We start from the raw sequence: 72,089 nt of genomic DNA, 5'->3' as shown, positions 1-72,089 counted from the left end.
ACTCTAATGTGGAGAGCAGTTTTGACATGTACAACTAATTTGACCTATTCTTTCACTACTCATTGTGTTTCACTTAGTTTACATGCCAAAATATTTAGATTGCAATTATTGTTTATTAATAGAAGAGTGCGAAAAAGTGGGAAATGATGCAAACCATGAATGTGATGTTAGGATTCTCTATCTATTCCTTGTCAATGGGGTATAGACGTGTTAATGAAAATATGTTATCAATAATCAAGCCCAAGAAAAAGAGAAGACACATGAAATGCCTCTAAGACACCCATAAAAAATGAGTTTTAGTTAAGAAATTCTTTGTACATCTACAATGGTCAAACACATGGAAAATAAATGTAAGGCATTTTTATGGAAATGATTGAGGATGGGATAAACTTTTATAACTATTTAGTGCAACATTTAATTTTTTGAGTGAATTGGTTATAACATTTCCCCCTATTTTCTTTGAAATCTAAGAAAGAAATCAAAGATACTCTAAAGATTATATTGGATCCTCTTGGTGATCTTGTGGCACACCCCCATTTTTCATTTGCATTCTAAGATTCTTAGGCACCTAAGTTGACCCCATTTTATTAAATATTTCATCAAATAACTCATGTTATAGCATCCCACATTATATTTTAGGAGCTTCTAACTATCCCCAAATAGTGTGTTAGATACAATTAATTAATTGTGTATTATTTTTGATGTTACACAAATGTCATCTCATTATCAGTTAGTGTATTCTAAGCTCACTCGTGCAGTAAAGATACTTTTTTGTGTTTATCAAGTGTTCTTGTATTTGCCTAGTTTAGAAGATAGTGTCTACCAAGTTCACTCATGCATCAAAGGAAACTCTATAGAAGATGAGTGTTAACCAAGCTCTTTTAGTCAATGAAGGAAATATGGGATGGTACTAGTGTTAACGGAGCTCACTCGATTACCAAAGAAATTTTTTAGTTTGTAGTGTTAACAAAACTTCTATTAGTTAACACAGGGAAATTGTATCTGAGGTAGTGTCTACCAAGCTAGGTTGGCTAACAAAAGATATTCTTATTTTGGCATATTAATCCTAATTGATTTATCTATTGGTTCTAGCCAAATAAGATGATGAATTCTAATTATTCTAAGTTGTATTCTAGTTGACTTGACAATAGGAAAGATATAGGTATAAAGTCAAGTTGTGGTATAATGTGTGATATGTGAGAACAATAATGAAGATTTGAGAATTGATTTGAGGAATCAAATCAGAATATAAGAAGGATTTTTTTGAGGAGTTGAAAGGATACTTTTGATCAAGAAGGATCAAGAAAAAGCTAGAAAAAAGATATATAATCAACAAATTTAGTTGCATCTAACTCTTTAACCATTGTTGCAATGATCTAAATCTCTTAATAGAGTTGGCTTAACAACTATTTATAAATCCTATAACAAGGTGGCAATTTTGTTGAATTATCTTAAGACCTCTAACAAGGCGACTCCTAATAGGGTGATTAAATCCTTTAATAGGGTCAAACCTAACAGTGTGTTTTCTAATGTTTAAAAGAGTTGGCTCCTAATAGGGTCCCTTTAGAAGAGTAAAAATTAGTAACTAGTTGTAATTGGTGGTTTCTCCTAAATAGGGTTTCCATGTTAAATCTTGGTGTGAAATGTGTTCATGTTATTTCTTTATGCCTGTAATTAATTTAAAGTAATAATAATCACAGATAACATCCCAAGATTTATAAAGCTAACTAATTACTAAATGTATTCGCTATTTATTGAGTTACAACATTTTATATGTTTTTTTTGAGCATCAAAAATATTCAACTTTTAGAGTTTATTCTATACTCACATCTAAGGAATTTAGGATTTATTTTTTGAACTAACTGATTAAACCCTCCTCTCTTAGTTACTCCTCTCATATTTCTAACATAGTGATGGTGACTTTATTATTGCATCTAACTAGTCTTAAAGAGGGCTTGGTTTATGTTAGGGTTACATATAGAAACAAGATAAAGGTACACTAATTATATATAGAATCTAGGTATAAATGACTAAAGGAATTATTGGGATTAACTCAAAAGATAAGAACCAAGGTAATGTAAAAAGTCGTACATTTTGTGATCATTCTTGAAAGGGTGCTAGCTCAATGGAAGAGAGCATGCTTTACAAGTAGATGGATGGTGATTTGATTCCATTGTGCCCTATTATGACTAGATACACTATCAACTATGGTACTAAGAATTTGATCAAATATGTTACTAGATATGCTACTAAATATACCACAAAACATGTGACTAAAAATACTAAATATGTGACCAAATATATGATTGAATATGCTATTAAATATAATAATAAATATATAACTAAATAAACTATCAAATATACAACTAAATATTTGATTAAATATACCACTAAATATGTGCCTAGAAGCATGATGAAGTATACTACTAAATCAACTACTAAATATAGTACTAAAAATACCACTAAATCAATGATCAATATTAGTGATCAAATAAATGACCAAAATTTCCTAGTAGTAAATTTATTAGTGTTATAAATAATTGGATATTAATTACTATTACTCATGTGGTTAAGTTTAGTCACATATTGGTGTTTTTGTACTTGTGGATGAAATATGCTTTTTGGTAGAAACTGATACAACCTTTATTTAGTTAGTTGAACCAAGAGTCAAATTTATTGAACCTATGGGTTATGAAATGAGTAAAGAGCTCATTGAAGGATATGTGAACATTAATTTTCAATAAGGGACACTAAATGTCCAAGATGTGGCACATATAAAGAAAAGATGAAAGAAAATCATTCTAACCTATTAATCTCATATTTGGTTTTGACATATGAGTGGCAATATACTTAAGTTGCTTTCTTAGTTCATGTCAAACAAGTAATATATTCTGAGCATAGGTTTCCAAATAGTATATGCCAAGCAAGATATACATAGTATATGTTTAGTAACTAATAAGTGTCAAGTCACTCAAATGTAGAGTATATAGTAGATGTTGAGTCATTAAAATGCTAAGTGATTAGTGTATGCTAAGTCATTTAGAAGCTAGGTTACATAATTAAAGAGACAATGGATGTCGAGCATCAAACACTTCAAGTGTTGAGTAAATAGTTTTGGACATAGTTGATTTTGATAGCACAAAATTCTGCATAAACTATTTTTAAGCCAACTTAAGGATTTTTTTGCAATACTAGATGATAAGGATGAATCTTTATTAAGAATCCCTATGTAGTACATACAACCAATTAGATAAATAGATGTTTTAAGTAAAAAATTGGTGAATCATAATCATTGATTCATACCTAACCCTAAGTCACCTAGGTCTTCTTAAGGAGGACAAACCCTACATATTGTATATATGTGAAAGGAGTGAAGAGAGAAATTTCCATGCACAAAAAAAGGATTCATGGTGGCCAAGGATTTGTGAATTGAGATACATTGCATTATCAATTAGAGGAGAATAGAGTAAAGGAATTATAGGACATAATTGATACCTCTGATTAGTGAGTATCAGGTACACATCAAGAAAGAGGTGATTTGTTATCTACAAGTAGAGAGCTAATCATAGAATCATTATTGATACATTCTAGAAAGGGAATCAGTTAAATCTCTTAGAAAAGTAGTTTTAACAAGTTATTGTAAATCCTTTAATAGGGTTCTTACTTCATTGTAAGCTAAATTCTTTTAATTAGGCACACTTCTAATAGGGTGTTGAAATCCTTTAATAAGGAAAGATCTAAAAATATTTTCAGCCTTTAATAGGGAAGATCTTTGATAGGGTAGATCATAGTTTATTATTGTAGTAGAGGAGATTTGTGGGTGTCATCCCCACCCCAATTTTGCCTTCTCATTCAAGGGTTTCTAGGTAATCAAATATCATGTGTCATACATGTGTTGAATGTAATTTTCTTTCATGCTATGGATGAATATATTTAGGTAGGTATTTCAATTTACATACAAATTGTAAGATGGATGCATGGAGAAAAAATTTATGGTTAAATTTTTGAAGGAAATATTCACCCCCTAGAGTCTACATTTCCTATTGTATTTTCAAAAATTGGTATTAGAGGGTTGGTTCTCTTCAAAGTAAATATTTTCATCTTTAAGTAGTGATGTTGAAGATGGAAGTCTACAAGTTGGGAAAGATTATTGATAATCAAAAGATTAAAATCAAAATTCCCTACATTAACTAAATGAAGAAAGACATGAGTTGAAGCACTCATTAAAGAGAAGGAAAGAGATAGCTATTGAAGAGAATGAGAGACATTACCAAGATATTGACACTAAATTATTTATAGATGGAAATAAAAGTGAATTTTATGTATTAGTTGAATATCTAAAGGAAAATAATGGCACCCGAATTGAAAAGGTTATAAATCTTAGGATAGAAAATGAAGTCCAATTAGTATTTCTATGTGAGGTGATTGAGAAGAAAAAGAAAGCTAAAGAAGATAGAGTCATGATTGAAGATGACAAAAGGATACTAACTAATAGACTGGAAGAGAAGACATACAAGGTAAATAGGACTTCTCTTATAAAACTACAAACATTGAATCCAATGATGATTTCCAATTATTAATTTAATGGAAGAGATATTGACTATTGGAACTCTTTATAATAACTGAGAGGTGGGAGGGGGTAAATTAGTTATCAAAGGTCTAGATGTTCAAATTTTCTTTTTCACAACTTAGTGAACCCATAACCATAAAACATATTCATTATGCATGTATTGATTAGATCAAATGATCACTTAAAATGTGTAGGTTAATGTCACATAAACTTTGCAGAAATGTAACCATGAGACATAATAGATTCAATAACACATTTGACAAAATTATTTTACATGGAACCCAATTTGGGAAGAACCAACAGTAACATGCTACTTGTTCTCACTCTTCTAAAGTGATGCCCTGTGAAAGGTCAACCTTGTTAAATGTTACAATACACACCATTAAATGTGACCTAGTTAAAGAAATTCAATCACCTTATTAGGAGTGAGCCTTGTTAGATGGCTTTAGATCATTCACTTGGAATGTCACCCAGTTAAAGTATTTACAAATGACTATTAGGTCAAGCTTAATCTAAAGAATTTATCATAGATTGATACAATGATTGGAAAGTAATTGCAAGGCTTGATCTAATAACAACTTATAACTTCAATTTTCAACTTTATAGATCTCTATTTTATTCCTTCATTCTACTTGGCATTCACACACGTCGATTGTGATAGCTTTTGTACCATTCAAGAATTCATACCCGTAAGCCTTCTTTCTTTTCTTTACAATAGTAGTCTCTTCTCTTTGGTCACTAAATCAAGAAATATCTTAGACTCCTTCTCTTCCTTAGGTTCTCATACATGAAAACCTTTTTTTATGACTAAGCATCTCTATAAATAGAAAATTTAGATCCTTTTATGTTCATCATATATTGCCCATTTTAGGGTTAGATAGGATTATTTAGGATTCAATGAATCTACCCATATTTTCATTTTATTCCCTTCTAGAAACTTCTCCTTCAATTTTCTTTAAATTCACCTTATAATGGTTAATCTTGAATTCTATACTACTAGTTCATCAAGCTTATCTTCCACATAGTTCACAAAATATAGGAAAACAAACATGTAAGATCATATTAATGAAATTCATGATCTTTCTCATAATGCTAACATTTGGAATTAACTTGTTTCTGATTCTAATCATATATTTTGTTGCTTGCCATCCATTATCAAATCACTCAGCATGAACTAAATTTTATTGTTTCTTTGCATCAACTAAACTTTACTCGTCTAACATTGTATCACTTTACATATACTATAATTTTACTTTGCTTGGATTTAACTAATATTTTTCGCAACTTACACTAACTTTTTTTTGAGACCTACTGTTCAAATTGTTAAGCTTGGAAGACATAATTCATATTGTTTGTTCTTCTAAACTTAGTTAGTGGACCCATCCTTTGCCACCTTAAGTAGATAATACATGCACTATAATATCATTTTGATAACTAATATTTTTACTCCTTTTCTATATCATAACTCAACCTTTCATATAGGTGATATTGTTACCTCATCTAGGTGATATTCTTTCTTTTAGTTTGATAAGCTTTGCATTCTTCTTTATGAACATTAGGAAACTCTCATGCCAAACAATAATCTTAGCACTTCTCTAAAAAGATCCTTTAGTCTGAACTAGTGAGTTTGAACTATCCATTTGATACTATCAACCTTGATTTGAGAATACTATTATAGCTAATCTTTATATTTGTAAACTACAAAATGTGGGGTGGTTGTCAGTAGATTTATAATTATGTGAAATACTAATAAACCACCCCGTATAGTTTTAGAAATAGCTAACTTATCTTTGTACTTAGAGAAATAAAATTTGGACAATCTTAGCTCAAATTCTAGGTACAAATCACTCAAAATAATATTTTTTGGTAACTCTCTACAACCATGATTAATCCACAAATTAGTTCTCTTACCTTCAACATCATATTCAAATTGTTAATCATCAAACTAAAAGGGATAATGAGAAGATATAACCTTATCTAGCAAGTCCCCCACAATAGGAGTGCACTCATATATTGTAATTTCTCCTTTTGGTGGTCTTATCTCATGGTGTACATTTCCATGTGCACATGGAAACACTAGCATTGACAAAGTAATTTAACTATCAAAACAAGACCCAAAATATAAAACATTTTTTTTATGGTCCTTACTATCCCCATCATTAGCCTTAAACCATGAATTATCACCTTTAGGCTCCTTGGGACTATAAAACTCAATCATAAGCCTTCCTTTTGAATTACAAGATTCATTAATGTCATTAATCATGGTGTTTCCTCCCTCATGTGTGAGGCCTCACCCAATCTATCATAGTATAAATGAGATAATTGCATTATGATGAATCTAATTCAATGTTTTGAGATAGTTTTGAGACTATAGGGTTATGTCATTTTAATATCTATATTTTGATGATCCGCACTTACCTCTACAGATTAGGACCTAATTCATGTATATAATGATTTCATTTCATGTTCCAAACTATTTCAATTACATAAATGGAAACAAAAATTGTAGAAAGATTTGAAATGTCAAATTATAATGTTAAACTGGAAATATTGGTGTCAAAGGATAGATTTAGTCATGAAAATGAACCCAACTCACATGCCTTGTAACTTCATTGTCACAAATTCAATATTTCATCACTATGGTAGAGAATTGTTTATGAGATTACATAGAATTTTAATCTAATCATGTTACATAAAATCAATGTTAATATGTAGGGATTGGTATTTTAATGTTTTGAATGTTTTATAAGAAAATTATTAGAAAGGGAAAGTTAATCAGAAATTATGAAAGCCTAATGTTGAATTTGAAAGTGATTTATTGTACTTATTTATATGTTACTCATACAATTTCTTGGACTACTGATGCTCGAGTTTAGTGTGTAGGAATTTGACCATGGGATTTAGTGGGGAACCGAGGCTCAAGCCCATGTGAACATGACATAACAAAGGTTGAATCAATGGAAAGGATTCAAACCTCATTGTAATGTGTTTTGTTTCATAAATGTGAAATGTATGGTTGTTTAATAGTTTAATTCATATATGATTAGAGACATGTCACTATAAATGTAATGTGATATTTATATGTGTCACTTGACACATGTTGTCCAAGTGTCATCCATGTGTTGATGACTTTTGATTTAGGGTTTTGGACAAAAGTAACCTAACCTAAACATAACCCTAGTATAGTACCCAAGTTAACCTCACATGGAAAAATGCCACGAGTAGTCCCCATCAAGGGAAATTCTAATTCCAACTTCCTACTAACTTGTCAGGGTCAAAAAGAGGTCCTGGGGGGTTATTTCGATGAAAAATAAGTGCTCTCATGATAGTATTATGGGTTGGGGGTCTAAATCTAACCTTTAGTAGGCCTGGGTGACCTTGGTTACCCTCCAAACATGTCATTTTCTTAGAACTTCGAAATTGAAGAGTCATATGTTTTTCTTCCACTTGGAGAAGGTGCAAATTTAGAAAGGGGCAAGGATGTAAGAAAAGAGAGGCTTCTTGTTTGGGCCATTTTTAGCTGAGTGAGAAGTTGGAGGCCTTTTTAGGAGGCTTGTGAGAAAATTAGTGGGTTGTTTACCCACTCTCTAACTTTAGAGACTCTTAGGGTTTGTGAGCTTGGGAGGGAGCTCTTCTTAAACCATTCATTTCCATTTGCAAAGGGATTCAAGGTTGATTTTTTTTCTTTCCATGTATCATTTTGTTTCTTTCAAAATTGCATGATGGTATATAAGCTTGTAGGGGTGTGAGTTCATATTGTGAGTAGGTTTCATGGCATTATATTGTGATGTGGCATTCATGTAAATGTTTGAATGGAATTCCTACCATGAGGTTAGTTTGATCCCATTTTGAAATGTAATCTTGGCATTGCATTCATGAGAATGTAGGTAGTGAGTATTACATTGTGAATGAAATGTGTGTTACCATCTTGTGACTCGTTGTGTTGTGTTGTGTGGTGTTGAGCATGAAGTTTGGATTTTCCTTGTTCTCTTTCTTTTGATCCTCTATGATTTTGTGTATGAGTGTTGTTATGGGTGTGAGGGCTTCACTAACCCTTTGGGAAGGGAAGAGAAGTCTAGGGTGAAGGGCTTAAGTTGGGCTTGAAAATGTATTGAGAACCTTGGAGCATGGGCTCCATTGTATATCATAACCATTCATATCTTGCTAGGGGTGATAAGGAAAGTATGGTGTAGAGAGGAAGTTTATGGAGTATGGGTTTCAAAGAGGCTACAACTAATGGTAGTGGGTTGGAGGATGATTTGTGGAGGCCCCGAGAGGGCATTAATTTGTTGATTTATGATAGCCCTAAGAGGGCATGAAATTTGTTGACTTATGATATCTCTGAGAGGGTATGAAAATTGTTTATTTTAAATATAGTTTGGTATGGCAAGTCTCCATTCTAGAGTACACCTTCACTCTATGTTTATGGTTCCATTTGAGAACCATTGTGAATTATCCTTGGAGAGGATTTGTTCAAGTTCTGAAATGTAATGTTTATGCATATGAAAGCTTGTATGTGAATCATGGTTTGAGCCTTGTTTCCCCTAGCATAGGGCTGGTCTCTTTGGAGGCCTATGGTTGGGTGGAAATCACCCATGGTCCTTGTTGTTTTGTTGTGATGCATTTGCAAATGTGTGTTCAAGGGGGCAATGGAAAAGAGCTCAGAATGGTCATCTTGTTGAATCTTTCTTAAAGGAGAAAGAAAACTTATCATTTTGCAATAAACTTGTAATGGAGTAACCTCCATCCTACTCATGTTTTCTTTATATGGTAGTAATGATGGAATTCTGAAGGGCATCATATGTTAGATGTCTTGTTATTTTTCATTGGTATACACTTGGTTGTAGTGAGGTTGCAAGTTTAACATTAATGTGGATAACATTGTATTGTTTAATGGAATTAATATAGGAAACTATTAAATAGTAGTTAATGTGCATCAAAATCAATGAGAAAATGTTTTAGAGCATGCCTAGTTGATTAATGGAATGTGATGACTAACTTTTATTCATATCATAATTGAAAATGTAGATCTTTCCAATTAAGTAATTAGCCCAGTATTGATGGTTGCTTTGTAAAATTATATAAGAAGAAGTTTTATGTACTTTGATAGTTCAAAATTATGTGTATGAAAGATAGAGTATTCATTTATCAAGATTTAATAAATCCCTAGGTTGATAATACTATCACATCTTTAACATGCTCAATACCATAGTAGGAATGGAGGAAAATAGTTTGAGAATTAACGCTTAGTAATAATAAGAGAAGCCTGTAGGTGCTTATTAAGCCTCTGGAAAATGTATGAGGAAACAAATAATTTGATACCCAAGTTTATAGACAATAAAATATTCAAAATATCAACTCTAGCACCATGTCCTACGAACCAAATACCTACATCAAATTTAAAAAATTAGAATATATAAGTTTTGAAGGGTAGGTTGTGATAGTGTTAGCCATATGATTGCATGTCACAATCTATAACAAAAAATAATAATAATACTTGAGAAGAAATTTACTAATAATAATTATAATAGTACATGCTATTGCCTAATTTAAATATCTAAACATAAATATATATAAATATATAGATAATAAAAATGATAATATACACCCTAATCTAGGTGGGAAAGTACCCACATGTTCTATCATGTAAAAAACATCTATATTCATCCAAACCTATCCCAAGGATGATATGACCTTAGTAATACCCCATGTCATCTCCATCTTCCACGTGGGAGGGAGCCCCTGCCAAAAAAACAATTACTCAAGGCACTTTAATTGGCGTTAGAATGGATTTAAGGTATAAGCATTAGTTAATGATAAAATGGAGATGTGACCTTGGATTTTTTTAAGGTGCCAACCTCTTCCAAATGCATGTTAGCTTCTCCATTTATGTGTACCCTATTGGGAGGTTTTTTTATTTAGGCATACATCATGACTTGAGGGCTTGTTAAAAGTTTGACTCATGTCAGGACCTGTCTCCTTAGTTCCCAACCCTCCTTGGGATGACTAGGTAGCTTTTCGATTAAGCAACTTGGAATTTTTTCTAGGCATTAACAAACTTGACAACATGTAAGGTCCTTGTTGCTTTGATTTCCACCCAGCTAACAATTCACCTAGGGAGAAGGAGTCAAGTGGTGAATATTTAAAAGAAAGGACTTGTCTGATTTAGAGTACCTTGGGATCAATGATGATCCATCATTGCAAAGCTAGGCACCTATGGAGGGGGTTAGTAGGATAAGTAGTATCACCTTAAATAGAAATAAAGAGGGTGACATGCTCCAAAAAACTAAGGTAATTTTGCATGTAGATGGTAGTTTTTTTAAGGGGAAAAAGTTGCATGAATTGGTAAAGGTGATTAGAATAGAGTTACGATTATGCAGAACATAGGGAATGAAATAAGTCAAGATTAGGATTCGACATGTGTCATAGGAGAAGACCAAACCAAATAAGTTTAGTTGCTACTAAAATACTTAAGTTTGGATAAGGTATTGGTTAGTAGTAGTTAGGTGAGAAAATAGTGAAATTTTGGAGATAGGATTATAATTTTAATTGAGCCATTATACTAGATAAAATTATGGAATGAAAAAAAAAAAAAATGGTATAGATTTAATATCAAGTGTGGCATAATATTATTAATCATATATACTTGTACCTTAATCATTTTTGTGCATTGACTCATGCCAAATGAATAGTAAACCAAATGATAAGAATAAAGTTATTAACAAAGCAATAGAAGTCATATGTAGATGTAAAGAAGTTAATAATAATTTATTTTATCTTGTTGTAGGATAATAAATAAATAAATAAAATAAAATGAAAGATAGATAAAGAAAATTTAAATAGGATGGATAAAGGTAATTTGACCCTAACAATGATGACTTCTATATCTCCAAATATTAAAATTGTCTTGGTACAGATACTGACATATAGGTGAAGCAATCTTGAGTATATTTAATATTTTTTTTAAAGAGAAAATGTATAACTTTCATTCAAACACAATATAGCATCGAAGTGAAATAAGTTATCTGTACTACATTATAGATAGTAACCATAACAATTCAAAAATTTTCTTATGTTAATGTTCGATTTGCTCTCCTTCCTACACATAGGTTGTATATATTAGGGTGTGGTTGGTAGTTGAAGGGTAAAGTCAAATATTAGACATTTGATGTCTTAAGAAAGTACAGATTCAATAACATTAGTAAATCAACTTTGGATGGTGGAATTTAATTAGTGACGAGTTGGTAACTTATTTGTGTAGGCAATGGTTAAGTAGTTTGTAATTAGGTAATACTTGTGGGTTAGGAAACATATTAAAAAAAAAAAATTTAATTTTTTTTTTTTAAATTAATTTTTTTTTTTTAAATTGTGTTTTGTATCGTAAATTTAGGGCATGACATCGTGTCCCAAAGAAGCCTATTCAAAATCATACTTTCCTTCCTTTGTGACCTGCCAAGAAAACAATAAATGAAGACAAATCCCTTCTGAATGGAACTCAAATGGATTGATTCTAAATGACTCCATTATTTCATGGTTTGATATATGTGTAGAATACCCACAAATTGAAATTTCCTCAATCAAACTTGAGACCAAATTAAGCACTCTATCCATCTCTTCTAATGACATGTCTTGTTTTGAGGGAGGTACCATATCATTATCCAATGAGGGATCAATATCATAGTAGGAAGCATTGATATCTTCTTTTTTATGACTTTCTAATTCAAAAATCTCACCAACTTCAAGATTTTTTGCATTTACATCATTTTTTGCAACTTTGAGAATTTTTACAACTACATGGAGTTTTCAAACTTCAAAATTTCTTAGGATATCCACACTTATTAAAACATCAAAACATGGAACAATTTCAAGTTTTCCAAAAATTTCAGCAAGGTGACCTTTTTGTACTAACACATTAGATAATGTATCTTGGCAACTAGCACATTCCAAATCTAAATGAATTCTTTGATGAAGGCAACAATAGTTTGGAAGAAAAAGCATGTTTGGATTGTGACCTTCTCTGAGATACTTCAAATTTATTTTTATGGTATCCATAAAACCTTTCAAAACCTCATCCTTTACATGTAATTCCTTTTGAGCTTCTGGGGTAATGTTGGTTGGGGCCTCTTCATGCATTGGAGTATTACAAACCTACATATCTAGAGGAGTGGTTTGTAACCATTGAGAGACATTGTCCATTATATAGTCTTCTCTTCTTTTCAAACTTTGTGTGCTCATATTATTGCTGCAATAAACATGTATCCTTAAGTGTCCATTCTCTTTCTCTTTAGTGAGTAAGAACACAAACTCCTCTTCATCATTTTTATCATTTTGTGTTGGAAGATTGGGGGGGGTCATTGGAAGATTGGTTGGAAGCATGAATGATGTACAAATATGATGATACGTTACATTTATGACTGAGTTTATTATTAATGTCAACATAGCATGTTTTATGTCTATACTACACTTTTTTTTTGGTATGTGACAAAAGAATAACAAAAAGATCAAGTTGGTACGAATGACTAGTTGAGCATGATAACCACCAGAGGTTATGGGAGATGCTTTTGAATATCTAGTATATTTAGTTCACATCAGAAGAAAAAAAGATAATTCTAGAAGAAGTTATGTAAGTTTTGGTGATGTCTGTTCTGAGATAGAGTTTATAGAGGCACGCTCTAGTAAACATTTTATATCTCTTAGCAGAGTTGATATCTTTAGGATTAAGGTTGAGGACCTGGACAAGACATGTTGAGAATTTTATCATGATTACTGATGCTATCACTATTGGGGAGCATTGTAGAACATTGATATGATTTATTCATGACTATGTTTGTCATTGATGACAACATAGTAATAAGTTTGTAAAGACTAACAGAGCAATGAATTATGAATTTTGTATTAAGAATAGTGTATTACTTATTTTTGTTAATGCATAGTCTCCATTGTATATATAATATGTCTTTGTTACAAGGGTAAGTGCATGAAACTTGAATTGATAGTGTATAGAAGATATTATCGATCTACAAAGAGCTGTATGGAAATAGAGTTTTAGGAAAGTAGTTCCTATTGTGTGATTGTTACAGTTCATCACAAATGTAATGAAAGGTTGTGTAGTTAACTGGAGACAATATACTTGTCATTGATGATGTCAGAGAGTGTGCATGTATGAAAGTGTCATATATAAAAGTTATTTTATTAGTATGAGTTGACAACATTAATTAAATGTGTATTCATTTAATTGACAAATCACAATTAAGTGGCAAGTTGACTCAAGGATTTATTATTGGACATGGTAGAAGGATAATATGTTTTCCATGTTTAACACATAGAGGCAAGGTGAGACATCTAAAGTATTGAGTAGTAGAGTGCTAAAAAAGTAGAGTGACTTACCTATGCATGTAAGTGACCTTAAGAGTTATTATTATTTAGTATAGAGTTCTAGATTTGATTGCATAGTCTGAAGGAGAAGAAGTCTGACATACAAGGAAGAAGTAGAAGCTTGCTTCATGTCTATTATTCTAAAAGGAATAGTACCAAGGTCAATTAGACATTGGGTTCATTGATTTGATCCTAGAGCTATTTTGATAGTGTGTTTTTCTGCCTTCTACAACTCCTAACAGGGTTGGCACAGTTCCTAATAGGTTTGGAATCTCCTATCAGGGATTTAAAGACTCCTAACAAGGACTCATATATACTAAATGTGACTAATCAAACTTGTAATAGGGTTTAGCCTCTCCCAAGGAACATTTATATTAGTACATCATTGTGTGGGTATCATTCCCACCAGGTTTTGTACCTCTGATCAAGAGTTTCCCTAGTCAACATATCTGGTGTCACTATGTACATCTATCTTGCATGATTATTGATTATGATTAAGTTAGATTAAAGTTGATATCGATTTTAATAATTATATAACTAATTCATGCCCACTCTTAGTTATATTGTGAACATTAATTACTAAAAATTGGTATTAGAGATGTGGTCCTTGAAGGAAGGATTTGTAAACCTAAGGAGATCATGGAAAATATGTTTAGAAAGGAAAGTCTAAAATTTAATGGGACCAATTTTGATAGCTAGAAGGATAAGATGAAGAACCATCTTTTATGCATGGGTCCAAGATATTGGCTTCTAACCAAGGCATCTAAGGATATTGCAAAAGTAGATGATCTTGAAAGTTGTACTGAGGAGTAGAAAGAAGTATTTATGTACAATATTAGGCCAAGAGAAGCAATATTATCAGCTCTACTTGAAAGTGAGTATAGTCATGTAAAAGTAATCAAAACATCTCATGAAATTTGGAAAACTTTAGAAGCTAACTATGAGGGTGATACATATGCAAAAAGAGTTAGATTACAAAAAGCTTTTGTTTTGCATTTCGAGATGATAGAATGGTAGAAGATGAATCTCTAAAAAACTATATTGGTAGAATATCTAATATTGTTGCAAGAACAAGATCTCATGAGAGAACCAAATTAGATGATAAAGTAATATGGAAGATCTTGGAAAGTCTAACACCACCTTTGAAGACAATAACATAGGTGATTCAATTGATGATACCCTATAATAAAAATCTCACCAAATAAATATTGCATGGTAGACTAGAAGCTACACAATTTGATTTGAAAGAATCTAGAGAATTTAAAAAAATTGAGACAACATTTAGTGAATTAAATTTTTTTAACCTGGTCTAGCAAAGAATACAAGAGCACAAGAATACATTTCTAGTTGGAGCAAAATTATTAAGGAAAAGATAAAATAAGGAGTATTTCTTCTTGTGGAAAGAGAGAAAGATGATAAGAATTTATTTAAGTGTTGTACATGCAATGAATATGGTCATTATGCATCTAGGTGTCCTAAAAGAGAAAGGAATTATAAGGGAAGATTCAAAACTAGAAAAGCTAGAAATTTCTTATATGCTAATGAAGAAGAAGAAGAATCTAATCAAAGAAAAAGTGAAGATGAATTAGGATTCATGGCTATAAAGGAAGGTGTTCTTGAAAAAGAGATTACAGAAGACAGTGCACTGATTTCACATGTTGAAAGGAAAGATTAGATCATTAATAGTGGTTGTTCACATCACATAACTAGTGATATGAGAAACTTTGTCAAACTGAAAAGTCATGATGGAGGGGTTGTTAGATTAGGGAACAATGTAGCCTATCACACTATAGAAATTGGATCTATCACACTTAATGGTAAAAAAATACTGATGATGTTTACTTTGTTGATGGATTGGAACATAACTTTGTTAATTATTAGGCAACTTGTGGACAAGGGTTACCAATTACAATTTGGTAATAGCACATGTATCATCAAGGACAAGTAAAGAAAATTGCTTAGTACTAGCACAAGAACCAGAGGTAATGTGTTTTAGCTAAACATGTTTAAAGGACATGATCTTACATTAGACAAAAGAAATTTTGACACACCAGTTATGAAAATTCTTGATGAGTTATCAAATTTGTGTAAAGAGTATAATATTGAGTTTATAGATCCACAATCCTTCTATTGTATACTAAGGAACTATAGCAAAAGCAAAGATAGAATAGAATATGATACAAAGATAAAGGAAGGTATTGATCTGCTTACAAAGAGAGAACCTGAAGGTATGAAAATTCTTGTTTGTTGGACATGTAAAGAGTTTTTTTATTTTTAAAGTAAATGTCCTAAGAGATTGAGAGAAGCTATAAAAAGTTTTCTTTCTAATAAAGATGAATAATTCTTGAATGATTGTGATAAGGTTATGAAAAAATAAGTACTAGAAGAGTTATCTTTGGTAACTATTGTTGATCAAGAGGATAATGATGAAAATGTGGAAGTTATCACTAAAAGAGACCTACAGAATAATGTGCAAACTAAATAAATAAGAGAAGAACAGACCACAATACCTAAAATAAGAGTTGAAGTATTAAAAACTACCCCAAACAAAAATATGATGAGAAATTATCCTATTGATTAGATAATAGGAAGTAAAGAAAAAGTAATAATGACAAGAAGCATAATCAATGAAGAACTATGTTGAATATCTCAAGTACAACCAAAGAGTGCAAATGAAGCAATTAATGATGATCATTAGATGAAAGCAATAAAGAAAGAACTTGAACAAATAATAAAGAATGACACAAGGGAACTAGTCCCTAGACCTAAGGACAAGAATGTTATTGGCACAAAGTGGGTATCTAGAAACAAAATGAATGAACAATGAGAAGTAATAAGAAACAAAACAAGACTAGTATTCAAAGGCTACTCTCAATAAGAAGTAATAGAGGAAACATATGCAACTATAGAAAGAATGGAAGTAGTCAGAATGTTCTTGGCATATGCAGCAAATAAAAACTTTAAGTGTATCAGATGAATGTTAAGTAAGCATTATTGAATGGAGAACTTGAAGAAGAAGTGCATATTTAGTAGCTAGAAGGTTTTCTTTTGACAGAAGAGAAGGATATGGTTTCCATATTAAAGACATCCTTGTATGGATTAAAGCAAGCACCTAGAACTTGGTATCTAAGGTTGGATAAATACTTAGCAAAGCTTAGATTGAATAAAGGAATAGTAAATGACAACTTGTATTTGAAAGAAATAGAAAATGGTTTTTTGATAATCATTGTATTTGTGATGATATCATTTTTGGAGGAAATCATGAAGCTAGTAACAAATTCTTAGAGGATATGAAGAGTGAATTTGAGATGAGTATGATAGGATAAATGAAATTTTTCTTAGGATTGCAAATTGTTTCAAAATAAAGAAGGTATTTTTATTTCACAGACTAAGTACTTCCAAGATTTTCTAAAAAGATTTGGACTAGAAAATTGTAAACCTGCTAGAAACCCTATGGTAACTGGTCACAAGTTATCTAGCAAGGATGAGACACCTATTGTTTAACAAAAGAATTAAAAATCTATGATTGGAGTATTGTATTACCTAACTCATAGTAGACTAGATATAGCTAATGTCGCTAGGATCATCGCAAGATTTTAGGCTGATCCTAAAGAATATCACTACACAACATTAAAAAGAATATTTAGATATCTAAAAAGAACATCTGATTATTGCATTTGTTATGGTAGAGGTAATAATTTTACTCTTTGCACTCATACTGATGTTGATTGGGTAGAAGATATGGATGATAGGAAAAGCACCAGTCAAGAAGCATTCTTTCTTGGTGGGAGACTAGTATCTTGGAATAGCAAGAAACAAGATTATACTTTACGGAGTAATATAAAGGCAAAATATGCTGCAAAAGCAAACAACTATAATCTAGTTATATGGACGAAGAAGATGATGAAGTATATTATAATTACATTCAAAGAACATATTATAATTTATTGTGATAACAAAAGTATATTTAACATGTCAAAAATTCTTGTTTTAAATTCTAAGACTAATGACATCTCTATAAAGTATCATGTGTTGAAATAAAAAGTTGCAGAGAAAGAAATTAGACTATAGTATGTTAACACTAAGGAACAAATTGCAAAAAATTTCACAAAGGCCTTACCACAAGACACATTTGAGTACCTAAGAGGTATGCTTAGGGTTATGCCCTTGCCTACTTCAGAATGGAAGATGCAAAAGTGCATTAGTCTAGGGAAGAGAGAACCATTGCTAGACTAGACTCAATGCTGACGCTTCCTCAATGGGTGAGTATTTGTGATGAATAGAATTAGAAAAGGACTCTTAGTAATTGGTATGCAATATTGGCTCTAGACACTTTAGATGTTTATGTATTTATATACAAAGTTGTAAAGTAGTAGACTAGCTTTTGGTCATGCTAGAAAATTATTGTATCATTGAACCACCTGTGTATTACCTTTGACATTGATGTAAATGGGGGAGAGAGTGACATGAAAACAATTTTATGGGGAAGAAATGAGAACCTGATTCTTGTTTGAGGAAAATGAAGCAATATTTAATTGATGAAGAAGATGTAGAGTTGGTATTCTTGGAGCTTAGATTTTTTTCATCTCTGTTGCCATCCATTTCAAAAGGGGAGATTTTTAGCATGAATTTTGATGCTATCACTATGGGGGAGCATTGCAGAACATTGATATGATGTATTCATGAGTATGTTTTGGATTGATGCCAACATAGTAATAAGTTTGTAAAGACTGATAGAGCAGTGAACTATGATTTTCATATTAAGAATAGTATATTACTTATCTATCAATGCATAGGTTCTAGTGTATACTACAATATGCCTAGGTTAAAATGGTAAGTGCGGGGAACCTGAATTGACAATATATAGAATATATTATTGATTTGTAGAGAACTGTATGGAAACAGAGTATTAGGAAAATAGTTCCTATTCTATAATTGTTGTAGTTCATCACAAATGTAATAAAAGGTTGGGCAGTTAATTGGAGACAATATACTTTCCATTGATTTTGTTAGAGAGTGTTCATGTATGGAAGTTGCGCGTGTAAAAAAAAATTATTACTATGAGTTGAAAGAATTAATTAAATGTGTATTCATCTAATTAATGAATTACAATTAAGTGGGAAGCCAACTCAAGGATTTATTATTAGGCATGGTATAAAGGAAAGATTTTTTCATGTTTAACACACAAAGATCCAATGAAACTTACAAAGTATTGAGCAGTAGCGTGCTAAAAAACTAGAATGACTTACCTATGCATGTAAGTGACCTTAAGGGTTATTATTACTGAGTAAATAGTTCTTGATCTTATTACATGGTCTGAAGGAGAAGAAGTCTGATGTACTTGATACAGGAAGAAGTAGAAGCTTGTTTCACATCTATTATTCTAAAAGGAATATTGTTGAGGTCAATTGAATAGTGGATTCATTGATTTGATCTTGAATCTATTTGGACACTACGTTCAATTGCCTTCCACAACTCCTAATAGGGTTGGAATCTCCTAATAGGGATTCAAAATATCTTAACTAGGAATCATATGCATTGAATGTGATTAATCAGACTCCTAATAGGGTCTAGCCTCTCACAAGGAATGTTTATATTAGTACATCATCATGTGAGTGTCATTCCCAATGGGGTTTTCCCTCTTATCAAGGGTTTCCCTAGTGAACATATTTGGTGTCACTGTGTATATTTCTCTTTCATGATTACTAATTATGATTAAGTTGGATTAAAGTTGATATTGAGTTTAATAATTATATAACTAATTCACCCCCCAATAGTTATATTATTACTAATATAGAATGATGTGTCTAAGCTCACTCATCATAATATTATGTGTACATAAAGTTTTTGAAGTTGTGAGGTGAAATATCAAGGTTATCGCTAATTGTGACATGTTCTTAATGTGGTCCTATAATGATTAATTGAGAAGTTATAACATCTTACTCAAGAATTTTTTTATGTACTTGGTATAAAGGAAGGACATTTTTCTTTAACATGATATGAAAACAATGTGAAGTGTGAATAATTGATGAAGATAAGAGAGTGCAAAATGTGAAGTTGACTAGAGTAGTGTAGAAGTGAAGGAAACTTCAATAATGAGGTTTTGCTAAGTGATTTGAGGTTTGGTATTTGGATCCATGTTTTGTGACATGGTCTACAAGGTCTAACAATGAGTGGTCTAGTTGAAAGGATATAGGAAAGGATAGAGGAATGAAGAAGATAATAGTAAAATACTTGCTTGTGTAGTTAGCTCTTGTTGTAGTTGAAATTGTATGTTTGGGAAGTGGGCTCTTCTTGCATACATTATACCACAACTCGTAACAAGGTTGGGATCTCTTAATAGGGATTCAAAGTCTCCTAATAGGGACTTATTATACTAAATTATGTAACAAACTCCTAACAAGGTCCATCCTCTAACAAGAATTATTTATAGTAGTACATCATCTTGTGGGATTTATTATCACTAGGGTTTTCCCTTTGATTAAGGGTTTCCCTAGTCAACATATTAGGTGTAATTATCTGTGTGCATCTTTATACGGTTACTGTTTACTTTGGTTGAATGGTTAAGTTTTTTTAAAGAAGATAAATATTTTAATTGTTGGATAATTGTCACCCCTCCCCCCTCTTAGTTATCTTGGTGGACTATTATTTCTAATATTTAGTCCTCCTACATGTTTAATGCATGATTAAAAAACCATCGCCCTAAATTGGAAAGGTTGTTCCTTCATGATTTGGGGAGGCTATTCTAAAACATCATTATTCCCTTATCCATGTTCACTTGGAATCATAACTATGATGCCATTATTCTTATTGTTGATATTAATGTAAAGGCCAAAGTTTATGATCTATCTTTTAGAATAATTATTTTGGGTAGAAAGTTGTATTGGATGATTACCTTGGTTTCTTGAGGAATTCAACTTTATTTTGATGAGTTAATTGGATACAAGAGACATCATCTCCTTCATGGAATTAACCTCTCTAGCAATATTATTATCAAGTTTATTAGGTAGAGAATTATTTTTCTTAAAGAATATAGTCTTTTGGGGCTCATACCCTAAATATGGAATTTTTGGCATTGGAGCAATAGTAACTATATTATTTAGGGTTAAGGAAGACACAAAGTTCCCTCCACCATGGGTATATTCCTACTTTGTGAATGTAACAACCTCTTTGAAAACCTTATTAATGGTATCAATTTCTCTAAGTGGGACAATTCTTAGAAAAATATAAGTTACTGGATTCATTATTCCCAAATAAATATAGAGGATAGCCTCTTGTGGTATGATGTAAGAAAACTCCATTCTTTGATACATCCTATAGAAGCGGTGATCAAACTATGAAATACTCTCATGGGGATGATCCCTCTTAACTAAGATGAACTATTGATGTAGGTAGCTAAATCAATGTAGATCTTCAATTGTTCTAGAAATTTCTCTCAGAGTTCCAATCGCTTATTGATGCTGATGGTAAATTGAGGTACTGCTTGAATTTTGTTTCTCCCAAAGTGTAAGGAAAAAGGTAGCATACCAAATCCATATGCTAAATATGGTTTTGAATATACATTTATTTGGAAAAATTTATTATGATCTTATATTTTTTGTGATTCTCCATAGATGAATTTTGGGAAAAACTTTTCAATATTTTTGGGGAAGTCGTGTAATGGACTAGTTAGATTCAAAGGTGAACTTTGGACATTGAAGAAAGATATGGTGTATAGTGATAGGAATGTGTGAAGTGGAATGTAGAGTGGATGATGATGATGGATAAAAATCTTCCACCTAATGTAAATTCTAGAAAAAGTGCACCTTTGTAAAAGCACACTTTCTCAAAAATAGTGCATCTTGTACACCTAGCACACCTTGCACAACTTTTAATAGTTCACCAACTTGGAACTACATTTTTTTGGATAATTTTATAATTTTCAAACAATAGCTTGGGCTTTTGAGATGAATTTTTTAAGGTCATCCTTCTATCACTACTTCTATTGAGATGTCATTTCCTAAGATGCTTAATGGTAGGAAACTTTTCAAACTCATCTCTTGAAAAGCTAAACTGGAATCAAATCCAAGGTTTTCGACGATCTTGCGACCTACAAGAATTAACTCAGTTGAAGATAAATGTCTTTTTACATAAGGAGGTCTTTGTTGGTCCAAATTAATTTTGAATGAGATATCAATCTAGTTTTTGTTTCAAAATAAACAACAAAAAGAGATTTTTTTTTAGTATTTTCTATTTTTTAATGAATGCAATCTAACAATGCAACTATATGAGTTCCTAATTTAACCAAAGGTTAGAAAAGAAAATAATGAAGATAAGGTAATTAGAGATTAAAGAAAATAACATAAAAATAAAATTCCTAATTGACATAAACTATAGCAACAACACATCTATGAGTTAAATCACTGAAAAGATATGGAAGGAAACTAATGAAAGTAGGAGCAATGCTTCCTTAGATCTACTAATGCAATCATCAATGAGAATTTAGTAAATTGAAAGATGTTTTTATTCTTATCAAATTGCAAGGCCATGGAAAGTGTACTTATGTAAGATAGGAAGCTATGTAGGAATAATAAGGTGGTCTCCTCTCCAACTCTATACATTAGTAGAAATTGTCAACATGCAAAAAATTACAATAACTAAAATATTGCACAATCAAATCAATACAAAAAAACCATTGGCTCCATTATTATCATGAAGAAGAATCCACAAAAAATACACACTTCAGCAAGAATAACTACACTTAGAATGAGAGTACCAATAGAATATATTATTGCATCAAAATAATGGCCCAAAACACATATCACATTCCTAAATTTGTAAGAAATCATCTACTTAATTTGTGTTGAGAGTAAAAGATCTCTTCATGCAAATATATGCTTTAAACTAATAAAAATAATCTAATTATGTACAAACTAACTCTCTAAATGGTGCTAAGTAGGATTTCACCCTTGTTTATATCAATTAATGGGTGCATGAGCCTTTAGATGTCTTAAAATAAAGAAAGAATCATTAGATAAGATGAAGGAAGATGTAAGAGCATTTGTGAGTTACTAGAAGCTCTAAAAATGGAAGATTTTCCTTCTTTAGATGTTTCTAGGAGTTAAACTATCATCAAAAATGTGTTTCTGATGCATGGAAAGCTCTAAATTTGGAATTGGTAGTTAACTATCGATGCATCTTTGATTTCTTCAAAAAAATTGGTGCACCTTTTGTATAGCACACCTTGTGTACCTTGGTGAAAAGATCCAAATATTTAAAAATTCCTTTAAGTGTCAATTTTCTAGAGTTCAATTTTTTTTCAACATTACAATTTTCTAGTTTCCATCATCTGGGTCTTGTTGAACTTCAACAAAAATGACATGTGGATGTTCCCATTTCAAATATTGGATATCAAAGGTGACTTATTAATTAGTTAATAAATCTAAAGCTTCATAATTTAAGCTCACTTTCCTATGGAAATCGTGAAGTGTGACATCTTGGGCATCTTCTTGAACTTGAAATTCATAGGTTTAAGTGTGATCTTATCTACTATAGAATAAAAGGAAGCCATGCTAATGTTTAGGACCATAGGAGGGCTCTAGATGTTTTAGGTATGTGCACCTTAAGAGATAATTCATTCCCCAAATCTTTAAATTTTGCACCTCCACAACTTTAAAGAAATTTACAAGGTGCTCAATTCACCAAAAAATCAATGTTCTTTGTTTTCAAAATGGTTTCTAAGTTTTTCTCATACAAGGTCTAGGAGAATTGGTATGATTTGAAAGGCTTTGGAGATGGAAATTATAAGTTTTAAACCTATGTTATCCTTTGGAGTTTGATGTTTTCTTTATTAAGGTAGTGTCTATTACATGCTAATTGTGATCTACCTTAAGTTGGAGGGAGCAAACTGATGTGCATTGTTCCTCATATAAATCTGTTGTAATTTGATATCTACAGAAGTCACCTACAGGTTCTTCATTTAATTGCAAATTTCATGAGAGTTGTAGTTTCCCTTTTCGATGACTTATACCCTCTTTATAGACCAACATTATCATAGACTTGAAATCCTTTTGCTTCTTCTATCTAAACTTGCAAAGTACATGCGTTGAATCTTATCATCAATAGTTTCATAAGATCATGAATCAAAACTTGCGCAGGTCTCCTTTGAAGGTGAAGGTTACTAGCCTAGGTGATATCTCTATTTTTTTTAATAATGAAGATGATATGATAATTTGTGCACTTAAGCATTATACACCACACCTTCATGTTATGTGCACCTTTTTTTTATGCAAATCTTCATGCACTTTGATACCTATTCATTGATTCTTTCTTCATTTTGACTACCTACTCCTTCTCGATCATGGGCTAGGTGATCTAGATTATCCAAAATAATCAAATGTTTGAAAATTTTTCATATCCTTTTATATAGAACTTCTATGTGTTTTTAGCTTCCTTTTTTGGAGTTTCTACTCAAAATTTCAAGTTGAAACTTTCATTGGTCCTTAGATTTTTAGATCTTCTTTGCAACATCATAAACAAGTTTGAAATCTATGCTCTAGGTCAAAAGTTATGACCCTGACAAGTTAAGGATGCATTTTTATCTACACATTGAAGAAAAAATTAGTTTTTTTATGTTGGAAGACCCAAAAGAGGAAACCAAAAGACTCAGAATGAAAAAAATAAATGGGTCAACACTAGTCAAAATAGACAAGACAACGGATTTTCCCCCACGAAACCTATTTTTGCACACTAGCACACCTTGGAAGGTGTTCTAGTGCAATAATTTCTTCTTGGGAATGGTAAAGTACACAATCGTGCACTAGTGCACATGCACACCTTGACAAGGTGTGCATGGTGTGCATGTATGTACATGCGCACATGTGTATTTTGTGTTGTGAAAGAAAGGGAGCTCTTCTAGAGGTGTTTGTGGGATCGAAGTGTGCACCTTCATAGATGCACACCTTATGAAAGTGCGTACCTCTCAGGGTATGCATATGTGGATACGAGCATCCCCGAAGTGGGGGTGAAGTGTGCATGTGCATACTTGGGGCACCTATACATATGTGCATGTGTGCAAGTGCCAATGATCACACTTTAAGCACATGAAGTCTTAAAGCTAATTGTTTTCTCTCTATTTAACTACCTAACCCTTCCCAATTAGAGACTGAGGTTTTTCCTAGACCTAAGGGACAGTCTAAAATGACTAAAGCTTTAGACTAGATGTCTCATAGAGAACTTTGAAACTAGGGGTCCCCATTTTGTGACTCAAAATGGGGCGTGCATTGTGAGATGACAAAACATACCAAGGGTTAAGTTCATCAAACGCATGGGATATTAGATGAGTGGAGAGCTCATATAAGGGTATGCATAGATCATACTTCAATTAGAGAAGGACACAGATTTCCCTAGATAAGGAACCTATAAGGATTAAATGATAATAGTTCATTCCAAACTACATAGAAATGAAAGTGAGAAGAAAGTTGAAAAGGCTATTGATTCCATCCTTAAGGAATTAGGAATGACTCAAGAGGAATCCAGTGAGGTGAAAGGGATAACACTTGAGATGAAAGCTAGTGTGTAGTTTAAAATGATAGAAAACATTCCTATTACTATTGATGTACCTCCAAAATGTGTGACTATAAAACAACCATTTGCAGTGCCCCCTATTGCACCATATGCAACAGTTGTGCAAGTGCAACTTGTGAGGACTAGTAGCAATCAGCCATGAAGGTAGAAAGAGGTGGAAGAACCTATTTTTTAGAGGAAGAAAAAAAGATTGGTGAAGGCAAAGCAAGAACCTACACCCTCATCCAAGAAAATGGTCAAGTAGACCACCAATAGACTGGACAAGAGAAGGAAATTGATGCAAGTCAATGAAAATAAGAGTTTTGAGGATGAAGTTGAAGATATACCTGTAGTTCAAGATGTGCAAGAAGGTATAACATTGGTTGTAAAGAAATCATGGAAACCAAAGATAGAGAACCTTAACATGCAAATAATAAATGATGAATATTTTGTTCAATTAAATAAGTATTATAGTTTGTACAATAATATGGATAGAAGGCAATAGGAAAATGCCATCGTTAGGAATATGATTATGAGATATAAGAAGTTTGAGAACATTAAAAATATGATATGATGCATGAGAATCATGGATGTGAGAGCAATCTTACATCACCCAAAAATATTTTCCTTTCAGTCTTTTCTATTTTAATAAGGACTAGTAGACAAGGTGGATACTATTTATGGGAACTTACTATTTTTAGTATTTTTATTACATGAGCTCAGAAAGTTCTTATTTTCTACAAGAAGGTTCATTTTAGAGCTATAAGCCTACCATTAAAATATCATTTCTCTAGCTTAAGTATTAGAGAAGTTATTACATATTTTTACTCAAAATATATGCAAAAAAAATCTTTAGGCTCACTGTTGGAGGCCTTAGAGTGTTTGGATGAGGTCTAAAAGCTTGACAAAAGGGTGCTTGCACAATCCTAAGCTTGTAGATCAAGAGTTGGCATTTCTAAATAGTTGTTATAATAGCCAATTTAAGAAATGGTTCGGGAGTTATGGCCTTTAAAATTTGGGCTACCCAAAATATCAAAAATAATTGTCGAACATGTATTTGGAAGACTCTATATGTATTGATAGGATCTGTTGGCCCTAGGTATTAACTTTCAATGTCTAGAACCTTTTTAGGAAGCATAAAATTTCCTATTTAAGAAAGGCACAAAAATTTTCTAAGACAACTATGGGTGGTAGTTCACAGTTTAGTCTTGGAGATTACCATAATGCAAGTCCCCATGTGAGTTAGCATTCTATACTTGTGAATTCTATGATTCTCTATTTACAGTGCAAATACCAAGTCCATATTTTATTCTCACATTTGTTGTTATTTTTTTGTTTCTATTATGATTTTATGGTTTTAAGGGGAGCACACTTCATCAAGTGGTATTAGAGCTAGAGTTATTGAGTGTGTGAATAGATCATTGACTTTGAGATAGTTTACAACAGGACCATGGATTGGGCTGAGTGTGTAGAAAAATCACCAATTTTGAAGCAGTTTGCACTAGGATTTTAGTAGAATTGTAAAAATTCCTCCATAAAGAGACCATGGAAGAAGAGTTGTAGGTGTTACACCTAAGGGTTTCTTAGCCCTTCAAAGACAAATGCAAGCATTGGAATAACAAATGCATAGAGGAATAAATCTTCTCATAAATGTCGAAGGAGAGGTAGTTCTAAACCCAAGGGAAGAGAGACTTTTTAGGGTCATCTTCAAGATTGGAAAAAGACCTAAGTTTGAGGTTCTCACATTTTAAGAAAATCGTAACCCAGAGGAGGTGATCGATTGGATCAATGAATTGGAGGAGTACTTTGAGTATTAAGATATTGAGTATCTTAATAGGGTCAAGTTTGTGAAGGCAAAATTGAAGGGATACGTGAAGATCTCATGGTAAGAGGTTTAGTTGGATTGAAATAGAAAAGGTAAGGACAAAATCAGCAGATGGGAATAGATGGTAGCTAAACCGAAGTGACAATTTATTCCCATGCATTATGAGCTAGATTTGTTGATGAAACTACAAGGGTTGAAGCAAGTGGTAAAATCTATTCAAGAGTATATTGAAAAGTTTTACTAAGTTCTCATTAGAACCTATCATATAGAAGTCGATAAGGAGAAAGTGACCTATTATCTTTATAGGGTAAGGTCAAGCATTCATGAGGAGTTAAGTCTAGTTTGATTGAATAATGTTGAGGAGAAAAACTAGTTTTCCCTAAGAGTTGAGGAGAAATAGAGAAAAAAGTCTGACAATAAGTATAGTAGAAGATGTCATAGTGGAAGATCTTATGGTGGTCACAATGATGATCAAAGGAACAAGAATGAGGCTAGAAGTAGCACTTAGAACCATAGGGAAAAGAATTCTAATCATTTCCATGATTAGAATAATAAAGATCAGAGACGAAGAGGCAAAGGAAAAGGATTTGGATGAAGAGGCTTCCATGGGAAATATTTTCACTATGGAGAAGAAGGGAAAGGAGAATTTGAATATTCTTGATGCCTAGGAAGAATAGATCAAAGAGTTGTGCTCAATGAGGTTCAAGAGTGGAAGCTACCAGGATGAGGTACTTTGTGATATCATACCTATGGACATATGTCTGATGTAGGAGCATCTAGAGGTATAAGGGAAATCTTGTGTCACACAAAAAAAAAAGTACTTAGACTTAGTTTTTGTTTTATGTGTTTTCATTTTTGGACACCCATTTGGGTCAAATAAAGGTTCCAACTCTCACAGTTCAACTATCAGTGTGCTAAAAAATCTTGAAAAAATAAGAGCATGCAATTTGGCCATCATTTTGGTGACCTAGAAGGTGTGAATTGGCCAGATGAATGTAATTATGATTTAGAGCATTCCAAAAAAAGAATCAGGTCAAAAGGTCCCATAGTTTGAAAGTTATTGTAGTTTTTCAAGTTTTGGAGACCTCCTAAGAATGCTTCAAAGTCAGGTTAGGGCACTAAATGACCTTGAAAAGGGCCAAAAAAATGGGGGATGAGTGTAGCTTTTCCATAGGGCTATAGATCTCTTCAAGATATTTCCAAAAATGTAAACGGTTCATCAATCGGAGCTATGGTTCAAAAGTTATGCCTCCCGAAAGTTCGGTTACCGTTTTTGGATTCTTCTAGATTTGCACCAGCTTCTAACGCGGGTTCTGGAACATTCTATTTGGTTGGTGGATGCCTACTATCACTTTCTAGAATTTACTCCTAGTCCTTAACCCTCCAGGGTCTATTTAAGGAGATTTTTGGCATTGTAAAAGGCAGTCCGGAGTGGAGTTTGAGAGGAGGTACTGAAAGGAGAAATTATCTCCAAATTTATGCTATTTTAAGCCCTTAGGGCATGTATTGAAGTTTATTTTATCTATACTATTTGTAATTGCTTATTTTCTTTGTTAATACAATTTTCCTTTTCTGTTGTGTCCATTCTATTCTTGGGTTGTGTCCCCATCAAGTGGTATCAGAGCAGGTTTTCCTAATTGTGTAGACAAAGCACTGACTGTGAGGCAGTTTGCACCAGGACTGTGTGGTTGTGCGATCGAGTTAGAAGATGCCTCCACAAAGAGAACATGGTGGAAGGGCCAGAGCTATTAATCCTAAGGAGGTTAGAGCCCTCCAAAGGCAGGTGCAGGCATTACAAGTGGAGCTCCATAGAGGAGCAAATGTTGCTGCAGGTGATGACAGTGAGGATGATAATGAAGAAGAAGTAATGGAACTAGAAGGGGAATTTGACAAGGAAGTTTTGAATCATGCAGAGGAAAGGCTTTTTATGGCCATTACTAAGTTTTGGAAAAGACCTACAATTGAAGTGGGTGTATTTTTCAAGAAATCTGAAACTAGATGAGTTGATCGATTGGATCAATGAACTGGAAGAATACTTTGAGTATGAGGATATAAGGGACCCAGATATGGTTAAGTTTGCAAAGGCCAAACTAAAAGGCCATGCCAAAATCTGGTGGGAAGAGGTTCAATTGGAAAGAAACAGAAGAGGAAAGGAGAAGATCACAAGATGGGATCGCATGGTGGACAAATTGAACAAGCAGTTCATTCCTGTGGACTACGAGCTTGATTTGTTTAAGAAGATGCATGGGTTAAAGCAAGCATGAAGATCAGTCCAAGAATATACAAAGGAATTTTATCGACTCTTGATTAGAGCGGGGCATGCAGAAGCAAATAAGGAGAAGGTTGCTCATTATATCAGTGGGTTGCAACCTAGCATCCAGGAGGAATTAAGTCTGGTAAGAATGACCAGCATTGAAGAGGCATACCAGTTTGCCCTACGAGTTGAGGAGAAGTTGAATAAAAGGTTTGAAGGAAGACAAAGAGGGCATGGTCAATGAGGAAGGGGAAGTAGTAGGTCATCTGGAGGCCGCAATGAAACTCAAAAGAAAAATGAAAAATGTGGGTACTAGCAGGAACCAAAGGAATGAGGGTTTCAACCACTCCCATGATCAAGAATTTGGAAATCAAAGAGGAAGAGGTAGATGACATGGAAAAGGAATAGGAGGCTTTCGTGGTACCTATTTCCATTGCAATGAAGAAGGTCATCATGCCTTTGAATTCCCTCAACAACAAGGAAGGACAAATAGGAGAGCTAAGGGCCAAGATAGGGTTGCTCACGTGGATGAGGATGCACAATCATCACATTCAGAGGTTGCAGAAAGAGGAGAGGCCTTGGTAAATGAAAGAGTCCTACTAAGTGGTGAGATTGAACTAGGACAACAAAGGAGTTTTTTCCGTACCAAATGCAAGTGTGAGGATAAATGTTGTGACGTGATCATTGATGGTGGTAGCACTGATAACTTGGTATCAAAAGATATGGTCTCTAAGCTAAAGCTCAAGAGGGAGAAACATCCTCAGCCCTATCAGATTGCTTGGGTAAAAGATGATCATAAGGTCCTGGTAAGTGAACAATGTTTAGTAAAATTCAAAATTGGGAGTTACCATGATGAATTTCTCTGTGATGTTATTTCAATGGATGTTTTCCATCTATTGTTGGGCAGACCATGGCAGTTTGATAGACATGCAGTGCATGATGGACATGCAAACACATACTCTCTGACAAAGGATGGAGTTCACCACAAATTGAAGCCCATGAAAAAGGAAGGTGAAAAGGTATGTATCACTACTAGGATTTTTCTTGTTGATGGAAGGAAGTTTTTAGATCACATGAAACATCAAAATATGTGCTATGCTTTGATTCCTAGGAAAGATAAAGAAGGTAGTAGTGAAATACCACTTGAAGTTTCAGATTTACTAGGGGAGTTTGGAGATATTATCTCTGATAATGTTCCAGATGCATTGCCACCAATAAGGCAAATCAGTCATCAAATAGATCTAATTCTAGGAGCTAGTTTGCCTAACAAGGCTTCTCACAGGATGACTCCTATTGAAACAGAGGAGCTAAATAGACAGGTTCAGGAGCTATTGAGGAAGGGCTTGATTTGAGAGAGCCTGAGTCCATGTGTAGTACCTACAGTACTTGCACCAAAGAAGGATGGAGAGTGGAGGATGTGTATAGATTATTGAGTTATAAATAGGATAACCATCAAGTACAAATTTCCTTTGCCAAGGATGGATGACCTTATGGACTACTTGAGTGGAGCTCAGTACTTCACAAAGATATATCTGAAGAGTGGTTATCATCAGATATAGATTTGAGAAGGAGATGAGTGGAAAATAGCCTTCAAGACCAAGGAGGATCTTTATGAGTGGCTAGTCATGCCCTTTGGATTGACGAACGCCCCAAGCACCTTCATGCGGCTCATGAATGAGGTACTTAAGAAGTTCTTGGGAAAATTTGTTATTGTCTATTTGGATGATATTTTAATTTTCAGCAAGATTTTGGAAGAACATTTACTACATATTCGTATTGTCCTTGAAAGGCTAAGAGAAGAGAAGCTATTAATTAATCTGAAGAAATATATCTTTGCAAAAAGGGAGTTAGTCTATTTGGAGTTTGTTATATCACCTGAAGGTCTCAAAATAGATCCAAAGAAGGTAAAAGCCATCTTGGAAGGGCCTACTCCAAGGTCTACTACTGAGATAAGATCATTTCATGGTCTAGTTAGTTTTTATAAGAATTTTATTAAGGATTTCAGTGGCATATGTGCACCCCTAACAGATACAATAAGACGAGATAGAAAAGAGTTCAAATGGACTATAGTAGCTGCACGAAGTTTTGAATTGCTGAAGAAGAAGGTAACAGAACAGCCTCTGTTGGCACTTCCAAATTTTAGAAAGGTTTTCTAGGTAGATTTTGATGCCAGTGGCAGTGCTATTGGGGCTCTATTAAGCCAAGAAGGTAAGCCTATTGCATATTTTAGTGAAAAATTGAATGATGCAAAGAAGAAGTATTCTATTTATGATCAAGAGTTCTATGCAATAGTTCAGGCCTTAAAGAAATGGAGGCATTATTTATTGCCAAAGGAATTTTTTTTGTATACTGATCATTAGGCATTACAGTACCTAAATAGCCAAGGTAAATTGAATCAGAGGCATATGAAGTGGGTAGAGTTCTTACAGAGTTATACATTTGTGTTGAAGCATAGAAGTGGAAAATCTAACAAGGTTGCAGATGCACTAAGTAGGAGACAGTTGCTGCTTATAGTAATGCAGGTTGAAGTAGTCAGGTTTGATGAACTCAAGAATTTGTACCCCGAGGATCCTGATTTTGCTAAAGCATGGAAAGCTTGTAAAGAACCTGTTGTTGTAGATAGAACCAAGTGGTTAGACTATTTGATTCAGGATGGCATGTTGTTCAAGGGTAGTCAATTGTGCATTCCAAGGAGTTCCATGAGGGAAAATTTGATTAAGGAGAAACACGGTGGAGGGATGACAGGACATTTTGGTCAAGATAAGACCATTGCCATTCTTAGAGAACATTATTTTTGGCCTCAAATTTCACAGGATGTGAAGAAGTTTGTACAGAGTTGCCAAGTTTGTCAAGTTGCCAAGGGGTTTAGTCATAATACTGGCCTATATTAGCCGTTGCCTATTCCATCAAGGCCATGGGAGGACATAAGTATGGATTTTGTTCTTGGATTGCCAAGGACACAAAGGGGTAATGAATCAGTATTCATGGTGGTTGATAGGTTCTCCAAAATGGCACATTTCATTCCATGCCACAAAACTCATGATGCTATCTGTATTGCAGACTTGTTTTTCAAAGAGGTGGTAACACTACATGGTCTTCCAAGGAGCATAGTTTCTAACAAAGATACTAAATTTGTGGGGTATTTCTGGAGGACATTGTGGAAAAAGTTAGGAACGGACTTGAAATTCAGTTCCACGCATCACCCACAAACTGATGACCAAACAGATGTGGTAAATAGAAGTCTGGGAAATTTGCTGAGATTTTAGTTGGGGATAAGCCCAAGGGATGGGATTTGATTCTACCATAGGCAGAGTTTTCTTATAATAACTCTATAAATAGGAGTACTAGAAAATCACCATTCCAAATTGTATATGGGAGTAGCCCAAGGACTGCACCAGAGCTGAGGAAGATAGAACAAGGGGAGAGGACAAGTGTTGAAGCTGAGGAATTTTTTGAACATATTAAGCGTCTACATGAGGAGGTTCAAGCACACATTACCAAGATGAATCAAGAGTATAAAGCTAGGATGATCAAAGGAGAAGACATAAGGAATTCCAAGTAGGATATTTAGTCATGGTACACTTACGAAAAGAAATATTTCCAGCCGGTACTTACAACAAGCTAAAAATGAAGAAATTTGGCCCCTGCAAAATTTTGAAGAAACATGACTCAAGAAATGCATATGAAGTGGAGCTGCCAGATGGTATTTAGATTTCGCCCATTTTCCACATTGCAGATTTAACAAAGTATCATGATGATGGTGTAGAAGAGGAGCTGGTGTTAGAGCCATGTTCGATTCCTGCTTCTAACAAGGAGAAGATATAAGACATTCTAGATCATCGTGTGGGTAGGATTACCATAAATAGGTAGTATGAAGAGTATTTGGTCAAGTGGAAAGGACGACGATCAAGGACTCAACTTGGATTTGAGCAGTTGAGGTTTCCCATTTGGGATTTCCTCTACCATCCATAAAGTGACAAGGTCACTTTTCCATCTACCCTAGGTGTCTGATGTAGGAGCATCCAGAGGTATAAGGGAAATCCCGTGTCACCCAAAAAAAAATGTACTTAGACTTAGTTTCTGTTTCATGTGTTTTCATTTTTGGACACCCATTTGGGTCAAATAAAGGTTCCAACTCTCACAGTTCAACTATCAGTGTGCTAGAAAATCCCAAAAAAAATAGCAGCATGCAATTTGGCCATCATTTTGGTGACCTAGAAGGTGTGAATTGGCCAGATGAATGTAATTGTAATTTAGATCATTCTAGACAAAGAATTAGGTCAAAAGGCCCCACGGTTTGAAAGTTATTGCAGTTTTTTGAGTTTTGGAGACCTCCTAAGAATGCTTCAAAGTCAGGTTAGGGGCATTAAATGACCTCAAAAAGGGCCAAAAAATGGGGGATAAGTGAAGCTTGTCCATAGGGCTATAGAGCGCTTTGAGAGATTTCTAAAAATGTAAACGGTTTGTCAATCGGAGCTACGGTTCAAAAGTTATGCCCCTCGGAAGTTTAGTTACCATTTTTGGATTCTTCTAGATTTGCACCGACATCTAACACAGCTTCTAGAACCTTCTATTTGGTCGGTGGATGCCTACTAGCACTTTCTAGAATGTACTCCTAGTCTTTAACCCTCAGGGGTCTATTTAAGGAGATTTTTGGCATTGTAAAAGGTAGTCTGGAGTGGAGTTTGAGAGGAGGTACTGAAAGGAGAAATTATCTCTAGATTTATGCTATTGTAAGCCCTTAGGGCATGTCTTGAAATTTATTTTCTCTGTACTATTTTTACTTTCTTATTTTTTCAATTAATACAATTTCCCTTTTCTATTGTGTCCATTCTATTCTTGGGTTGTGTCCCCATCAATGTCATATGTTATTGGGTAGCTCATAGAAGTTTAACAGACATGTTGTACATGATGGGCAAGCAAATACCTACACTCTAACCAAGGATGGAGTAAAACATAATTTGAAGCCATTAATGGAAAAAGAATAAAAAGTATGTAGTGATACTAGAATATGTTTTGTTGATGGAAAATAGTTTCTCAAAGGTATGAAGCATGAGAATATGTGTTTTTCTATAATTCCTAAAGATAGTAAAGAAGAAGTAGAGGAAGTACTTGCAGAAGTTGTAGATATACAGGGAGACTTTTTTGATATTGTATAAGATAATGTACTAAATAGATTTCACCCAATGAGGAAGATCAATTACTAGATGGATTTGGTTCTAGAAGGCAGTTTTCCAAACAAGGCAGTGCATAGAATGACACTAGTAGAAGGTGGAGAGTTGAATAGACATGTTCATGTGTTGTTACAAAGATGGTTGATTTGAGAGACTCTAAGTCCATGTGTTGTACCATCGTATTAGCACTAAAGAAGAATAGAAAATGGAGAATGTGTATAGATTCTCATGCTATCAACAAGATCATAGTCAACTACAGATTTCCATTGCCAACAATGAATGATATTATGGGCTATTTGAGTGGAGCTATATATTTCACAAAGATAGATCTAGAGAGTGGATACCATCAAATTTGCATGAAAGAAGTTGATGAGTGGAAGACTATTTTCAAAAATAAAAAAGGACTATGCAAGTGGTTAGTCATGCCTTTTGTTCTAACCAATGTACCAAGCACATTTATGAGGCTCACAAATGAGTTACTAACGGGGTTTCTAGGTAGATTTGTCATTATTTTACCTAGATGATATATTGTTCTTTAGTAAGACATTGGATGACCATTAGATACATATTTGCAAGGTGTTTGATAAGTTGAGGGAAGAAAAGTTGTTGATAAACTTTAAGAAAAGCACTTTTGTAAAGAAGGAGTTTGTGTACCTAGGATTTGTAGTTTTAGTAGAGGGTCTAAAAATGGACCTAGAGAAAGTGAAGGCCATCCTTGAAAGGCCTACTCCAAGAAGTGTGACACAACTAAGATCTTTTCATGGAATAGCTAGTCTTTACAAAAAATTCATAAGAGGTTTTAGTATTATTTGTGGACCCCTAACTAAAATGATGAGAGAGGATACAAAAGAATTTAAGTGGACTATGGGAGTATATAGGAGTTTTAATCTATTGGAACATAAAGTTACTGAGAAACTTGTTCTAGTACTTCCTAATTTTAACAAGGTGTTTAAAGTAGCCTCTGATGCTAGTGTTACTACAATATGAGTTTTTATGAGCCAAGAAAGTAGATTTAATGTTTATTTTAGTGGGAAGTTGAATGATGAAAAAAGAAAATATTCTTTTTATGATCAAGAATTTTATTCTATAGTTCAAGCATTGAAGAAGTGGAGATATTTTCTTCTTCCTAAGGAGTTTTTTCGATACATTGGTCATCAAGCTTTGCAATACTTAAATAGTCAAAGAAAATTGAACCAAAAGAATTTGAAGTGGGTTGAATTTTTATAGAGTTATACATTTTTTTTGAAACACAAGAGTGAGGAGTCTAACAAAGTTGCAAATGTTGTTAGTAGAAGAAAGCTTTTGTTGATAGAAATTCATATAGAGGTGGTTGGGTTCAAGAAACTCAATTCTTTGCATCTAGATGATCCTAATTTTGGTGAATCATAGAAGGCTTGTTTAGAACTTGTTACACTTAACAAGACAAAGTGGTTGGATTTCATGATCCAAGATAATATGTTGTTCAAAGGAAGCCAGTTGTCAATTCCTAGAAGTTTATTTAGAGATAATATCATCAAGGAGAAGCATAGTGGAGGATTGGATGGATAGTTTGGTAGAGATAAAGCCATTACTTTGGTTTCTAAGAATTATTAATGGCCATAGTTGTAGCAAGATGTGAAGAAGTTTGTGCAAAGTTGTAGAGTATGTTAGATGGCGAAAGGAGTGAATCAGAATACAAGGTTGTATCAACAATTATCTATACCAAAGAAGTTGTGGGAGGATTTTAGCATGGGTTTATTTCTTAGATTACTAAGAACTCAACATTGGCATGATTCTATTTTTGTTGTGGTTGAAAAGTTTTCGAAGATGGCACATTTTATTCCTTACAAGAAGATTAGTGATGTTGTTCATGTGGCAGAGTTATTTTTCAAAGAAGTGGTGAGATGACATGGTCTTCCAAAGAGTATAATATCAAATCAAGATATCAAATGTTTTTTGGTATTTACAATATAAATTGTGGAAGAAATTGAAGATGGAGTTGAAGTTCAATTCATCACATCATCCACAAACTGATCAATAGACAAAAGTTGTGAATCATAGTTTGGGAAACTTGCTAAGATGTTTGGATGGAGCTAAGCCAAAAGGATGGGATCTGATTTTACCACAAGAATAAATTTCATATAATAATTCTATGAATATGAGTATTGGTAAATCACCATTATAGATTGTATATGGGAGTATTCCTAGGAATGCTTGAAGTAGTTGGATAAAGGAGAGATAAGTAGTGTTGAACTAGAAGAATTTGCTAAACATTTGAAGAAAATCCATGAGGAGGTGAGGAAACACATTATAAATATGAATTCACACAATATAAGGCTAAGGTAGATGTGAAAAGGAGGTATAAGGAATTTTAGATTGGAGATGAAGTCATGGTTCACTTGAGAAAAGAGTATTTTCTAGTGGATACATATAGTAAGTTGAAGATGTAGAAGTTTGGACTATGCAAGATAGTGAAAAGGCATGATTTTGTAAATGCTTATGAAGTGAAGTTTCCTACTGAATTGAATATTTCACTAGTATTTATTATTTTAGATTTAGCAAAGTATAATGAAGTAGGTAATGGCAGTGAAGTTGTAGAATCATAGTACAGTATTCCAGTAGCTAGTTCAGCTATAAAAGAGATTAAGGAGATAATAGACACTTGTGTTGGAAAAAGTACAAGGAATAGAAGTCATGAAAAATACCTAGTCAAATAGAAAGGGAGGTTGGTAGAGGATTTATCATGGCTATCAAGGGAGGAGATTCACCATCTTGGTTTTCCTCTAAACACTTGTGACATGATAGTCACTTCTCAAATTACCTCAAGAATATAATGCAGGAGCATATTAGGTGGAAAGATAAAGCATTAGAATAAGGATAGAAGCTTTTCAATACTTTCATCCATAGCTAAACTAGAATTCTTTCTACAATCTCCTCTACCCCTTCAATAAAATAAAGACTAACACATGCCTAATGTTCTTGTAGAGGATGACATGTATCAATAATGAATAATGGTAGGGTTTGAAATTTCCCATCTCTCCCTTTTCTATAACTTTAATTTCATTTTGCATAACACTTATTACATGGGTCACAAAATCATGCCCTATATTATGGTAAAAATATTGTATATCTAGGGTTGTGATCAATACATTGCTAGGAGAATTCATAGTGTCATCCAATCTTATCACCTTGTCTACTTCAAAAACTATGTATTGAAAATACCTACTAAAGAATTCCAAGGGCATAAAGTCTCCTTCCTTCTTAGGGGGCTCACCCTTTTACTTTCTAAACTTAGGAATATGCCTTTGCATAACTCTTCTAGTTAGGAATCTTTTCTATTTCTTGAAGATTTCATTTATTTTTTCTTGCTCAATGATCTTCAGAATAGGTCCTCCAAGGTCAAAGACTTCTATGTATGTCTCATTGCTGAATTTGCATAGAACACTAATATCCTCTTTATGGAACCCATTCGTTAAAGGATTGTATGCCTTTACCAAGGCCAACACCAAATCTACATCGATAATTACCTTTGGCATAATCATTTTTTCCTAAAAAATTCAAGGGATTTGAGATGAGTGGCTCATAGAACCTATTATTGTAGAAATTCTAGAATAATTCATTGTCATTAGTTTCTAGTTTTGTTGCATCTCTATAGGAACTATATGAGTCTTTGAAAATATATGAATTAATTGTTTAATAATTTGAGGACCTTGGTAGAAGGTAAAATCATTCCTCTGCATACTAACTGGATATCTTTATTTTTTCTACTTATTTTCATGAGAATCTTCCTCAACGTTCACCTATGCAATCAACTTTCCTTCCACTTGTGCCATTTTTAAATTCAAACTTTCACAACACTTCTCTATAGATTCAATCTCTCTCTACTATTTTGTGTTCAATCTCTTCTAGGCTCTAAATTTTTAGAATACTGTAAATGGAATTCTATTACATCACCTTTTAATAATAGTTGAGAATGGGAATGACGTTAATGGCATCTTTAAGATAGGGTGCATGATTTTTTTTGAAAACTCAAGAAAAACACCATAATTAGGCTTGATGATGCTTGTACTACCAGCATTCAAATCCCTTCTTATACATTTTTAGACAATACTTCTCATTTGAGTAATTATGCGGTTATAAAAGTTATTGTAGACTTTATGTTTTATAGTAGTGATCATGGAGATACTTGGTACTGTGATTTTTTCATGGCTTTTTCAACATTGGTACTTTGAGTATGAATGCTTCAAATGAATGTAGAAATGTGTGTAGGTTTTCTCAAATCAATTGCATTAAATCTTCAACACCAATCTTGAATGTATCTTTGCATAGGAATAGGCTTGGATGAATATAGATGGAGAAATATTCAACAAGAGGGCCCCATAGAGATTCAATCCTTCAATGGCTAATAATGGACCTCCTTGAGGAATTGAATGCTTGAACACATGAATTCTAGAATTCTTGATGGATAGTAGATTCTCTCATAGAAAGTGGATGCTTCACTAGTACAAAAGAAACAATATATGATTAAGTAAACTACTAAAACTTGTAGATATATGACTAATTTTCATCATGTGACTAATGGTAGTTTATTTCCAGACATTTATCTCATAATCAAAATTATGACTAAACTATTTTAATCATTTCTTTGGCCATTTATTGTTGTTACGTAGTAGCATAATTTGTAACTTTGGTAATATAATTGGTAGTTCATTTGATAGTTAATTTGGTAGTTTATGTAGTAGTATATTTGATATTTTATTTTGTAATTTATTTGATACTTTATTTGGTAGTTTATTTTGTAATATATTTGATAGTATATTATGTAATTCTTTTGGTAGTTTATTTAATCATATTAGGGCATGATAGAATTGAAGCACCATCCTCCTACTTCCAATGTAGGTGCTCTTCCATTAAGCTAGAGCCCTTTAACTAATAAATATACCATGTATCATATGTCACCCCTCTAACAATTTCATGAAGACAAATAAGATATAAGTGAAGAACATAAGAGGTATTGTAGCTAAAGGATAGAGTACAATCCTAATTTATTGAGAGAAAATTATTAACCTAAAAAAAAAAAAGTAGTTATGTCCAAAGAATATTATCTCAACAAGAGACACAATGTGCCAAAGTTCATGTCACTAGTGTAAAGCTTTCAGGGTTAAGTTGAAGTGAAAGATTGAATAACTTGGAAGAACAAGAAAGAGGTATAAAAACCTTTTCAATACAAATATTAACTAAATTTAGAGGTAAAAAGCCTTTTTAAAATAAAATTATTAACTAATTTTAGAGGTAAAATGTCTTTTTAATACAATTATTAACTAAGTTTTAATAATTATGCAACACAAAAGTGATGATTAGACAAGGACAAATAAATGTTGCTATTTTAATCAACAGATGACGTTGAGAAGTCACAATAATAATTGACCTACCACAACGTGTGATCTTTATTTAGGAAATTAGTTACTATAAGACATGGCTCCTTGACTTGGTCTTGTTAGACAATGTGTGGAAAAGAGATCATCTTCTCCAATACCACTAATTCGTATGAAAAAGTAAGAAAAGGGACTATGCATACACTTTAGAATTCTACTTTAGAATAGCCTTATAGATTAATAGCATTCTATAGTCAAGTGGTTATTCCTAACATTCTACTTCAACTTAGTTAGCTGATATGGGAATCTCTATCATTCTTAATTAACTTATGCTTGTCTTTTTTGCATCAACCAGAGCTAATGATGTTTAAATCCTAACAAAAGCAACAAAGCCAACATGAATCAATACAAAATTATGTTGCTTAGAAAAATGTTTCTTTTACAAAAAAATGATTAGATACAGTTATTTCTTATAAAAATTCAAGCATTAAATTATGAGACAAATATACTCACTCAAAACCCTATTTAAAATTCTTTTGATGAAAATGGGAAACTTTATTTTCTATCATCATAACAACATTCATGCATGGAAATATTATTTTGGTACAATTGGAAAGCTAAGGACCAAAAAATGGTTATATATATAGTTTCTTATAAAATCTAAATAGAAATTCAAAGTTGTGAATATTGTATTAGTAATTATGAAAACTTTCTTATTCTATCATTATACTAAATGGTACATGGTAACAAAGTTTTTGATACAAGTGGAAAGCTAAAATATTCAACTTCTATAAGCTCATCTTTTATATCTAGTAGTAAGAAATACATAGTGTACAATGTAGTTGTTCATTGAATCCACCAATTAGTGCATAGTGAATTCTATTTGCCTCACATGATGCCTATTGATGTTGTAAAGTCTGAAACCATTTACTTTGTTTATTATTGGAAATTTTACAAAATTGACATATTTAATGTGAATAATGTGAGTTCAATCTCTATGTATGGTAGAATAAATGATTCCTTAGTTTAATGTTTCATTTTGTGTCATGAAATTCCCTATCTATTTGCATTTGTGTATTAATCATGAATAATATAAATATGTGACAGCCAAAACAACTGAATATGACCTAGAAAGGGTCTGCAATGCTTTGGCTATAAACTACCAGTCTCAATCTCATTTGTCTATTGATTTTTAATGTTTTATAGATTTAAGTCTCTATATTAGTTTTTCAGTACATATAAAACCTTATCATAATAAATATTAGATAAAACTAGTGATTAGCTGAATTAAATATGTTCATGTATTAAATATCTTCAAAAATCATTAGATTATTCATAGCTTGAACTCAAGTGTCATGCCTAGTCTAAAACTTTGACCTTAGTTATCCATAACATGGAAACATAATCAGAAGATATAAAATCACAAACAAAATACACAAAATCATGAAAACCAACATGAAATGTGATATGAGAAAGCTTGATTATTCAACTCTCTAAGTAGAATGAAGATAGAGGAGAAATGAAAGTGAACTTCAGTTTGGCTATAGTCCTTATCTCTTCCTATTGTATTTTAAAGCTTTTCCAAGGCTACACCCCAAATACTTCCCTGTGAATTACCTCACTACTATCGTTTTTGTATAATATAACCTCATTTCTTGAATGCTTTCATAGTAGCATCCACATCTATTTTCTTAGAGCGTAAAATAATCTTTAAGGGAGGAGCATTATGAAGTAAACCTCAAATATATTAGTGACAAAAGGCTTTACCAAACTATGACACCAAGCTCAGTATTATTATAGAGCTATGTGATAATATGTCAATAAATAGGTAGTAAAATAAATAAAATGTTAAATTTGATTGTCTGTACAGATCCCTTGGTCCATACACAGTATCCCATTACATGATATGTTGTGTCCTTGTATTGTATATTTTATATGCAAAGAGCCATGCTACTATAAAAATTATTGCACAATATTTTTATCTTTGAGAGTTATACCACTAAACAACCCAACTACCCAAAGTCCATGAAATATATCCTTAGTATCAATTTTATACTCCAATTATGTTGGATTTCTCATTTTAAGTCTATGGTTAATCTTTATTGTATCCTCTGATTCTGTTAGATTTTTTAATTTATGTGCAACCCAATTCCTATCATAGCATTTGGCTCAACAATTGAGTATTGTTGTTTGGCTTGAGAGCTTCACCAAAAATCTATAGTAGAATCATCTTTAGACTTGGAACTTGAGAAATTACAAAAAAAAAATTGTTAGATCTTTTGAAATGATTAAAATTCCTATTCTTCCTATGACTTAAATGAACTTTTATGTTGCTTTCAACAGAGAGGTAAAAATTTGTACAATACTTTTGTTTGTTAGAGCCATACATTATCTCATATACTTCCTCAAATTAATAGCGAATTTAATCTGTTAGATAATTAATGTGTATTTTACTAAATTATAACTATTGAATTCTTACTATTTATGAGATATTAGAGTACACATGTTGTCATCAAATGGAGCTACAATACCAAGCTTGGTCTTACTACATAGCCATGTGATGGTGTTTCAATAAATAGGCAAAAAAACCAATGCAATGTTAAATACTACTTTCTCCTTCTATTGTATGAATTTAATGCAAATAAACACACTACTATAGATAATCAGAGGTCTAAAATCCATACAGACTTCCAATTTTCTTCCACAATCTATTTTGTCTTTTTCCACCATCTTTGAATTGGATTTCTCATTTATGTGTGACCAAATTTATGACTCAACATCTGAGTATGGTTTCATCTCTTGAAAAATTTCCCTGGACCCTATAGTAGCAGCATCTGTAGACTCTAAATTTGAGAAATTAAAACAACTTCAAAGTTAGATGTTAAGAAAATGCAGATTGAGATGAAAACAAAGTCTGTCTATGTAGTAAGATTCATTCAACTAACTTTGAATTCGAGAACATAATTCATTTTTAAAAGGATTAGTACTCAACCAAAGTTAAAAATTCAAAACTATGAACAATTAGGATGTGTTGGTAAACAGATTTGTCACTATAGAAATTGCCCAATGGAGTGTATGTGGCAAATTGTTCACAACATTTGGATAGGCCCTTGATATCCAGCCTTCCTCTGTGTTTAGAGGGCCAACTCCCTCGTAAGATGAAATTTTAGATTTTTCAATAAAGATAAGAAGAACTTAGAAAATAGGAAGGAAAACCATTGACAGCGAATACACCACACACCTTCAAAGTTTTCATTAAAATGATGTAAACTATTAATGATAGCTATCAAGGACTACGCTTGAGAACTTTCACCAACACAATGCTAATTCAACCATCCACAAATACTCACATCATACCATGAAAGTAATCATAGATGAATCAACACTTTAACAATCCAGATTCCTTGGAGAGAGAATGCTAAATGTACTTCCTTTTATTTCTTGCACCAAGAAAGAAAGCTATAACCGATTACACGAAAACAACAATTGTACACACTTTCCAAAAATTTCTTTATGATCAGAGCATAAGTGTTCCCCTGTATCCAAGTCCAAAAAGTCTCTTATTACATTGATCTCTAGAAATTTATAGCCAATCTAGAATAACCAACTTTTCGGGTTCGTAACTACCCAAAAAGTTAGAGTTTGGACTACTTGGAGATGGTTTGTAACCAACTCTAACTTTTACAATTCCAACTTTTCATGTCAAACCATAACTAATGGAATAAGAAGTAGGAGATCTTGAAGGAACTTTCTCTTTTACCTATATGTTCTTTTGAAATCCTATTCAACTATATAGAGTTGAATTAAAATAAAAATTCCCACACCCATGACCAACCATACAATTGCTATCACCATGATCATCATCAAGAGTGCTTGAGCCAGAACAACATTTTTTTTGTGCTATGCTGATTTGTAAAATAATGATTTAATTGGCCACTCAATCTCTTTGTGCAATCCAGCTTCTCTCTCTACTGTTAGCATAAAGCCTGCATCATCTCCTACCAATATAGATGATATAGATGCTATTTTTTCTTCACCATTGGAATATCATTCGTGGTAGAGAAAGGACCACAAGGAGTCTAACTGAGTCACTATTGATTGTACCATCATCCACAGATCCGAAAATACTACCCACTTGATGCAATTGTGAGAAGATACTCAATACCTCTCCACTATATCCATTTTGAATGTATCTCACAATCAATGCATTCTAGGAAATTATATTTTGTTCAAGGAAAGAGTCAGTCATCTAGTTTCATCATCTGGCTTAGGTTAAGAGGACTCATAATGGAAGATGGGCCATTATAAATCTCATCCACAATGATTTTGCTGGCCTTTTTAGAGGGGTGGTAATTGTCCCAAAACAAATATTCATCCTTGTTTGTACACAGATTTGAAATGATAGTGCAGAGGCCAACTCCATTGTAATTCCCTTGTTCACAACATGCATTTTCTATATTCACAAATCCGTATGCTGCGGGATTATTGAACAGGCCCATATTAATTTTGTAGCTATCAAAAAAGGTGAAAATCTGAGAAGAATACTTATTGTTGAGTCGATCTACCATAGATCTCAATTGGGTGTTGAAGAGCGAAGCAGCATTTTGAAGTTCAACTACACATTCTCCATTGCGAGATCTGGTGACCTTAACACCTGGAGCACACCCCAATGGCCCTATTGATGTCACCAACACTCTTCTACCTCCCAATTTGTACATTTTCTTGAGATATTTCTCATATTCTAAGATTATGAACTGAGTATAATTAGGTAATGTATATTGAATGGATCTCCTTGAGATAGGAATGAGGTAGTAGTTATTGACATAATCATTTCCTCCCAGAGTAATCGACATTAGACCTTCTGCAACAAGTTTTTTTAGCTGCAGCAACTCCAACCATCTTCGCCGCCCTCTTTTTATATTCAAAAAAATTTTGAAACTGTTGAGGAATCCTGATTATATTTACAAATTGAACTCCTTTGTCGTTAAGAACCAGCGTACCTGTTACTACTCCAAACATCTGTGAAGTTCATTTGTAGCTGACAATTGCTTCAAGTTGAAGTTTGGGTTGGGAGGTTCAGGTTAGGATTAGGTCAAAAAGTTGGAGTACGGGGAGAGAGAGTACTTTAGTACATGGAGAGAGAAAAAGTGAAACTCAAACTTGAAACCTTAACCCGTACTTCTCTCTAAAAGTTTTAGTACGTAGAGAGAGAAAAATGGGAGGAGAGAGAGTGGAAACTCAAACTTAAAACCTTAACCTATACTTCTCTCTAGAAATTTTAGTACATGGAGAGACAAAAATGGGAGGAGAGAGAGTGGAAACTCAAACTTAAAACCTTAACCTGTACTTCTCTCTAAAAGTTTTAGTATGTGGAGAGAGAAAAGTATGGGAAGAGAGGAAGTTTGAATTTTCTTGAGTATTAATCTCTCTCTTTTCAATTAATTAATATAATTAAACTCTTCGTAAAATGTTGGGAAAACAGCTGGCTCTATCTGGGGACAAGGACTATACAGGACACTGAAAGAACCCAGAGTTAAGAAATGATAGTACTTTATCACAAGGGCTATAGAGTCACCCCAAAAGGAGATAAATCCAAGAGAAAGGGACTAAGCACAACAAAAATGAGAACACAACTGAATTGAGAAGAAAAAAAAGGCACAACAAAAATTCCTAGCTAAGATATGTACAAGGTGGCAGACTGGACACCTTACTGATGATAGTGTTTCAAATGTTGCCCATTGTAAGGCAATGGCAACTGAGTACCACTTAAGTATGACAAAATAAAAGAGTTCTTTCCACATACCTCTTTAATTTGGAAAGGGCCTCTCCATAAGGAGTCAAATTTTCCATGTAAGCCCTTTGGTTCTCGGTGTTTATCCCAAAGCAAGACAAGATCACCTTCTTGAAATACCCTTTGCTTAGCTTTCTTATCAAATAACTTCTTAACATGGGCTTGATGTTCCTGAATTCTATCCACAATCAGATCTCTCTCTTCTTCCAACTTGGTCAAATATAATATTCATTTTTCAATAGCAGCTTTGAATTCTGGATTTTCAATAGCATTTTGTAACTTCAAGGCAGATAATTCTAGAGGAAGAGGAAGAGTTGGTTCAGTTCCATATAGTATCTCAAAGGGAGATAATCCTGTTGCTCTCTTCTTAGTGGTTTGATCTGCCCAAAGTACATCATACAGATGTTTATGCCAAGATCTCTTATTGACATCTATCAATTTCCGCACAATGGTCATAATATTTTTATTACTTGATTCTACCTGACCATTCCCTTGGGCAAAATAATCTGAGGAGTGAGAGAGAATGATTCCATATTGATAGCAAAAGGAGGAGATCTCCTGGGAGGAGAAGATGGTAGCATTGTCAGTAACGATTTTTTTAGGAACTCCAAACCTAACCAAAATATTTTGCTTAATAAAATTGCACACCACTTCTAAAGTTGTTTGTTTGACTAGAATAGCTTCGACCCACTTTGTAAAATAGTCAGTGGCCATCAAAAGGTGAGTGTGTTTGGAAGTGGAAGAAGGATGGACAAGACCGATGAAATCCAAACCCCACTATTGAAAGGGTTCTTCAATCACTATTGGCTTCAATGGCAATGCTGCTAATTGAACTCTTCCTTTGAAATACTAACAAGAGTCACACTTCTTAACCCATTCTTTTGCATCCTTGAACATCCTGGGCTAGTAAAAAAAATTCCTTAAAATTTTGTAAGCCGCTACTGATGCTGAGTAATGACCTCCACATGCTTCATTATGGAACAATTGAAGTAACTCCTTTCTTTGTTCAGAATCTACACATCTCAGAAAGGTACCATCTATCCCTTTCTTATATAAAGTGTCACCCCAGAGAACATACTTCGCAGATTTCAATTTCAAGGTCTTCTTCTCTGTAGGTGATAAATGAGTAGGGCATTCTCCATATGTCAGAAAGTAGGCAATATTTGAAAACCAATCATCAACATTGCTAATGAATAAAACTAAAGGCATTTTTTTCTTCATCTCTTCTTCACCTTTAGAAGATCCTTCTACAATTGCCTTACATAAACCTTTTCCCATGAAAAGCTTTGTAGGTTTGATATCAAGATCATATTCTTGTACTTTAGCTATCCAAGAGGCCCTTTTGTTGACACCAATTTCTTGTTGTGTTAGAATACTCTTCACTGCTGAATTAGGAACAAACACCTTAGAGTGAGAGTTCAGAATGTAAAACCTGAATTGTTTCACTGCTCTAACTAGAGCATAAGCATTCTTCTTGATCAAAGAGTATTTCAATTCATGTTTCTTCAGAGGGATACTCATGAATGCTATTGGGGCTTCGGTATTGTCTTTTTCAAGTTGGGTAAGTATAGCAGATAAAGTGTTCTTGGATGCATAACAATACAAATGAAAATCCTTAGAAAAGTCTGGATAAGAAAGGGTAGGGGCATTAGCAATTTCAGTCTTGATTTGTTCAAAAGAAGCCTTACCTTATTTGGTCCACTTAAAATTTGTATTCCATTTCATCATATCCAAAATTGACTTTGTTATCTCAAAGAAGTCTGGTATGAATCTCCTTATAAAGTTTATCTGCCCAAAGAAAGACCCGACTCCTGGTTTACTCATGGGAAGTGACAATTGTTGGATAGCTTTCACCCATTCAAGATCTATTTGAATACCCTCTTTGGAGACAATATGCCCCAGTAGTTTACCTTCTGTCACCCCAAATATTAACTTCTTAGGATTCAGTGAGATGCCTTGAGTTCGACATCGATGTAAGATGGCTTCTAGATGATGCACATGATCTCTTCTCTGTTTTGAAAACATTGTAAGATCATCAAGATACATCAAAATGATCTTATTCTTGAAATCCTCAAATGAATGATCCATGGCTCTTTGAAAGGTGGCCCCAACATTTATCAAACCAAACGGCATACGATTGTAGGCAAACAGACCCCATGGAGTTGTAAAAGTTATTTTGTGTTGATCTTCAGGTGCGACACTGATCTAGTTATAACCGAAGAAGCCATCTAGCATTGACATCAGTTTTGAGCTAGATACCAATTGGAAAATATGATCCATCACAAGGAGCCCATAATTATCCTTAAGTGATGCCTGATTCAAATTGTGAAAGTCTACACATATTCTTATCTCACCATTCTTCTTCCTGACAAGAACAATATTGGCTACCCATGTTGAATGGTGAATGGGATAAATAATCTTTGCTTTAAGAATCTTATCAACTTCACTACAAATAACATCAGCTACCTTAGGACTGAATTTCCTTTGCTTTTTCTGAAAGGGAGTTGAACCAGGTTTCAAAGGAATCTGATGTTTAAATTTCCCATCCATGAATTCTTTTAGATCTCCATAACCCCAAGCAAAAATGTCTTGGTAGGCTCTCAATAATTTCATGAATGCTTCTTTCTCCTCTGATGTCAAGTCTTTTTCTATCAGGACCATCTTGGGATTTTCCTCAGAACCAATATTTACTTTCTCATCACCCGAACAATTAGAAGGCTTAGTTTCTTTAGCTTTCTCTTTCCTTTTATCTTCTTTATCAAAAAGACTCTCTAGGGTGACTAATCCTCTCGAGATAACATTACTTTCTAATTGAATCCATCATGATTATGTGATCCTTCAAATTTTAGGTCTGAAAATGGAGGCCTTCCTTTGAGAAATGCAATTATTTGCCCATCATCATCAAAAACCTGCCAGTGTCGATCATTATCAGGCACACTGGGTCTATGAATCATCTCTACTGTATAAACATCTCTGTTGAATTCAGGGTGAGGAATAAGTAGAGATGCAGAGACTATGAGACAATCTACTTTAGAATTTTGTTCACGAGGGATAGCATATAAAGAAAAAGCATCAAAATACTCAATCTCATCCCACACTCTATTTCTATATGCTTTCAGTTTGGCATTCTTTGTTTGGTATTGTCTTCGCACCTGGTTGACAATTAATTTTGCATCTCCTGATACCTTGAGTTTCTTGATTCCCTTTTCTTTTGCATACTCAAGACCAAGTAGGAGAGCTTCATATTCTGCGGTATTATTGGTGGTCTCAAAAGCTAACTTATAAGCCTTTGGAAATTTCTCTCCTTGGGGTGATATCAACACTATCCCAGCACCTGAACTAGAAGAGGAAGAACTTTCATAAAATTCCATTGACCATAATTCATTGGTTATATCAGGAATGAGAGGTTCAGTTACATCTTCTTCAGTGGAAGTCATCATATATGTTGCATGCCCAGTATCAACATACAATGTTTCAGCTCTTGGATCATTTGATTTCAAAACTATATATTTAGCTTTGGCTTTAGGGTCAAGCTTAACCTTTTTATTTCCAATCAAGATAAGGGCATGAGACATGTCCATCTTGATTTCACCACCAAGATCTTTGCAAAACCTTCTACTCAAAAGCATCCCATAACTAGCAGGAATATCAGCAACCAGGATGTTCAGTTTTAACTTCTTCTCAGAATGTGCTGCAAGTGCTACTTGAGCATCTTTTAACTAGCCAACTAGTAGAACTTGTTTTGCCTCCATAGAATACACTTTTCCAAAAGGTTTATTCAGAGAAAGACCTAAGGCATGTGCTACATTTGAAGGCATAACATTATCGTATGCACCGAAATCAATGATACAATTACTTAACTTGCATCCAGCTATATAAAGAGAAACATAGAAAGGCTCAGGTTTATCTGGCAAGGACGTTGCAACAAAAGATTCTTTCTCCAACATGGGCCCTTCCAAATTATCTTCAACTTCTAGAGAAACTCCTGATTCATGATTGATAGTGATCTCAGGTGAACTTTTTCCTTTACCAACACATTGGATCAACCTCTCTAATTGATGAGGGTTGGCCTTTAGGTAGTCTAATTGAGAAATTTGCACTTTGGTCTTTTTACAATGATCAATAAAATCAAAGGAATCTTCAATAATGGGAGACATTTTATACTTATCTATTTCCTTCGCTTGTGAAGGCTCTTCTGGAGTATGCTTATGGGACAAAATCCTCTTAGCAGTCTCATCAGAAGCTTTTTCCTTTGCTTGTTTACTCCACTTTTCTTCCAATCTCTGTCTCCAACTTGGTGTAGCCACATTGGAAGAATGATTGTTAATATCTTCAGCTTTTTCATCATCAGATTCATATTCCAAAAAGTTAATAGAAGAGGTCCCAATAGTGAGTTCTGTTACATCTTCAGGAGCCACATATTCTTCTATCTTCTCTGCAATCAAATGCATTTGCATGAATCTGGCCATCTCAGGACATCTCACACCATCATGATTTGTTGTTAGATGAAAATCACACATAGAAGCTTGCTTACCAGATGATGAGGGATGTTCGATGGCCAATCTTTGTGTTTATTGGGGTAGCCACTTAGTTTGTCTATTTTGTTGATATGACATATAATTCCTCCTTGGAATATCTTGATGCAAAGGTGGAGGATTAGAAGGCAACTAATTTTTGAGCTGTAATAGATCATTAGCCAATTTTTTATATAAAGGATCAGTGGTAGAGACAGGAGCTTGCTAACCATTTCCCTTTTGTAGATCACAACTCCATTTTCCTGAACTAAGCAAGTCATCTTCCACCTCAATAACCAAAGTTTGTGTGGCTGCTAGATTAACAAGTCTTGTCCTTCGTATTTGAAAGCTTACATCAGAAGGTTGAGCACTGATGAAGAAAGTCATTTGATTTTCTTTAGTGGGTCTTTTGTTGACAGGAATTCGATTCACTGTCTAATTAAAATGAGCAATGAATTCTCGCATTGGCTCATGAACTTCTTTCTTCATTGAAGTTAACTAGGAAAGGAGTAAATGTTCATCTTTAGCAGTCTTAAATCTCCTCTCGAAAGCTTGAATCAAAGTTACCCATGACGTAATTGATCCAGCTGGTAGCTGTTCAAACCATTCAGCTGCGGCTTTAGTGAGTGTTTCAACAAAATGATGGATAGAAACATCTTCATGTTGGATTGCAAGAACACCGCTTGCCGTAAAGAAAGCACTTATATGCTGATCAGTAGTGACTTTTTCATTACCAAAAAACTTGGGAAGAATTTTTCGAGAACCAACGGGCAAGTCATGTAATTGGTTCCCTAAATCTAGAGGACCAATAGCAGCTCCCAATGGGACTAGTGGCTATGGTGCTTGATGTGCCATAGTCGGAAGAATGATATTCAAGGGCTACAAATTTATAGCTAAAGGTACAAGAGTACCTGGCAGAATCAAAGCTTGAAAGGCCATAGGAGAAATAGTAGCCTTGGTTGGCGAAGTAAACCTACTAACAGACTTGACCTTTTTCTTTTCTTAGGAGTAACTGGCTTAAAATCTAACTTTCAAAGGGCTTCAAAATATTCGTCTACCAAACCCTTTTGTCTATCAACCTGCATGTATGGTTTATCAGCCAGCTTAATGGTTATTATTATTTATTTGCCCTTGAATATGACCAAGATTCTGTTTGTTTCTTCTTCGAATGACCACTATTCTTTCAATAACTACAACACCCTGACCAATAGGGGCTCTTCGCAAGATTTCTTCGAATTCTTCTTCTTCTTCAAGAACTCGATTAACTTGATGATATTCCTGTACACATCGTCTACACCTCTAGGCTAAAGTGTTCAAGTTTGAGATGATATCTTCTTGGATGTCTTGAAAGCTAAGGTTCGGTTGGAGAATAGGAAAAACGTTCTCATGCGGAAGCACCATTGTGCTTCATTATAGGCAACTGTCAATCTTTCTATTCAGTCTCCCAAGTAGAGTCGCCAAAAATCTATTGGTAAATAGATTGTTCACTGTAGAAATTTCCCAATGGAGTGTATGTGGAAAATCATTCACAAAAGTTGGATAGGCCCTTGATATTCGGCCCTTACTCTATGTTTAGAGGGGCAGCTCCCTCGTAAGATGAAATTTTAGATTTTTCAATAAAGATAAGAAGAACTTAGAAAATAGGAAGGAAAACCATTGATAGTGAATGCACCACATGCCTTCAAATTTTTCATTAAAATGATGTAAACTATTAATGAGAGCTATCAAGGACTACGCTTGAGAACTTTCACCAACACAATGCCAATTCAACCATCCACAAACACTCACATCATACCATGAAAGTAATCACAGATGAATCAACACTTTAACAATCTAGATTCCTTAGAGAGAGAATGCTAAATGTACTTCCTTTTATTTCTTGCACCAAGAAAGAAAGAAATAACTGATTACAGAAAAACAACAATTGTACACCCTTTCAAAAAAATTCTTTATGATCAAAGCATAAGTGTTCCCCTGTATCCAAGCCCAAAAAGTCCCTTATTACATTGATCTCCAAAAATTTATAGCCAATCTAGAATAACCAACTTTCGGGTTCGTAACTACCCAAAAAGTTAGAGTTTGGACTACTTGGAAATGGTTCCTAACCAACTCTAACTTTTACAACTCCAATTTTTCATGTCTAACCATAACTAATGGAATAATAAGTAGGAGAACTTGAAGGAACTTTCTCTTTTACCTATATGTTCTTCTGAAATCCCGTTCAACTATATAGAGTTGAATTAAAATAAAAATTCCCACACCCATTAACAAACATACAATTGCTATCACCATGATCATCATCAAGAGTGCTTGAGCCAGAACAACAATTTTTTTCTGGTATTCTGATTTTTAAAATAATGATTTAATTGGCCACTCAATCTCTTTGTGCAATCCAGCTTCTCTCTCTACTGTTAGCATAAAGCCGGCATCATCTCCTACCAATATAGAGGATATAGATGCTAGTTTTTCTTCACCATTGGAATAGCATTCGTGGTAGAGAAAGGACCACAAGGAGTCTAATCAAGTCACTGTTGATTGTACAATCATCCAAAGATCCAAAAATACTACCCACTTGATGCAATTGTGAGAAGATACTCAATACCTCTCCACTATATCCATTTTGAATGTATCTCACAATCAGTGCATTCTAGGAAACTGTATTTTGTTCAGGGAAAAAGTCAGTCATCTAGTTTCATCATCTGGCTAAGGTTAAGAGGACTCATAATGGAAGATGGACCGTTATAAATCTCATCCACAATGATTCTGTTGGCCTTCTTAGAGGGGTGGTAATTGTCCCAAAACAAATATTCATCCCTGTTTGTACATAGATTTGAAACGGCAGTGCAGAGGCCGACTCCATTGTAATTCCCTTGTCCACAACATGCATTTGTTGTGTTCACAAATCCGTATGCTGCAAGATTGTTGAACAGGCCCATATTCATTTTGTAGTTATCGGCAAAGGTGAAAATCTGAGCAAAATTCTTATTGTTGATTCGATCTACCACAAATCTCAGCTAGGTGTTGAAGAGTGAAGCAGTATTTTGAAGTTCAACAGCACATTCTCTATTATGAGATCTGGTGACCTTAACACCTGGAGCACACCCCAATGGCCCTGTTGATGTCACCAGCACTCTTCTACCTCCCAATTTGTACATTTTCCTGAGATATTTCTCATATTTTGAGATTGTGAATTGAGTATAATCCGGTGAATGTATATTGAATGGATCTCCTTGAGATAGGAATGAGGTAGTAATTATTGACGTAATCATTTCCTCCCAGAGTAATCAACATTAGACCTTCTGCAACAAGTTTTTTTAGCTGCAGCAACTCCAACCATCTTCGTCGCCCTCTTTTTATATTCAACAAAATTCTGAAACTGTTGAGGAATCCTAATTATATTTACAAATTGAACTCCTTTGTCGTTAAGAACCAGTGTACCTGTTACTACTCCAAACATCTATGAATTTCATTTCCAGTCGAGAATTGCTTCAAGTTGAAGTTTGGGTTGGGAGGTTCAGGTTAGGATTAGATCAAAAAGTTGGAGTACGGGGAGAGAGAGTACTTTAGTACATGGAGAGAGAAAAAGTGAAACTCAAACTTGAAACTTTAACCTGTAATTCTCTCTAAATGTTTTAGTACGTGGAGAGAGAAAAATGGGAGGAGAGATAGTGGAAACTCAAACTTAAACCTTAACCCGTACTTCTCTCTAAAAGTTTTAGTACGTGGAGAGAAAAAAGTATGGGAAGAGAGGAAGTTTGAATTTTCTTGAGTATTAATCTCTCTCTCTTTTCAATTAATTAATATAATTAAACTCTTCGTAAAATGTTGGGAAAACAGGATGATTTTTAATTTTTTGAAAAAATGAAAAGTTATGCTCTCCAACGGCTTGAATTTTTTGCAAACCCGATTGTATGGCTACTCCCAAATACCCACGTGCCTTTTCAGGTCAAATCTCTAAATGCTCAATCTAAACTCTTTGGATCTTCAAGTGTAGAAGATGAAATGATTGACAGTTTTAATGAGACATGATATTTTCAAATTGTTTGACATAGACCCTGTGAAATAAATCTTGCTCCCAGCCAAACAAACCCTAGTTTTCCATCCTGGAATTTCTTTTAACAAAGTATCTCCAAATAAAAAATGCAAAAAATTACAAATATAAATATAAAGAAATCTAGGTTTGTAAAAAAAATACCTGCATCGCCTCATGCCAAGATTTCGGCCATAAAAAGTTGTAATTGACATTTTCATCAAAATAATCATTTACAAGTATTATCATCACCAGATGGGTGTAATAAATTGGACGAAAATTATATGGCAACAATGGAAAAATTATATGATTATGACAAGAATTTAATTATAGAAATATTTGAGAAGCAAGTTTTATAATTAAGTTTCCGTTTTAATTTTTTAAGAGTTAGGGTTTCGTTATGATATTTAGTACAATTGATTTAAATATTTGATGTTAATTACTTTTAAATTTTCAAACAAATCTTTCTATTTCATAAACTTTTAAAAATCTCAGATTTTCTCAATAAATTGTTAAGATATATTTATAATATTAATTCTTTAAAAATAAACTAAAAAATCTAAAAGCATCTTTATATCATACTTTCTAATTTCATGACGCATAAGATATAATTTATTAGAAACAATGTGTGTCATTATTTCTAGTTAATTTATTAGAAACAATGTGTGTCATACTCTCTAATTTTATGACACACAAAAGATAATTTATTAGAAATAATGTGTTGCATTTAGTATTCAAAATTAAAATTTATGATTCTCAAATAAATTTAGATAAATTTAGTTTTTTTCTTAATTGAATTTGATTTATAAATTTTCATATCTTTTAAATTAAATTTGGCATAACTTGATATTGTTTTGAAATATTAGTTTGTTTCTAAATTAAATTAAATTTATTTAATTTTATAACATAATAAAAACAATAAAATTAAACATGGTAATATTTTTAAACATATAAATGATTAACATATTTTAATCTAACTTATTTAAGAAAATTATTTATTAACAAGTATGAAATTTAGATGTTAAAATCTTCTTTTTTAAAATTTAAAACTAATAGTTTTATTTTAAAATAAGCATGATAATAAAGAAATTAAAAATGTATAAGAAATGTGAATGTCTTATAAATGATCACATAGCCTAATCTAACTCATTAAATGAACAATTAATATGAAAAATGTTCATTAATATTATCTTGCTCAACAAAAATATATATAATTGCAAAATATTATATATAATTATAAAATATATTAAAATTTATATTTACTGTCTTTATTTAAATTAACATTGAGTATGAACCATTGACTACATAGTAGTTATGTGCTTGCAACAAGAGTTGAGTACTTGCGACAATTAAACTTTTGAAGCTTTTGATGCCTTATCAAGAATATAATGCTTTACCATAAAATGGTTGTGTAATGGGTTGATTTCTTTTCTTTTACTTGGCAACAAGAGTAGTTAATTGTAGTTCACAAGGCCTCTTTGTAACATTTTTAATAATCACAATCTATTCTTGAGCCAAATGATATGTACACATTAACACATTGCCAAAAGAGTCCTGCAACATGATGTTTCTCATGAATACTAACCTAAGATTTAAAAGAGCAAAAAAAAATTTAACAAACAATGTCTAGAATGGTATCACATGTAGAAATTATATATGCGAGTAAAGATAATGGAAGAATTATGTGATCACACTATGATTCTCTATATGAAAAGCATGCTAGTCAAAACACCTATGACCATTACTGATTATATAAAACATTATTTAAATATTACTTCTCACCATTTACAAAATACAAAAATATATTAAATGTATATCCTGAGATTATAATATAAGTATTTGATAATTAATATTTTTGATATGCATAGGTAGACTTGGAATTTTCTTTTGAGTGGATAGAGGATGTTTGTTTTCTTCAAGAGTTGATAGATAGATTTTGAGAGTGGAGGTTAAGCTAATTTTGAGATTGTTTCTAGTTCAACTTCAGTTCAGGGGACATTCAAGGAAGTTAACAAATAATGATGTATTAATATCACACATTTTTATTATGAATGAGAAATAAGAGTTATAAAAAAATTTAAGAATATATTAATATGATAAAAGAATCATCAATTATTCATTTAGTCATTTGTTTGGGTGACTAACTATTAGTGACCAATAGTTTAGTCATCTATTTGATTATTCATTTAGTCACTTATCTTTTTCTAACCTTTTAATTCTATTAGATGACTAGAAAGGTCATTTATTTTGTCACATATACCTATAGAATATAAAATCTTACTAGGATTTGATCACTTCTAGTCACGTGACTAAATTTTTTAGTCACATAGTCATTTATTTGGTAAATTTCTAGTAGTGCTTGCATAATAATGGGATGAGAAAATCAATGAACAAGGCTTCATCATATAGTGATCTAGGGCACAAACTCCTAGAGAAGGTCGACATGGAAGCATTAAATCCTAGTTAACTTTAACCCCTAGAAATGGACCTAGATTAAATTTAATTTAAGAGTATTTTTCCAAAATCCAAAATGACCAACCTAGAAGTGGTAAAATAAAAATTCAAGAACCCATTGTCCCAAAACTCCCAAAATTTGAAAAATAGATCTTAGGTTAGGTACGAGGTCATCCTTCACCTAGGCTAAGGTTGAGGTTTACCTTGATCAAAAAGTTCAGCCTTGACCCAGAATGTCAAATTCCTCAATTTTATAGAGAAAGTTGTCAGAAATAGGTTGGGAGAGAGAGAGAGAGAGAGAGAGAGAGAGAGAGAGAGAGAGAGAGAGAGAGAGAGAGAGAGAGAGAGAGAGAGAGAGAGATAGAGAGAGAGAGAGAGAGAGAGAGAGAGAGAGAGAGAGAGAATAGCTAGATCCATGCAAAGACCTATTCAAGGCATTTAACAGGACTGTGGATCACTTGGTTAGAGGGATAAACACTCTTGACATAGAAGTTCTTCAATTTTAGGATCATACTTAAAGTAATAATTATATATAAAATTTAGGAGTGTGAGTTGGGAGCAAGATCATCTCACTCCATCCAATATCCCCTCCCATTACCACACTCTCTGATCTCATTGTAATCAAAACCATTTCCACAGTCATCAAGCAGCTAGAAATAAAAGTTCATGCATGATCCCTTTCTATCCCAATAATCTCCAAGATTGTATCACACATTTGTCTGGTCAGTGCTATAATCAATTTTGGTAAGGCACAAATTAGTGCAATTAGCATTGAAAGTTGCATAGTTAAAATCAAAATCAAAACCAAAATGGTCATAATGAAGTAAGCAATGAGGATGATGATAATCATAATAATAATAAATGCAATAATTAATCGAGATCCTTACTTGCCATGCCCACTACCAATGACATTGCTATTATTACTAGTACCCAAAACAATGTCATCGCCTTTACCATTTTTTGTTGTGTTATAATTTTAGATGAACCAAATCCAAGAATTTATAGACTATAATCGTAGTCCCACACATTATGTCTTCATAGGACATTAGATTTAGTCTAGATATGAGGAACTAACATTCTATCTTACTTTGAGATTTTATAGAGATATATTTCACCTAATTTTTCTTTTCTTTTCTCTAGAAATCCTAAACATTTATGTCTATATTGACTTTTCTTATTCATTTGATTCATGCTTTCTTGATATTTCAACGTCCTTTCACTAATTTTCCTTCCAGTGCTAATATCATTCTACAATATTTTATTCTCTAATCTTAGGTTCATAAGCTCTTGATTTACATCACTAATTGATCAATCCAATCTACTTGCTGAAGGGATAGTTGATGAATTTCATTGTCTTTCTCTTCAATCTTTTCAGTAAGTGATCACTTCTCTTCTTTAGCTTTGTCCATTTTTTCCATTTTTTCACACATCCTAAATGATTGGATTTATTGATCTCTTTTCATCTTTCTAATTTCTTTTTGAAGAGTGAGATTCTTCTCATGTAGTTCTTGTATTGTTGCATTATCTTCATCTAAACTTTTCTCTTGGCATAAGTCATCAATGTAGAGATTGTCATTCAATTATACTACTAGTTTCTTCCTTCCTTGAAAGTATTGAGAGAGATGACCCTTTTCTTTCTTGATTTTTCCAATGGCCAATTCCATATCCAAATTTCCATTCTTAATAGAATTTTCTAGCCTGTATACATCATTGTCTCTATTTTTTTCTTAAGTTGTTAAACTTGTTATGTAAGAACCAAATGCTCTGATACCAATTGTTGGAAATATAAGGTGGGCAAGGTTACTAAGAGGGTAGGGGTAAATCATGAACCAATAATACTTTACACTTAATTCACCAAGTAAACTATCACCATGTAAACCATCACCACATAAAATAATCTAGTTGCATGCATGAAAGAATGAAAGCAGAGCATGTGCACCAAGTTGTGGTTCCGAAAACATGACACAAAGTTTTTTTCTAACCTTTCCAAAGTGTGCATGTGCTATAGCATGCACGCACTTTGGCTTGGGCTCCATAAGCCTAACCCTAAGGCTTTTGGAGCTCGAGCCAAAGTGCATGCATGCTATAACATGTATATGCTTTAGAAAAGTAAAAAATATATATATATGGGCTACAAACCTATGGCCCATTTTATTCTATTTGGATCTTGCATTTTTCATCAACAATGCACACATGGACTGAAATTTTTTAATAATTTTGTCACTTGCCTCCTCAAAATGCCTCTTCATTGTCCAAGATCAATATCATGATCACATATTATGTTTTCTACTTTTGTTTTTCCATTGTTTTATATTTTTTTGTATTGTTTTGTAAGTTTTTGCATTATTTTGTAGGTTTTTTCAATCTTTCTTTAAATTTGTTTATTTATTTAAATTTTAATTAGTTTCTTATCAAGAAATGTGAACAATGAATTTCCAAATCCCTAGCTGGATCAACAAAATCAAAACAAAAACCCTCTACAAAATCCAAATCAAAACCCTCCAACAAGATGAAAATTAAAACTCTCCACAACAAGAGCAAGAAATTGCACAACCTCCACCGATTGGAAGACCTCCTCCTAGAACCCAAGAAAACATAATGAATGAAATAGAAAAAGAAAAAAATGAATTAGAAACACTTATTGGTAGGTTGAATACCTGTGGACAAGCCAATCCGATGAGAGCACAATTGTCATCCTCCCTTGAGTCCATTATGACCCATGTAGCTTTTGTTAGTGGTCAATTGGATATTTGGCATGTTAAGAGGGATGAACAAAGAAGATATTATGCAAAAAAATTATCATATTAAGATGTGAAAAAAATGAAGATAGCAAAAAGTTAGCATTTATGCATTTCTTAAAAGGCCTAGAGAATAAGTTACTACAAATAGTGAAACCAACAGTTCCCCATCCATTGGTGCATACATGATGGTATTAGAAATAACTTTTGAGATAGATGGTGGATGGTCTTTGATGCCCCTTCCTACAATAATCATGAGGTTTCAATTTAGTTCTTAAAGAAATTGTATTGTGAATTTTTCCTTGGAGAGATCCCCAATTATTTTGATATATTAGAATCTCAGGGCAGAGGTGGGTGTCATCATTTGAGAGGTTGGGGGAAAATCTTGACCCTAACATAGTTAGGGAACCTATTATTGAGCCACAGGGTAAGCATGTGATTATTCCTTCAATTTTGAAGGAACATGTAGAGACCAACACTCTAGGGACTATCAATGCCTTGATGCAGACCCTCATTTATTGTACTAGTCCATTAGTTGAGGAGGATCCTTCTGTGCATCATGGTCACATGTGCAAATTATGTGGATCCTTATGCACTTTTGGTAGTCATGCTAGAGATAGTATGGATGATGAGCTAGTCATTAATGATTTCCTAAGTGACACATTTAGCATTGACGCAAAAGTAAATTAAAATTATAATAAACTAATTTGATCACATTTTCATATGTATAGTGAATTACTAATTAAGCATGTATTGAAATTATTAAAAATTTAGGGTAAGACTATTGCTGGCCCTAATACAGATTCCCTAGCCCCATTTTTTGTCCCATCAATGAGTTGAGAGGTATGTACCAATTTAACCATTTAAATTAATACATATATTTATTAATTAATCATATAAAGGATTAACAAAAAAATTTATGCATGTCCATTAGTTCTCTATTCGACCATCGACATTCACAAGGGACTCTAAGCCTAGGCATGATAAGAGCTTTGTAGAGGTATATGTGTTTCATGTTTCATGTTACATGTAAATTGTATTATATGAAATGCAACTATTGACATCTAAGACTCCTCATCTTTGCTAGTCCATCGATCATGGAGTTGCTGCAATGATGGTTAATTTAGAGCCATTGACCAAGGTATGAAAGAATTTTCTTGGTTTTAGTTGTTATTTGTAATAGTTCGTATCAAAATTTTTAATTTTATTTATAAGTGATTATATTGATTGAATTGTTGTAGGGCAATATTACACCTAATCATCTGCAAGCCCTTGAAGTGGATGTACATAGTGACTATTCGATGGTAGTAAAAAATTAATTAATTTTGTGTGTACATATATTTTATTTTAATGTATAATAGTTATTGATTCATATCTACTTTATTTGTATCAGCTCAAGTTAGAGAAGAGACTAAACAAGAGGATGAGCGATTGTGTGAAGAAGATCCTATAAGGAAACTTGGCAACAAAGAATATAACCATTTCCACATAACCCATAATAGATCTAGAATAAACATAGAATTAAAATCCACATACAAGAGAATAGAAAACATACCCACAAAATTGTGACACAAGATATACCCTGGGAAACTCTCATTGAGGAAAAAAACCTAGCCTCCAAAAGCATCCATCACCATGTATTATTCAGCAAAATACCATTGCCATACAACTATGGAAGCCTTCATGGCCATAGCCACAACCGAGAAAACTATGTGAACAAGCATGAATCCACACATCCCATGCCATGCTTCCAACCTTCACAAATGCTCCCTTGGCTAACTTGTCAAGCCTTGTCTCGCTCGACTCTTTCCTTTCTCACTCTTACTCTCTACAACAACTACCCTTGTGGCTGCTTATATAGTAGCAAGTCCCACAAAACCACTAAGTGGTATTATGTAAACCATGTGCTATCCAACCCACTGACCCCACATTTAATATTGGGCATTTAATTCTTTTCTCCAATATTAAATAATTACGTGAAATATTATCACAATGTTACAATACAACTCATCAAGAATATTCTATGGGAATCTTTACATGTTGCACATCTATCTAGGTGGAACATTACATGATAAAATAAAATAATAAAATATAACAATATTATGCAATGTGTGCAACACCCATTATCTCAACAATCTCCCACTTGTCATATACATTGCATAGGGTCAATCCATAGCCACATAAATGAACAAGGGAACAATCCCTCTTAGCACATCCACCATCGTGGATCAAAGTACACCAAGTGCTCCATCCTAGTACTCACAACAAAATCAAAGTATCCAGCATCTCAAACATGAATGATCTCACCTCCTATTATGCCACTTCCACTGGACATACATAGAAGCCATCCAAAGAGAAAGCCACCCAACCTGTTGCATTAGAAGATCATAAAATCTTGTACCAACTGAAATTCCAAGCACAAGAAAAAAAAAAAAAAAAAAAAATTGATCCAAAGGTAATCAAATGTATCCATAGTTGTCAAAATATCCATAGCTAGAATAGCACCCATAGCAAGTGCCAAACCCATCCAACTATCCATACCTCAAAGGTATAACAAGTGAATCTCATGTCACTGACATATGCAATCTGCAACCTGCAATCACAAGCCTCAAGAGCAATACCTGCCACATATATACCAAGAAGCTCCCACTACAAAAGATAATATCAAATCTATAACCAATCCACTCAAAACATCTCAAAGAAGTGAATCTATTTAGTATCAAGGACATCCACAATACATAATCCAATATCCTACAAGAATAACTCTCATAACAAGTCTCCAATGCTCTCCCAAGTTCTCCAAAACCAACAGAGGAAAGAGACAAAGGAATAACCATGTCATCTTTCACATGACATACATGAGCACAAACTAGTGATCACAATCTCTAACCAATCTCAAATCCAATGTAGGCAAAACTGAACATCCAAAAAAAAATAACCAAGACAAGAGAAACCATGCAAATCAAACCTGTATCATATCCTTCTACACACACCTTTAGATGTAAACTGTGCAAGTATGATCTCCTCTGTAGAACCCCAATAAGAAGCCTCAAAAATACCCAAACCATACCATATAACTAATCATGGATGTAAGCCTCTCACACGAAGATCAAACTCATAAACCATTCCTAATCCAAGGAATATGCCCAATATAAAACCATCTCCCAAACTCAATCAGCATAACAACATATGCACATGGAGATAACTAATGTTAAACCATCTCTCAAATGAACCCTCCAAAACTAACTCATGTACCATAGCTCAAGATCCATATCTATGAAAGACAAACATAAATATAATGCAACTGAGAGAAACAATGGGCTATACCTCTCAAGTAGCAAACCGCCAAGTAGACCAAGAGTGGGGAATGAGAATGCTCATCAAGATACCCAACTCTCCAACCAAGACTCATCTAAGAACAATCTCCTCTCAAGTCCATATCAGGTTACTGCCCCTTGGACTTTCTGTTGAAACCATCAACTGTCCCAACAAATACTTCTCTAATCCAAAAGAAATCAGCATCACCACTGTCTCTAAGTATCCATGAGCACCTGTTACCAATCAATCCATGCCAACTCCAAATGCAACATAGCAATATCATCAAGTATCTAGCTTATGATCAATGTACTCAATACCAAGAAACTAAACCAAGATCAATGTCAAAGTTCCAACCATCACCTCAAGAACATAACCATGACAACATGGTCTAACCATCTCAACCAAAGAGATAACATGCTCCACATGAATGTACTATAACATGTCACAACTCTAAACATGTATCAAGAGCATACCATGACATAATAATGAAACCATTCTCATACCAAGGATAACATGTCAAATAAAAGCATAAACAATACCTTTACCAAGAACTCCATAAGTCCTCAAGATGCAACCATCTCCATACACCATGAAGAAAATGATCTCCACATACCATGAAGATAACCAAGAACCCAATGAGTCCTTAAGATCTAACCATCTTCACACACCATGAAGATAACCAAATGCACCATGCAAATGTCAAAGATGCTTCTGTAGCAATAGGATCTAAGACAAATCTCCAACATCTACAAACAGTCAATAAATATATCAATTCCAACAATCCCACTCAACCATGGTACCAAGTCACCTATGGCATTCATTAAATCCATCTCCTACATGAAAACCCAAACCAAACTAGGAACTAATCCTACATTGTCACCCCATCACTATCACAAGCTCCCGCTAAACCATGTATCCAAGCTATCCATGACATAATGATGAAAAAATCCATCCTCTAACCATGAGAATCAACCAAGGCATCAAACCATCAAAGAACTCAAAGTGCACATCATGAGCTCCTCAAAAAGAAACCAAATAAGCATGATCCTCAACCAAGAAGATATACCACCATAACTGAATTAAAAAACCAAGCTAATAAACATCAAGGATGCACCTATATATCCAATCATGTCATGCCAAAAATCCATGACACCATGATCACATCCATGAACCGAGCATCTGGCTCTCAATATGTCTAACCTGTCAGCATAAAATAGTCAACCACAATCCTCCACCATGACTGTACCTGGTAACAACATCTCATCCCTTCTACATGAAGAAAACATAGTAAATCATGTGACTTAGGGCATAGACAACCCAAATTCAAGCCACCAATCCAAATATGTATCAATAATGAAATATCAATGGGCAAAGACAACCCATAACCAAGCTATAAATGCAACCTGTAAGTATAGACCGTTTACAACACTACACAACTTGTAGGTCCAACAAGTCATCATACATATTCAAATCAAACACTGATAACCATATCATCATGAGACCAAACTTGAGTATACAATGACATCAAATCTTAAATCTCCAATGCCATAAACTCATAATGTTACCATAGTCAAAATATATCTATAAACTATTTAGATCAATATATCACCAAATAAAATATGCCAAACTTGCACCAAATCTAAATCAATTTGTAGAGCTCTCCAAAAGCTTTTCGTTGACTACTCAAAGTCCAAAATTTGACTCTGTATGCCCACGTTATGCCCTAATCCATGCTCAAAATAAACAACATCTACCTTTAGGGCTCTTAAAACCTAATGAAATGTCAAAATCATAGAACCAAACCTATATCATGTTGTAGTGCTCTAAATTAGCTTTTCAATGCTTGTAAGAACTCTAAAATCTGATATTCTGAGAGAAAGTTATGGTCGTTTTACTAAGACAGTCTTTTTTACCATTTTCACTGCAATTTTTCATTTTTTATTTTTTTCAATGATAAAAATTCCGACGGGATTAAATTTGATGGCCATCATGGGCTAAAACCAAAAAACTCTTTCATTTCCTCTAAACAACGCCAAACTAGGACATATTATATATCAAAATTTATGAAAATATCAACCCAAATCCAATAGTGACATCTATTTTTACCCACGAGGCCATTTCTACATGCTACCCCTCAAAATCCTCATTTTAAATGAAACATCCAAAAAAATTCTTTTGTCCAAAAAATTTCACATGCCCAAATCTACCAACATCCTATCATAATAACATATCTAGAACCCTTAGATCTACAATAAATCATTCATATATCTTGCCCTTTTCTTTTATTCTCTCATGCATTCTCATGGATTCAATCTAGAGTTATAAACAATAAAACTATAGCTCTGATACCACTTATAAGGAAACTTGGCAACAAAGAATATAACCATTTCCACATAACCCATAATAGATCTAAAATAAACATAGAATTGAAATCCACATACAAGAGAATAGAAAACATACTCACAAAATTGTGACACAAGATATACCCTGGGAAACCCTCATTGAGGGAAAAAACCCAGCCTCCAAAAGCATCCATTACCATGTATTATTCAGCAAAAATACCATTGCCATACAACTATGGAAGTCTTCATGGCCATAGCCACAACCGAGAAAACTATGTGAACAAGCATGAATCCACACGTCCCATGCCATGCTTTCAACCTTCACAAATGCTCTCTTGGCTAACTTGTCAAGCCTTGTCTCACTCGACTCTTTCCTTTCTCACTTTTACTTTCTACAACAACTACCCTTGTGGCTGCTTATATAGTAGCAAGTCTCACAAAACTACCAAGTGGTATTACGTAAACCATGTGCTACCTAACCCACTGACCCCACATTTAATACTGGGCATTTAATTATTTTCCCCAATATTAAATAATTACATGAAATATTATCACAATGTTACAATACAACTTATCAAGAATATTCTATGAAAATCTTTACGTGTTGCATGTCCATCTAGGTGGAACATTACATGATAAAATAAAATAATAAAATATAACAATATTATGCAATGCGTGCAACACCCATTATCTCAACAGATCCCATTATCCCCATTATCTTGCTACACACAATGACTAAAGACCTCTAGGGATTTGTTTCCTTCCCCTCATGGTAAGGAGAAGATATAGTTGACAAAAAAACATGTATAGGCATTAGTGGACATATATATGTTGGATTTTATGTCAGTGGACATATTCAAGATACATTTGATGTATGACATATGTTTGATCCATGACATTATTCGTTAATATATGATATGTTTGTTCATGTATGACATTATTGGTTATCATAATATATATCTTATTTTTTCTTGCTTATATTTTAAGTAAATTTCATGTATTTTATTTTAATGTAAATTGCATCCAAAATGATGTAGAGTTCTCACACCAAAAGCTAGTGGATTCCCAACAAAAATAGTTTTAAGGAAAACTACCTTTTGCACCTTCCTAAGCAACTTGAAAGATTCTTTCCAACTTGGTTACAACATTGAAAAAACTTCTACCCAACTTCACAAAACTACTCAATCACTTTTCATATTCAAGGCTTGCGAGGCAATAAGGGAAAAATGAACAAATTTGATAAATGGATCATAATCAACTTCTTCTCTAAAAAAGTGACATCTTAGACACTTCAAGAAACACCTAATAACTATCTCAAAAACATCAATCTATCATCTCTTCCATCCTTCCAAGAGATTATTCAACATCATATGAGTAAAAACAAAGTTCCAACATCCTATGATTGTATTTTCTTTGCAACATGTAATTTGCTGATTTTTGGACAACTCTTCACAAAGGAAAGTGATTATGTTTCAAACTCATGAAATGGCTATTAAGACAACCACGAAGCTCCTTAAAATCTTCCACTAACTCTATTTAGTTATAAGATTCAGCCAAAGTGGTGTTTCATTCTAAAAAAGTACATTTTTTTTGTTCCAAACATGAAGTAATGATATTTGACAATAACTCAATGATCCGATATAAAAGTTTAACATCAATAGTGATTCCTTGCCATTTTTTTTAAAAAAACTTAATAATCACCAACACCTTATGCCTCATCTAAATTCATAGAGACAATTTGAATTATTTGATATCCATTCCAACTAATTACTAGTTCGTTTGATTGGTTACAAGGTTAATTTCAAGGTTTTCCAAAAAAATGCCAAAATTGAGAAAAAGTTGTTAGCAACTTTTATTGCAAAATGCAATTTTTGCACTAACTCTTCTTAGAAATTAACCAAGTGGTTTTTGGTAACAGATAGGATCTATATAAGGTGTAATGTCTCTCAAAATACTTATTCAATAAACTTATAAACAAAAACAACAAAAAAAGAAAAATCATTAGGACTAAGGCAACTTGGGTTTATAGGTGATGTCAAGCTCCTTGACCTTACAAAAAAGGATTAATTTATTAACATAAAGAATAAAAATTTCAAAATGAGGTTTATGATCTCCCCTTTACCTTCTATCATGAGTCTCCTTCATTGGATGAGATGACATATCCAATTTCCACATTCAAAGATCACTACCCTATGGCATTTAGTGACTCTTAGGGACAATTTGGTTAAGTGTGCTTGAGAAAGTTTGAGCATTCAAAGAGATGAGAGGAGCTTGGGGCTAGGGTTTACTTGGCAACCCAAAGCTAATTAAATAATTAGTTTGATCCTACAATGAATGGTGAGGAAGATTTGGCAATTGGAAACTTTATACTAGCCAACACTACAAGTTTCAGCATCACCTGAAATGGGGTCATAAAATCAAAATGAAATAAGATATCAAAAAATAAATATATATTATTGTATTTCTTTGCAACATGGTCCTATAGAACCTATAATTGCATCTATACCTTTCATGAGCTCTAAGATATGCCTGGTCAAAGATTGTTGCACTATAGCATTTAGTGAATCTTAGGGATGATTCAATTCGGTATGCCTAAGAATGTTTGAGAGATCAAAATGATACAAGGAGCTTGGAGATAATGTTTACCCTAACACTTAGAGATAATAGAATAGATAGTTTGATCACATGATGAAAGGTGAGAAAGATTTGGTAGTTTGCAACTTCGTGCTAGATAACACTACAAGTTTTAGCATCACCTAAGATGGCATCACAAAAAAAATAGAATAATATTACAAAAAGAGAGAGAGGTTATTGTAGGTCTTTCCAAAAAGGTCCTATAAAAACCAAAGATGCCCCATAAAAGATCACTTCCCTATAAAATTTAGTGACTCTTAGGGATGATTTGGTTTGGCATGCCTGAGAATGTTTGAGCACTCTATGGGATAGGAGGAGCTTGGGGATAGTGTTCACCCAATCACCTAGAGTTGATAGAACAAATAGTTCAATCACATGATGAAAGGTGAGAGAGATTTGGTAATTCGAAACTTTGTATTGGCCAACTCTATAAGTTCTAGCATCACTTGAAATGGCATCACAAAATTATAATTGAATAAGATCTATAAAAAGAGAGAGATTATTGTAGGTCTTTAAAATGCTATTCTATAGTACTTAGAGTTGCATCCATACCTTACACAAGCTCTAAGATATACCGCATCAAAGATCACTACCCTATGGAATTTAATGACTCTTAAAGATGACTCAGTTTGGTATGCTTGAGAATGTTTGATCACTCAATAGGATGAGAGGACCTTGGGGCTAGTAGATACCTAGTACTAGAGCTAATAGAAGAGATAATTTGATTTAACGATGAAAGGTGACAACGGTTTAGTAGTTGGCAACTTTGTACTAGCTAATACTACAAGTTTTAGCATAACTTGAGATGGCATCACAAAATCAAAATGGAATAAGATCTCCAAAAAGAAGGAAAGTTTCTTGTAGGTATCTACAACATAGTCCTATATCACCTAGAAGCACATCCATAGCTTGCATGAATTCTAAGCTATGCCCCATCAAATATTATTTTCCTATGACATTTAGTGACTCTTAGGGATAATTTAGTTTGGCATGCTTGAGAATGTTCAAGAACTTAATTGGATAACCTAGAGCTAAAAAACTAGATAGTTCAATCCCACAATGAAAGGTGAGACAGATTTGGTAGTTGGCAACTTTGTACTAGCCAACACTACAAGTTTCAACATCACATGAGATAGCGTTGCAAAATCAAAATGGAATAAGATCTCAAAAAGAAGGAGACATTATTTTAGGTCTCCTCAACATCATCCTATAGTACCTAGAATGGCATCCATACCTTACACAAGCTCTAAGATGTGCCCCATCAAAGATTGCTACCTTAAGACATTTAGTGACTCTTAGGGAATATTTGGTTCGGTGTGTCCAAAAATCTTTGAGCACTCAACAAGATAGGAGGAGCTTGGAGGTAGTGTTTACCTAGACACTCAGAGCTAATAGAATAGATAGTTTGTTCCCATGACAAAAGGTGAGAGAGATTTTGTAGTTGGCAACTTTGTATTGGCCAACACTACAAGTTTCACTATCACCTGAGATGGAATCACAAAACAAAAATGGAATAAGATCTCCAAAAAGTGAGATAGGATTTTGTAGGTCTCTAAAAAATAGTCCTATGGCACCTAAAATTGCATCCATACCTTGCACAAGCTCTGAGATATGCCCCATCAAAGATTGCTACCCTATGGGATTTAGTGACTCTTAAGGACAATTTAGTTCAGCATGCTCAAGAATGTTCAAGCCTGCAATAGGATGGAAGAGCTTGGGGCTAGTATTTACCCAACCACCTAGAGCTAATGGAATAAATAGTTCTATCCTACAATCAAAGGTGATAGAGATTTTGTAGTTGGCAGCTTTGTACTGGCCCACACTACAAGTTTTAGCATCACCCAAGATGGCATCAAAAAATCAAAATGGAATAAGATATCAAAAATGTGAGAGAGGTTATTGTAGGTCTTTACAACATATTCCCTTAACACTTACAATTGCATCCATACCTTACATGTACTCTAAGATATGCCCTATCAAAGATCCCTATCCTATGGTATTTAGTGACTCTTAGGGACATTTCAATTCAACATGCCTAAGAACATGCAAATGCTCAATAGGATGAGAGGAGCTTGGGGTTAGTGTTTACCCAGCCACTCAAATCTACAGGAATAGATAGTTTGATCCCACGATAAAAGGTGAGACAGATTTGGCAGTTGATAACTTTGTACTGGCCACTACTACAAGTTTTAGCATCACTCAAAATGGCACTGTAAAATGGAATAAGATCTCTAAAAAAGAAGATAGGTTATTGTAGGTCTCCACAACATAGTCTTATAATACCTAAAATCACATCCGTACCTCACATAAGATCTAAGATATGCCCCATCAAAGATTGATTCCCTATGGCATTTAGTGACTCTTAGGGACAATTTGGTTTGGCATGCTCAACAACATTCAAGTACTCAATAGGATGAGAAGAACTTGGGGCTAGTGTTTAACTAGCCTCCCAAAGCTAACAGAATAGATATTTTGATCCCACGATCAAAGGTTAGAGAGATTTGGTAGTTGGAAACTTTGTACTAGCCAACACTACAAGTTTCAACATCACCCAAGATAACATTGTAAAATCAAAATAGAATAAGATCTCTAAAAAGTGAGAGAGGTTACTGTATATCTCTAGAACACGGTCTTATAGCACCTAGAATTGCATCTAGACCTTGTACGCTCTCTGAAATAAGCCCTATCAAATTTTGCTACCCTATGAGATTTAGTGACTCTTAGGGACATTTTGGTTCAACATGCAGGACAATTCTTGAGCACTCAACAAGATGTGATGAACTTGGTACTAGGGTTTACCCAGCCACCAAGAGTTAATTGAATAGCTAGCTTGATCCTATGATGAGTGGTGAGGGAGATGGGGTACTTGGAAACTTTGTATTGGCCAACACTACAAGTTTTAGCATCATCCAAGATGGGATCACAAAATCAAAATGAAATAAGATCTCCAAAAAGTGAGAGAGGTTGTTTTACATCTCTAAAAAATAGTCTTATAGCACCTAAAATTGCATCCATACCTTGCACAAGCTACAAGATATACCCTATCAAATATTGTTGCCCTATGGCACTTAGTGACTCTTAGGGACCATTCAGTTTGGTATTTTAGAGAATATTCAAGTTCCCAATAGGATGGGAAAAGATTGGGTCTATGGCTTACCTTGTCACCTAGAGCTAAATAAATAGACAAATCAATATTATTATGAATGGTGAGGGAGATTTGGCAGTTGACAACTTTGTACTAGCCAACACTACAAGTTTCAACATCACCTAAGATAGCGCCACAAAATCAAAATGGAATAGGATTTCCAAAATCTGAGAGAGGTTATTATAGGTCTCTACAACACACTCCTATTGTGCATAAAATCAAATAGATACCATGCACAAGCTCTGAGATATGCCCCGTCAAAGATTGATGCCCTATGGCACTTAATAACTCTTACGGATGATTTGATTTGGCATGATGAACAATTTTTTAGTGCTCAATTGGATGGGATGAGCTTGGGGATAAGGTTTACCTATCCACTAAGACCTAATAGAATAGACAGTTTGATCTTATGATGAACAATGAGGGAGATTTGGCAATTGGCAACTTTCTACTGACCATCACTACAAGTTTCAGCATCACCCGAGATGGGGTTGCAAAATGAAAATAGGATAAGATCTCCAAAAAATGAGATATTTTATTATAAATCTCCATAACATAGTCCTATAGCACCTCAAATTGTATCCATACCTTGCATGAGCTCCAAGATATGCCTTGTCAAAGATCGCTCCCTTATCACATTTAGTGACTCTTAGGGACATTTCAGTTTGCTATGCCTAAGAATGTTCAAGCACTCAATAGGAAAGGATAAGCTTGGGTCTAGCGTTTACCCATCCACCCATACCTAAAAAAATAGGTAGTTTGATCCTGCCACGAACAATGAGGTAGATTTGGTAGTTGGCAACTTTGTACTAGCCATTACTACAAGTTTCAGGATCAGCAAAGATTGGATCACAAAATAAAAATAGAATAAGATCTTCAAAGAGAGAGAGAATTTATTGTAGATCTTATCAACACAGACCTATCACACCTATAATTGCATCCATACCTCACATGAGCTCTATGATATTCCATAACAAAAATTGTTGCCCTATGAAATTTAGTGATTCTTAGGGATGATTAAATTTGG

At 33.5% G+C, this 72,089-nt stretch overlaps 2 pseudogenes; both read right to left on the bottom strand.

Annotated features, from left to right (window-relative positions):
- Positions 1–44,337: 44,337 nt before the first annotated feature.
- LOC149558676 (GDSL esterase/lipase At5g33370 pseudogene) lies at positions 44,338–49,468 on the bottom strand (annotated as a pseudogene).
- Positions 49,469–53,079: 3,611 nt separating this feature from the next.
- On the bottom strand, positions 53,080–53,858 carry LOC149558675 (GDSL esterase/lipase At5g33370 pseudogene; annotated as a pseudogene).
- Between the last annotated feature and the right edge of the window lie 18,231 nt (positions 53,859–72,089).

This window comes from Cupressus sempervirens, chromosome 5 (assembly GCF_028749045.1).
Source record: "Cupressus sempervirens isolate cs-2001-9-10 chromosome 5, ASM2874904v1, whole genome shotgun sequence".
Classification (NCBI taxonomy): Eukaryota; Viridiplantae; Streptophyta; class Pinopsida; order Cupressales; family Cupressaceae; genus Cupressus; species Cupressus sempervirens.
Note: the sequence above shows the minus strand (reverse complement) of the source record. Positions and strands in the feature narration are given on the sequence as shown.